The sequence below is a fragment of the Dendrobates tinctorius genome, unplaced genomic scaffold (assembly GCF_039654945.1).
Source record: "Dendrobates tinctorius isolate UK_male_01 unplaced genomic scaffold, ASM3965494v1 ptg000159l, whole genome shotgun sequence".
NCBI lineage: Eukaryota > Metazoa > Chordata > Amphibia > Anura > Dendrobatidae > Dendrobates > Dendrobates tinctorius.
Genome location: NW_027361826.1, coordinates 397,385 through 469,473, shown reverse-complemented (window position 1 = coordinate 469,473; position 72,089 = coordinate 397,385). Strand labels below are relative to the sequence as shown.

At 46.8% G+C, this 72,089-nt stretch overlaps 1 protein-coding gene across 1 annotated transcript; it reads right to left on the bottom strand.

The window, feature by feature from the left end:
• Nucleotides 1-12,785: 12,785 nt before the first annotated feature.
• On the bottom strand, nucleotides 12,786-52,941 carry POLR3H (RNA polymerase III subunit H). Its single transcript, XM_073549433.1, has 7 exons — nucleotides 52,784-52,941; nucleotides 47,386-47,514; nucleotides 35,227-35,323; nucleotides 32,531-32,617; nucleotides 24,994-25,057; nucleotides 21,408-21,615; nucleotides 12,786-12,994 (listed from the first exon to the last, which is right to left on the bottom strand). Exons 2-7 carry the CDS (start codon nucleotides 47,494-47,496, stop codon nucleotides 12,941-12,943), a joined length of 621 nt encoding a protein of 206 aa, XP_073405534.1. The 5' UTR covers nucleotides 47,497-47,514; nucleotides 52,784-52,941; the 3' UTR covers nucleotides 12,786-12,940.
• Nucleotides 52,942-72,089: the final 19,148 nt, after the last annotated feature.

The window sequence follows — 72,089 nt, the reverse complement described above, 5'->3', positions numbered from 1 at the left end:
TTTAATACATGTGGTTTTACCACTTGGGTCAATTGGCAATATTGTTTCACAGGCCTGCCACCGGTCGGGGCAGTGTATGGTCATAATATTATTGCCAAAACTTAGCCTCATACAGCCCCTGGAATCCTTAAACAGATAGATCCATGGCTACGTGCTGTTACAGCCAGGCCCGGATTGATAATCTATCTAGGCAGGCATTTGCCCGATGGGCCGGCGGCTCTGAATTGCAAAGTGGCCGCGGGCCCTTTAAAACTTTTGAAGCTGGTTTGCACACGCTGTCTTGAGTGCATGCGCTGACAAGGCCACACGGCGGCTCTCCCTAAAGCGTGCACAGCGGCTGCGGCGGCCCTTGTGATGACACGCGCACAGCGGCCGCGACGGCACTCAGTGGGGACGGTGCACACAGGGGCTTCATGCAAAAGCTTTTTTCCTGCTCACCATCACTGCCAAAATTCAGGATCCGCTCCTCTCCTCTGCATATCCAACGCTGCACGTGCTGCAGCTCCTTATCGCTTTCCCCCTCAGCTCAAGGATCTTGGTAAGTCCCAAAATCAATGTGTCCATGTAGACACAATATATGTAATTCCGCTAGTGCTGTATATTTTTTCCTCTTTTTGAGGTTTTCATGTTAGAGTAGGGACTGACAAGTGTAAGGAACTTTGACGCAGTTTGCCAGCTTCTGTATTAAGGCCTTAATATCAACCAATACCTTACATATATTGATATGTTTTTTGTGCACTTTTTATATTTCTTTCAGGGTGCAGTTTGGCCCAAATGGTTCTGCAAACTTGTGGCCTCTGTTCACACGGGATGCATTTTAGTTGGCACTGGGCAGCCCCCCTATATGGTGTTACTAAGAGGATGTGAACCAGAAGCCCTGCATTCCCTGTGTGAACATTGCCACATGCGGATTATCTCTTCTGCGCTGGTGTACCACACGGCCAATCCCTGATTGTAGGCTGGCTGTTTCATTTGGTATTTATGCACCTGTGCAGCTGCCATTTTACTTGGGTCCGCTGCACCCTGTATTAGTGCAGATGCATTTAGGCCTGTCTGTTTTTTTCCTCTTTTTGAGGTTTTAGTGCTGTATATATGTTATGTAGGTGATGCTGTAGTAGCAGTGTAACTTATATAAAGTACAGTTGTGGCCAAAAGTATTGACACCCCTGCAATTCTGTCAGATTCCTGAAACTGATTGCAAACACAAATTCTTTGGTATTATTATCTTCATTTAATTTGTCTTAAATGAAAAAACACAAAAAGAATTGTCCTAAAGCCAAATTGGATATAATTCCACACCAAACATAAAAAAGAGGGTGGACAAAAGTATTGGCACTGTTCGAAAAATCATGTGATGCTTCTCTAATTTGTGTAATTAACAGCACCTGTAACTTACCTGTGGCACCTAACAGGTGTTGGCAATAACTAAATCACACTTGCAGCCAGTTGACATGGATTAAAGTTGACTCAACCTCTGTCCTGTGTCCTTGTGTGTACCACATTGAACATGGAGAAAAGAAAGAAGACCAAAGAACTGTCTGAGGACTTGAGAAACCAAATTGTGAGGAAGCATGAGCAATCTCAAGGCTACAAGTCCATCTCCAAAGACCTGAATGTTCCTGTGCCTACCGTGCGCAGTGTCATCAAGAAGTTTAAAGCCCATGGCACTGTGGCTAACCTCCTTAGATGTGGACGGAAAAGAAAAATTGACAAGAGATTTCAACGCAAGATTGTGCGGATGTTGGATAAAGAACCTCGACTAACATCCAAACAAGTTCAAGCTGCCCTGCAGTCCGAGGGTACAACAGTATCAACCCGTACTATCCGTCGGCGTCTGAATGAAAAGGGACTGTATGGTAGGAGACCCAAGAAGACCCCACTTCTTACCCCGAGACATAAAAAAGCCAGGCTGGAGTTTGCCAAAACTTACATGAAAAAGCCTAAAACGTTTTGGAAGAATGTTCTCTGGTCAGATGAGACAAAAGTAGAGCTTTTTGGGCAAAGGCATCAACATAGAGTTTACAGGAGAAAAAAAAAGAGGTATTCAAAGAAAAGAACACGGTCCCTACAGTCAAACATGGCGGAGGTTCCCTGATGTTTTGGGGTTGCTTTGCTGCCTCTGGCACTAGACTGCTTGACCGTGTGCATGGCATTATGAAGTCTGAAGACTACCAACAACTTTTGCAGCATAATGTAGGGCCCAGTGTGAGAAAGCTGGGTCTCCCTCAGAGGTCATGGGTCTTCCAGCAGGACAATGACCCAAAACACACTTCAAAAAGCACTAGAAAATGGTTTGAGAGAAAGCAATGGAGACTTCTAAGGTGGCCAGCAATGAGTCCAGACCTGAATCCCATAGAACACCTGTGGAGAGATCTATAAATGGCAGTTTGGAGAAGGCACCCTTCAAATATCAGGGACCAGGAGAAGTTTGCCAAAGAAGAATGGTCTAAAATTCCAGCAGAGCATTGTAAGAAACTCATTGATGGTTACCGGAAGCGGTGGGTCGCAGTTACTTTGGCTAAAGGTTGTGCAACCAAGTATTAGGCTGAGGGTGCCAATACTTTTGTCTGGCCCATTTTTGGAGTTTTGTGTGAAATGATCAATGTTTTGCTTTTTGCTTCATTCTCTTTTGTGTTTTTTCATTTATAATTATCATTGATAATAATACCAAAGAATTTGTGTTTGCAACCATTTTCAGGAAGAAACTGAGTATTATCTGACAGAATTGCAGGGGTGTCAATACTTTTGGCTACAACTGTATATACTGCAGTATCACCTATATATTGTACATATAGCAGCCTGTATACAATATGTAGGTGATACTGCTGCTGATTTATATAATTGCAATATCACCTATATTTTGTATATATAACCGTTGCTGTATCACCTATATGATGTATGCATTGCACACTGCCCTATATACATTATATAGGCGATACTGCAATTATACACAGCAGTTGCTGTAATATAGATGGACTGCTGTGTATAATTGCAGTGTCACCTACATAACAAATATACATACTGTATACCTACAAACATACGGAAGCAAATGTCAAATATTTTTTTAAAAAATAGATAAATCTTTATTGAACAGAAAATTACATAAAATTTAAAATTTCAATGGGAAACACAAGTTACAGAATGTGATCTGCAATCACAGTGGTAGCTATACCTAAAGTATATGGTATATTAGGTATCACCTATTAGAAGTAATTAAAATCCTTTTTATATAAAGGATGAAAAGGTGGTAAAAATGAACAAAAAAGTACTTTCCTTATGTGACTTTAACCCATTAGATCAAGAAAAGGGGTTAGACTCTCTCAGAAAATATATTTGCACGGTTAGTGCTTGTGAGAGTCAACGTACAAAAACCAAGTACTAGAAAAAAAGAGATTTTCTGATAGTAGCGAGTCCAAGTATAATTAGACCAATTTAATTATTTAGACTGGATTACATTTTTAAGGCCTAATAGCAGTCATTGGAAGTCCAAAGATTGCTATATGTTGAACAGCAGTTCGTATGATCCATGTGGAGACAAATTGAGTGCAATAATGCGGAGGTCTAATTTAGAGAGGACAGTAGTGTGAAATTCGACACCGGAAAAAAAAATGGGTATTCAATCAGACATATTTGATATCATGGTTAGTGCTCATAAAATTGATGCATCGAGCAGCCTACTCCTCACTGAAAGTAATGCACACAGACCTTATACATCCTATCGGTAAAGTATACTAGAAGGTACAATTTACAATGCTCAAAGCTTCCAAATGAAGTTAATGGCAGTAAATAGTATCTGGGATGAGTCCCATAGTATCAAGAGTATACATAGTGCTAAGCTGCATGGTCACGACCACTGACCCCCAAAGGAAGAAGCTAATGCAAAACTCACGTCAGGGCGCTACTCTGCAACCAGGTCATGTATACCTTTTGTTTCTAAGAGCTTTCCTCTCTCCCTCACCATCTACCTAACCGGCTAGCACTTATAGTGGCACCATGGTTTTTGGAGAAATGTTGCTTTCCCAACGCCTTTATGTTCTAGTAATGTGGAAAACCTCTATTTTTCAGATCTGAGTAACGTTTTGTGCGTGATTAGTTGAAATTTTTCTTTTTGCCATTTGGGGGGTACATAATAAAGAGACAAATGCTGGAACGGATATAAAAGCACAAATAGAGTCTTATCTGGGTTAAACAGTAATAAAAGAATATGCACAGCGCTCACATGGTGCGGTTGTGGCACACAACCACTGAGACAGATAAAGGCTGCTGTAGACCCACGGTGAAAAATGGAAGAATCAAAACTGGAAGTAATAGGCTGATCTGCGCTGCCATGGAGAAAGAATAAGGGAGATACTACAAGTTTAGGCGATTTGTCCTGATCATGGTTTGTCCTGATGAAGTTGTAAAACTTTGAAATGCGTTGATGATTACCGTGCCTTACCTTGGTTCTGCATCCCTTCTTCATTTTCCATTGAATAACATTACATGTGCACTACACTGCAGATTTCATGCAATTCCGCATGTAAAAATCCACGTGGTGTGCACATAGCCTCTGCTGCAGCTGACACCTGTGTCTCCCACTGCCACAGAGATTACTAGGAGCTACTGTAAGGAGACGGACATGCTGCCCACATTCCCCCCTTGAAGACGATGTGCATTGTTGCAGTGTGTTACGATGTTTGTGTAATAGTCTGCATTGTTAGTGATAAAGCTACGTTCTGCCAAGCAACAGGTGTTTAACAGGGATAGTTAGCGTTACGCTTTGGGGACTAGTTCAGAGTGAGAGGGAATGAGCTGAGGGGAGATTCCTGTCAGGCGTTAGAAAGGGCCCAGTGTGCAGACAGAAAAGACCTAAGGTCGAGTGTAGGCAGTGCTGCATGTCGCGTGGGTCTCGTAGTAGAGAGGAGAAAGAGGATGGCGAGGTCCCATCAGAGAATAAAAGAGACGTGACCGAAAGAACAGAGTGATCGATTGGAGACGGATCCTGGGTCAGGACACCCAACAGTACGACCTAGAGTTTATTACTCAGAGAGGTATTGTGTCTAGACTGGACAGAGTACACAGGAAAAATAGAGTGCCCTGGGCAGAAGTTCCAGCGGGTCAGAGACGGAAGAAGTAAGTACCGGCTAATCTGGCAAAGTAGCTCCGCTAAGGGAAAAAGGTTTCAGAACCGCGGGTTAAGCATAGGACTCTTACAAACTGGACTGTAGTACTGAGGTGGGTGGTCAATGTTGGACTGGGGTGCCAAGGGCCCACCAGTAAAAATATCTTTGGAGGCCCACTTTTCACCTGCATACAAATATTACATGACCCTCCTTCACAAATTTACCTATATCTCTATATAATAATAAACTAGGTAGTTTGGTTAATGAATGATGAGATGCCAATTTTTTCTGTATGGCGTAAATCATGTGAATCATGCCAAATACTACCCATATAGTAGGGTTGGGGGACCCTGTCTGCACAGGGGCCCACCGGGGGATTCCCCTGTTCCCCTATGAGCCAGTCCGAGCCTGTGGGTTGTGGTAAACAGGAAAGGTGAAGATAGAGAATAAGGCCTCTTTCACACATCAGGTTTTCGCCGTTAGGCGCGATCCGGCGCTTTTGACAGAAACCGGATCCGGCGAAATGCAATGCCGGATCCGGTTTCCCCCCCATTGACTTGCATTTGCGCCGGATGGCCATGCGTTTCTTCCGGTTTTCGCCGGATCCGGCAATGTGTCGCGATCCGGCGTCTGGAAAAAACGGCTACTGTAACGTTTTTTGTCTCCGGCGAAAAAGCCGGACACGCCGGATCCGGTGCGTCCGGCTTTTTCACACAATGAAAGCCTATGAGCGCCGCAATGCGCCGGATCCGGTTTTTTGGTCTGAGCATGCTCAGTAGCTCTGCCCACAGGAGATATATAAAAGCAAGACAATGGGACCCTCAGCCACACCCAACATGCCACCCAAGCCAAGAACCAGGAGCAGGAGAAGGCAGCAGACATCTGCAGCAGCAGCACCATCAGCACCACCCCAAATGGAGCAGCAAATGGAACATGCTGAGGAGGGGAGTCCAGCAGCAGATGAGAGACGGTAATTATCAAATCCCCCATTCCTCCAAACTAGGGCCATGGAATATCAAGATATTCATTGGCCCTTTGTTTCTCTTTATTCAACAGCCGCCAAAGAGATGCAGCAGCAGCAGCAGCAGAAATGGCATCACTGGCAGCAGCAACAGCAGCAGCAATACCCACAGCCATGGAGTCTGGCCATCAACAGGACAGCACATCTTCTTCTGGGAGCCCTCCCTCGCATCGTTAGCGTTTGACGGTAAGTTTTTATTTCCAAAATCCATCATCTCTGTAATATATGTCTATTCATTGCCTTTTATTTCAAAACAGGAATCACAAGATGAAGAGGAGCTCCCAGAAGAAGAAGGAAGGGGTGGACAGACACCTGGAGTGGGCTCACAATTGGTAAGTTTTTTGCATCAAACGCAGAAACACAACATCACACTACACACAACACATAGAAAACAATGTTCTGCAGACCACACACAGCAAACAAATGCCTACATCCAAAGACATAACATTTTTTGTTTTCTTCTCTAGTCTTCCCAATCTGGTGCTCGGCCAAGAGGTCCTCGCAGTGCCTCCCAGGGTCGTCGGCGACAGCAACGCGGCGGTCACCAGCGTGTAAGTATATTTTTGCTTTGTTTTTTTGCACTTTTTATTTCATTTCTTTTGTGGAGGCTAATTATGTTATTTTTGTCTTTTTCTTTAACAGCCTTCACAGCGTGCTCCCAACTCTGACGGTGAGGATGGAGGGATTGATGTGGACCGCCTCATCGATCTCGTCAGAGAAAGGGAGCTGCTCTGGAATATGGCTTACCGCCGCCACGCTGACCTGATCGTTACCCGACGACTCTGGGAGGAAATCTGTTCGCTCCTTGTGGGCCGCTGGGAGGACCTCGATGTTCGGGCCCAGATTAAAGAGCGTAAGTATATACAGTACCGGTTGCTTGATGTAAACCAGTGTTTCCCGAACTCCAGTCCTCGTGGTCCCCACGGATCATGTGTTCAGGATTTCTATTTACTATGGAAATCCTGAAAACATGACCCCTGGGGACCATGAGGACTGGAGTTTGTGAAACACTGATGTTGTATACTAACCACTCCTTTCTCGTTTCAGGGAACAGAATTGTAAATCGGTGGCGGTCTGTGAGGGATCGTTTCAAGAAGGAGTTCAATAAAGAGATGCGGGCCCCGAGTGGATCTGGAGGACGCAGGAGCAAGTACAAGTACGCACAAGCCCTGTCGTTCCTCCGGGAAACAATGCTCACCAGAAGGTAAATATTACACACCACATGTGAAAAAAATGTTAGATGTAACTTTTTTTTTTCAGCCAGGGCCATACCATGTCAGTATTTTAATTGTTTTTTTTTCTCTTTATTCCACAGCACGGTGAGCAGCACTCGGGAGCCTGCACGATTGGACCCTTCTGAGGCGATCCCTGAGGAGACCGGCACCGAGGGACACTTTGACCGCCCCGGTACATCTGCACCTTCCCACACATTCGACCCATCTGTCCCATCCACCAGCACAGGAGCATCGTGGCCGCCTACATTACATGAAGCTGCTGGTGAGGAGATCGCTTTCCCTTTACCCCACCCTTCTGCCCCTGCCACCTCTAGTACACCTGCGGGTACTGGGCGGCAGCGGCAGAGGGGTCAGGAAAAGAGTTATGCTCAAGATTTCTTGCATCTGAATGCATCTTTCCAGAACTGTCTAAAAGTCTTGTCAGAGCAAATCTCCGCAGGCTTTCAGCAGATCAACTCCAGCATTCTGGAGGTGAAGACACTTCTGCAAACCATGCATTCAGAAGCAAGATCTTCGCCAAACCACACCTTTTTCAGGTCTGTTGTGGAGCGCATGGCAACTATCTCCTACCCAGCAGATGCATGTAATGCATTCGTGCCACGGTGCTCTACAGCAGGTTACCTCCCAACCTCCACCTCCCACCACTGTAGTTCCTCCACCTGCACCCCCTCCAGCCACTTTCCATCCTCCCCCTCCTATTACATCTGCACCCCCTCCAGCCACTTTCCATCCTCCCCCTCCTATTACATCTGCACCCCCTCCAGCCACTTTCCATCCTCCCCCTCCTATTACATACCAGCAACCTCACCAGTACCAGCAACCTCCCCAGTACCAGACATCTCCCCACTTCCAGCAACCTGCCCCGTACCAAACTCCTTCCCCGTACCAAACTCCTTCCCCATACAACTTTCCATCAACATCATCTGCTCCTACAGTCCCTGCCCAACCCTCCACTCCACCGCCCACCACCTCTTCTGCCTCCCACATGTCCACCCATTCTGTAGCTTTTTCCACACCTTCACCTCTAACTGTTCCTTCCCCACCACGATCCCAGTCCTCTCTCCACACACCCAGTGTCGAAGTGTCCCGCAGCCCCTCCAGCAGTATTTCCACCCCACAGTACACAGATTTGTAATGTGTGTTTTTTGTAATAAAAATGCCCATTGGGTTTAAAACCTTTATTAAAAAAGTTTTTTGCACTTTAAAAACATTTTACAAAAAAAAAAAAAATTTTAAAAGTTAAATTATCGTTTCACAATGGTTGTCTGTCATTTCTTTCTGCGGCGAACTATGTTTAAAAAAAAGGTTAAATACAGGGTATTTCAAAGGTAAAAAGGTATTCAAAACCAGGTATATAACTGTGGGTAAATTTTAGCTTTTTGCCACAGTTGTGTTCCTGGTTGTGTTTGAAGCAAAGTATTTCACCTAAAAAGTTGTGTTTATTGTTGGTGATTTCCTAACAATGTACACAACTTTTGTTAAAAGGTGAAATACTTTGCATAAAACACAACCAGGTACACACCTGTGGCCTAAAGGTAAAAATAGTAAGACCATGACAAGATAGCCAACTTTGGTTGGCAAAGGTATATACTGTTGGTCCAGAAGGTACACAAGTTTAGGGCACAAATCTTTCACACTCTGTCATCCCAGTGTACTCTGCCTTGAGGTGACAAAGTATAGTGGAAAATTGTCCCTGAAACCGTCACAGAACTTCTAGTGGTAATATTTCCAATGACAACATCCACCTTCGCCAGTAACTTGCTCTTCTCTCCAACCTGCACTTTCTTCTCTACAACCTGTCAAAGAAGGGCTGTAGGAACATGCTATATATAGTTTTCCAGTAGCCAATCCCGTTCGGAAGGCCACAAGGGTCAATTTTAAAAACAGGATCCGGCGTAATCCGTCGAAAAACGGATAGAAAAACGGATGAACCGGATGAGACGGATCCGGTTTTGTCTGTCAAGAACAAGACGGATCCGGCAGAAAACCGGATCCGGCACATCAGGTTTTACAAAACATTTGCCGGATCCGGCACGACGCCGGATCGCGCCTGACACCGAAAACCTGATGTGTGAAAGTAGCCTAAGCGAGGAGAGAGGAAGCAATCTGTGAGTGTATTAATATATGTGACAACTATCTCCTTCATATAATACCTTCCCAGTTATCATTACGTAAAAAGTTTATTTTTGACTTGTTGTCTCCCTCATTGAATTGTGAAACATCTGGTCCTGGCAAACCACAGTCATTGGTTACAATCGGGCTGCACGAGCGTAGTGCCCCCACGGCACAAATCAACATACACAGCTAGAACCTTCATGTTACATGCCAGGGAGCAACAGAAGAGTACCTCACCAACGGCTATCGCCCCACGCCACGTTACACTATTACCCCTCACATCTCTCTGCTGTCAGGAAGGGCCATATTTGGCATTCATGCTGCCCTAGGGCACCTCTCATCTGTAACAACACTATTAATATGCAGACATGGGGTTAATAGTATTCTGAACCTGCCGAGCGCTGCACTTATGGTATGTGCACACGTTGCGGATCCGCAGCGATTTGCTGCAGAATTCCTAGTGATTTACAGTACAATGTTATTCTATGGGAAATAAAAACCGCTGTGCACATGCTGCGGAAAATTCAGCGCAGAAATGAAGCGGTTTATTTTCCGCAGCATGTCAATTCTTTGTGCGGGTTCCGCAGCGTGTTTACACCCATTCCATTATAGGAATCCACAGGTGGAAAAGGCAGGGCAAATCCGCACAAAGAGGAGATAATTTTTGTTCATTCTGCTTCTGAAAAATCTGAATGAAAAGCTATCAAAAAAAATTATATGCCCCAAAATGGTACCAAAGAATCTCCAACTCCTCTTGTAAAAACAAGCTCTGTCAGCTGCATTTGGCAAAAAATAAAAAAGTTACAGATCTCAGAATCTGGTGACGGTCTTGGTCCGATGGGTGTCACGGTCCGATCCGGTGCCTCCCATCTTCTAACGGTGACGTCTTCTTCTTTGCGGTCTGTCATGGCTCCTGCGCAGGCGCACTGCTCTGTTGAGGGCAGAGCAGAATACTGCAGTGCGCAGGCGCCGCTCCCTCTCTTCTGAGCCCTGACGTGTGTCCAAACAGAACTTTTTGACTATATGTGGGGCATGGCTGTGCTCAGAAGAAAGCAGGTAACAAACTATTTGGTCCACTTTTTAATGTGACCTCCTGCAAAAGTGAAAAATTTGGTGCAACATTTTTATTAAAAGTGAAAATTTTCAATATATGATGTTATATACAGTAATTCTGTGTAGTACCTGTGGGTTCAAAATGCTCCCTATACCCCCTGGATAAAATCCAAGAGGAGTGTAGTTTTCAAAATGGGGACATTTGTGGGGGTATTCTGCATTTTAGGCACATTAGGGGCCCTGCAAATACGACATTGCGCTTGCAATCAATTTCAGCCAAATTTGTGTTCCAAAATTGAAATGGTATTCTTTCCCTTCTCAGCCCGGCCATTTGTCCAAACAGAAGTTTCTGACCACGTGAAGTATCAGAACACTCAGAAGAAACTAGGCAACAAATTGTCACGGACATTATCTCACGCTAGAACTTGTAAAAAAAAAAAATTCCTTACAGCAGTTTTGAAGTATTTGAGGGGTGCTTTCTTTCAGATGGTATCACTTCTGCACAGTTTCCAATACATAGGCCCCACAAAGTCTATTTAAATCTGAATAGGTCCCTAAAGAAACAGGTTTTGGAAATTTCTTAAAAAAAAAAAAAAGAGAAAATGATGCTAGACTTTTAACACTTCTACCATACTAACAAAATAAAGATGACATTTGCAAAATGGTACAGATGTTATTAATTGTTTTGTACAGCATGACTAACTGATTTAAGGCTCAGTCACTAAGGGGTTAAAAAAAATTAACTCCTCAAGGTATTCAAAATAGTATTGAAGAACTCTGGTGTTTTACTAGAATTAAAGCAAAGATTAAATTTAAACATTTAATTTGATTATTTGTGCAAAAAGAGAACAAAAACGTTAAAAAGGGAATAGTTCAGTAATATCCACCCCTCTCCAAACTATTTATATGGCCATATTGCTCTCTGCATCAGGAAAGATATGGATGAAGTCTTTCAATCTGTTGCTCCCTGACTGAAAAGTTGCTGTTTTATATGTGTGTGTACATGAGCAATAACAATTTCTGGCCATTCTGTTGTAGTCTTTATTTTCACCAGTTTTCCCCTCTGCATGCTCTAAAATGCAATCCACTAAGAGCGGGTTGGGGAGAAAGTGCAGTGATCTCTCCTACATACAGCTCAGCACAGACATGAGATATTTTTGCTTTTCATTCACTTTTTAGCTCAGGCATGAGCTGCAGTAACATGGAGGCCATTATACAGCAGAGCTAAGCTGCCTTGATCTGAATGAAGCTTTGATGAGAGGTAAAGCACTTATTAGAGAGTCATGCACAATATCTTTCCATCTATTGCTCGCTGTTCTTTCCCCACTGATTACTCTTCCTCTCCATAGAGGATAATTGACTGTCTGTGCACTCTGAGCAAGATGGACTTCAGCTTGTTTTTCACAGAGGATGACCACTTTAAGAGGAATGTGAGAGTGGAAGAAGTTTCAGATAAGTGGGGAAGAAAATGGATTTCTCTAAGGTGCATTACAATCACCTTTACTATCGATGTAAAGTTTGTTGAAGGTACAGTTCCTCTTCCCCAGCAGATGATGTCGGGTGGGAAAGAACTACACTGTAAATTAGATTTCAAACAGCCACTGATTCTGGCAGCGGCTCGCTTGAAGAACACTTCACTAAGCCAAACAATTCCGTGTATGGGGGAGTCAGGAGAGATCGTGGTCGGCCAAACAGAAGTGTATGAAGTTCTTTGTACTACGAATATTCATGTTGCTGCTCCAAGTCAATCAGTTAAATGCCGGGGTCACACTGTGATGCGAGTGTGATGAGAGAAACTTGCGCATCAATACCCGGCACAGAAATACATGCTGCTGCTCACTCCAGACCCGAGTGCCGGCGGCAGCCGAGTATTGATGCGCAAGATTCTCGCATTACACTCGCAAGTGTGACCCCGGACAAAATGTCTGATTCTATGATGCTCATGCTTATTTTTTTATTTCTAGTCGCCCATGCAAATGATTTCCATTATTTCCAGACAATTTGTAATTACCAGGACATTCGTTATCAGTAATTATCATGCATGAGCCATTTATAAAGATGTCAGTGATAGTCGGAGATTAGAATAACAGAAGTTTGGCTTAATGACTGCACAGCACTGGTCTATTCCCCACTAGACTCTTCAACTCAAAGTCAAACTTTCCCTGCAGGGGTAAAGGAGGAAGACAATGTTTTCCTTACACCTCTTTACACTGGCCAATCCTGGCTGTTATCCCAACAAAAAAATACATAAACATGAAACATTGTTACAGAATTTTATTACAATACATAAGCTTTTTCACAAAAGTCATTAGAATTCTTAAATATATACTTATACAAAATAGATAAACAAAAAGCACTTTGTCCCCCCCTCAAGTCAGAGGAAATGTGAAGGCTGTAAACAGGTTCCTTAATCTTCAGTTGTTAGTCCACCAGGACAGAAGACCTAGTCCAGGCTCACTTATGGAACCCTAAGAAAGTGGGAAAGAATTGTCAACATTTATAATTGCATTGCTATGAAAAAACAAAAACAAAACGCAAATGAATAAAGTGTAACTTCCATACCAAAACATTGTATAAGCAAAATAAGATGTGGTCAAAATATCACTAAGCACATTCACAAACACCTTCATGCAATTTTTTTTATAAACTATTTAAGAATGTTGTTACAGAATTATTATCAAATTACAAGTCAGTATAATCAACATTCAAATTTTCTTAATGAAGGGATTCAGGAAGGGAATGGGAAAAGAGGATTCAGGTAAAGTTGGGAAAGAATGGAAGGGGTGGGGGTGGTAGTCCCATTGGATGAAAGCCTCTATCTTTAGACTCACAGTTGTAGAAAACAAAGTATATATATATATATATTCATATAAAGCAGAAATAGTACACTGCATTAAAATTCCTTCCTTTAGAGCTTAATATTGTTTTGATAAATAAACCATTGGTGCCATCTTCCATTTAAATTGTCTTGTTTGCGGTGAGCCAGTCAAATTTTTTCAAGGGAATATATATTGTTAGTCCCGTTTACCCATTCTGATAAGGAAGGTGGGTCAGTATCCTTCCAGTGCCTAGCGATGAGGATTTTAGCTGCGTTAAGTGAGAACTCACAATATAGTCACACATTTGAGCCCAGGACGGACATTCAAGAGGACCTGTTTAGATGTCAGAGGGGGTATTGTTCGAAAGACCTTCTTTATGTGACTATATATCATTTTCCAGATGGGTATAATTTTGGTACATTCATACCACATATGGGCAGGCGTACCTGGCATTAGATTGCATCTCCAACAATAAGAAGAGTAAGACTTGTCAATCCTAAAGAGGGCATCAGGGGTTTTATACCAGCGAGAAATAATCTTATAATTTAGCTCCTTGTATCTTGTTGAGGGAGAAATGGAGTGAATCTCTTTCCAAAGTCTGGAAATTTCCTCTGGTGATAATGATATATTCTTTCTCCCATTTGCTAATGAAGTTAGGAGGTTCTTTCGTATCACAGAGTAATTTGTAAATTTTAGATTTTTTTATTTGTCAAAAAAGACATCTTGAGTATATTTATCGGTGAAGTTATTGGAGATGTTAGGTATCGGAGTTCTAATTGTTTCTCTTATAATTTCAAACTGTCTCTGACATTACAACACCTCTAAATATGGTCCTGAGCTCACTTGTAGAAATGATACTATTTTCTTGAATAAAGTGGCCAATATGTATATAAAGGGAAAGTTCCTAGGTTTTTGATTTTATTTTTAATGGCTCTGTATCTATTCGGGATCAAGTGTAATAATGGCGTATATGTGCAAATACTAGGAACAAAGTTGTATTTTTTATTAGTTCTGTTCCAAATAGATATTGAGAGTTTAGTTAAAGGGTTCTCGATCTCACAATATTTAAATTTAATATATGGTGTTGACCAAAGATAATGGTCAATATTCTTATTTAAAAGATTAAGTTCGATGTCGACCCATAATTTCCTAGGGGGAAGAATTTTTGTTTCTCTTATTCTGGCCATATGCGAGGTGTGTCTATTTTTCAAAGTCCGGCAGGCCCAGTCCTTCTTTGCATTTCCTTTTCATTAGCGTTTAATGTTTGATCCTACTACTTTTGTTTTGCCAAATAAATTTGGAGACTAGGGTTTTAATTTTTGGAAAAAGGGATTGTGGAATATCAATAGGTAACACTTGAAGGAAATAAAGTATTTTGGGTAGAGTAATCATTTTCATGATATTAGTTCTGCCAAACCAGGAAATAGACAACTCCCTCTTTGTGGAAGCGTCTCGCTCCAGGTTACGAATTAGAAGTATAAAATTAAGATTATATAAGGAGGAAAGGGAGTTGTTTATCTTGGTCCCTAAATATGTAATATGAGAGCAATTATTTCTGAATGGAGATTTATTAGATAAGAGGGTACAATTTTCCTGGTTGACAATAATGTTTAACATTTCTGACTTAGAAAAATTTATCTTGAAGTTTGATACTAGTCCAAATTCCCGTATTTCTTCAATTAGTGGTTTGATAGATTGCCAGGGGTCTTTTAAGTAAAAAAAGAACATCGTCCGCAAATGCGGCTATTTTAATGTTCTTTGTCACCACATCTTACACCTTGGATTTTGTCCAATTTTTTGTAGAAAGGTTTTCATCAACAGTACAAATAGGAGTGGGCAGAGGGCACCCCTGTCTTGTCCCTTTCTTTATCCCAAAACTAGGAGAAAGATCATTATTGATTTTCAGTCGAGCTGTTGGATGGGAATATAGAGCAAGGATTTTTCCTATGAAGGAATCAGGAAAGCCAAACTTCATTAATGTTTTTTCCATATACTCCCAATCAATTCGATCAAAAGCCTTTTTGGCATCAGTTGAATGAAGAGCGGTTTGAATATTTTTACATTTTGTAAAATGAATTATGTTCAGGGTTTTAATAATATTATCTTTGGCCTCTCTACCCCCCACAAAGCCCACCTGGTCGAGGTTGATCAAATCCGACAAGTGGTTCTGTACCCTTTTGGCCAAAATCCTTGCATACAACTTGATATCGTTGTTAATCAACGAGATTGGCCTATAGCTGCCACAAAGGGTTGGGTCCTTACCCTCTTTTGGGATAAGAGCAATATGGGCTGATAATGCTTCCATTTTAAATGTATTGGTTCTAGTTATATTATTAAAATATTTCAATAAATATGGGGAGAGTTCCTCTCTGAAAATGTTATAATACTCCGTAGAGTATCCATCTGGGCCTGGACTTTTCCCTTTGGGGCTTGTTTTGGTGACAGATTTAAGTACATCCATTGTGATTGGGTTATCTAGGTTATTTGCGTGGGTGTTAGTTTAGGTAGGTTTATTGTTTGTAGGCATTTATTCAAGAATTCAGATTTCCTTTTCGGATCTGCGGAATTTTTTTTTAGATTGTAAAGGTTTGAATAAAATAAGCTAAAAATATCTGCTATTTCCTCCGTTTTGTGATGTATTTGATCTCGCGAATCTTTAATCTTTTGTATATAAGCTGAATTAATTTTCTTTTCAACCAAGTTCGCCAGATTCTTACCGCACTTATTTGCCTGGGTGTATATTTTAAATCTTGAGTATTGCAAGCATTTTTCAGATTCTTGTCTCAACAGTTCTCTGAGTTCTGCTGAGTCTAAAAAGATCCTTTTCTATGGAGGCTTCTTGAGAGATTTTATGGTTCTCCTCTAATACTTTTATTTGGGATAGTAGTGAGGTTGTGAGTTTCTCTTTTTTTTTTTCCTAGAGCCCAAAAGATAACCCCTGAGCACCGCTTTGTGTGCCTCCCAAACATTACAGTCAGAGATGTCGTTACTACTGTTCTCCAAAAAAAAATGTTTAATATTCTTCCTTATGGATTCTTGAGACTCAGTATCGTATATTAAATTATTATTAAGTTTCCAATTAAAGGCGCGTTTTTGTGTGTTACTTTGGATGATGTTGGTGAACAATGGGGCATGGTCCGAGTATATTATATTATCGTAAGAGCTCTTTGTAACAGAGCTTATTAGGTCATGTGGCATGATAGTCGATTCTCGAGTATTTTTTATGTACTGACGAGAAGAACGAATAATTCCTCGTTGAGGGGTGTATTATTCTCCATATATCCAGCAGGAGAAGATCCATCAGTGCTTTTTTATGTATCTAGTTGTTTTATGTGGTATGGATGATTGCCCATTTGAGGTGTCGAAAGGAGGGTATAGGGGAATGTTGAAATCTCCTCCCAGAATTGGTACGCCTTCAACAAAATTATTCAAAAGCCAAAATTTTTTTTGAAAAAGGGAAGGCGATTCACATTCGGGGCATATATATTAAAGTGTAAGTCTTGTTGTAGATCATGCATTTCAGAAAAAGATATCTCCCGTCTCCATCAAGTAAAACATCTTTAAATACAAAAGGGAGATTCTTGCTAATAACAATGGAAACCCCTTTATTTCTTTTATTTGGAGAGGTGGAGTTGTACCATTTAGTGTATGTTTTATTTTTGGTTATGGAAGTATATGTTCTCTTGAAGTGGGTTTCTTGAAAAAAGATTACATCCACTTTATTCTTCTCTAAATGTCTCAGTATTTGTGATCTTTTCTGTGGAACATTTATGCCTTTAACATTGAAGGTTGCTATGTTTAGATTGGCCATATGTATGGTTTGTAGTTGGAGACATTGTGTAAGAGGCTACCAATAGGACCCAAGGGGAATAACTTACAACTGGGGGTAACAGTTATTAACGTATTTGAAGAAAACATGTTAACCAAAAAAAAAAAAAAAAAAATTGGGACAGATTGCGGATCCGTCTTGAATTCACAGTTTGCTACTGGTTGGATAAGTATCCGTTGGTATCCAGCCAGAAAAGATAGCAAATAAAGATCGCCAGATCTGTGGGGGCGTGGACATGTCGATCAAAGGTCTAAGGGAGAAGCGGCCCTGAAGGGTAGAGGGAAAAAGAGAAGGAAAAAACAGGGCAAAAGACAAGAGAAGAACGTATTAGAGAAAAAGAAAGAAGAAGATGCGAGTGCCAATCCTGACTGAGTCTTGCATTATAAAAGGACTAAAACCAGAATATATCAAGTATTAAACTTTTTCTGTTAACTAGCTTATGCTATTAAACACAATGAATTGTAAATAAGCAAAAAGGCAGTTAAACATAGAAACACATTATTTAGAACTGGTGAAGAGTTCGTGACTCCAAGAGCTAGGCCAATCCTTCTGGATTCGGAGTGTTTCAACCTTCACCAGCCTTGTTGCTTCCATTAGACATTTTGTTAGTGTCCGCATTCAACCTTCTGATTTTCTTAGGCTTATTTGGTGTGGTATTAGACCATTTGTCATGTACTGGTAATGGCGGGAATTTGAGAAATTCTTCTGCAGTTGTCCAGTCTGGTAGTTGAAGTTGAGAGAGGTCCAGCTTATTCAGGACATAAGGTAGATCCTCCGGTGTTCTTATAATCAGGGTTTTATTGTCCAAGGAGATAGCAAGTCCAAATGGAAACATCCATCTATAGGCTATGTTTCTGTCTCTGAGGGTCCTAGTCAGAGGTTGAAGTTGTCTTCTGAGATCTAAAGTGAGTTTTCAAAGATCTTGAAAAATTTGGATCTCATTGTCCTCATATTCAATTTTATCTGCTTGCCTTGATCTGTGATAGATTTCTTCTTTAAATTTAAAGCTTTGTATACAACAGAGAACATCCCTAGGTTTGTCTGGGCTTATATTTTTGGGCCTATAGACTCTATGGGCCCTTTCAATGCATATAGTATTAGAGTCGTTATTCCCCAAAAAATCCTTGACTATGTTGATAAGAGTAGATGAAATGTCCTTATCCAAAATTTTTTCAGGAAGCCCTCTGATTCTCAAATTGTTCCTTCTTGACCTGTTCTCTAGGTCATCTGGATTTTTTGTAGGAAACCCTCCTTTTTGATTATCAATTAAAATTTCGGTAATTTGTTCGGAGTGTGCGGATATCTGATCACAAGCTCCTTCCAAGTTCTGCACTCTTGTGTAAACCTGCCTGACATCTTTTTTCAGATCCGCTATTTCTTCTTTAATGGTTTGGGTAAAGTCTTTAAAGAGATTCCTTATGCATTCTGTAGTAGGTAAAGTTTTAATATAATCTTTAAGGCTTGTCTCTTCAAATGTAGAATCCTTTTTCTCGTCGCTATCAGACCATTGCGCGAGAGAAGAAGAGCTTTGTTTATTTGCAGAGTTTGATTTACTGGATTGGATATCCAGAGAGCGTTGTTTTCTAAATCTCTCTTTCTCTTGACCCTTTTTGGGGGTTTTAGTGGTTTTGGCTGCCTCTTCAGTTTTTAGTAGATTTACCCATTTTATAAATCTGGTTTAAATGTAACTCAATCAGGGAGAATGGCAAAATCAAGTCATTTAGAAATTATTCACAGTTTCATAGGCAACTGGTCATAGAGAGGTAATTTACAATGAAAGTGGATTCCTCAAGTTATGCCTAAAGGAGACAGTAGGTGGCAGCAAAGTCATTCATTCCAATCCTCTGCAATCCATTTTTCCATATTAGTCAATGCAAATAATAGATAATCTCTTTTCAGATCAGTTATGACGAGATACCGTGTGTTAGGTAATGTCACTGCTAAGAACTAGCCAATACAGGTAGTAGATAATGTCAGTGGCAAATATTCAGTTACACAACAGACAGCTTACAATACTCACAAATGCTCACATAAGATGCTATATGTTAAAACAAACCAGCAATGTGGGCGAGACTGCCTCCACAGGAACCTGTAAGTAATGCTTCCTCCAAACACCACTAGTTTCCCAGTTGTCTGTTCTGCTGCGCTCCTCTCCTCCAGCTCTCCTCAGCTCCCCACTGCTGTCGGATCCTGCAGCACCTTCTTCTTAGCAATAATCTCTCACCACCAGTCTCCAACAGCGGAGCAGGACCAATCAACTTCCCCAGAAAAGCCGGCTACAGTACCTGCGCCTCCGGGGGCTTCAGCAATGGTGGCTCCCCCAAGGCAGGAGATTTTGCTGAGTCACTGCCTGCATTACTCCTCCCCGCTGGCTTCCAGCTGTATATTCATTAATATCCATCAGAAATCTTCAAAAAGGGTCTCAAAATGATCCTGGCGGTGGCAGCAATCCAGTTCCAAGGGTCTTCTGATAAAAGGCACCCTTTAAAGCTTTATCTGTCGCTTTTTCCAGCTTCATGGGCGCTCAGAGCTCACCCGTCCTCCTGCATTGAGCTCCAGGCCAGGTCCCTCACCTTCATGCAATTTTTTGTCAAAGTAGAATTCTGCACAAAACTTACTGATTATGGCAACAAATCATAAAAGACGCAGAAAAATTGCAAAAAAAAAAAGTTCAAGATGTGCAGAGATCATACAGCTATGTACAAGATCTGATAAAACTCTTTTTGTTCTTCTGCCCCTTATTGATTCACCCCTTTACATGTGGGATAATGGAACATCAAATTCCAGTTGTCAGTGTATGGCCGGGATCACACTACCGTGTGTGAAGCGAGAAACTCGCACGAGTCTGCCGCCGGCACTCAGGACTGGAGCTGCGGCTGCATGTATTTCTATGTATGTATTTCTATGCAGCCGCAGGTCCGGTCCAGAGTGCCGGCGGCAGCGCCGGGTGTGGATGCGAGAGACTCGTGCGAGTTACTCGCATCACACACGGTAGTGTGATCCCGGCCTATGGAGCAGGCTCAGGAAGTGAGCTCGCACTTTACTCAGGACATACCTAATGGCAGATAGCCAGCATCATGCTGTAACAGCAACCTACACGATATCTAATCGCTGCTGATTAGCCATTTTAAATCAATGACAACAGCATTTAAATTGTGCAATAATCTGTGTGCGTGTGCACTGCCTCTCTGTAACACAATGGTAGGTGGCCGACAGGTTGCAATAGTAGTCGGGGGGACTGCTGAAGGCCACTGCAACTGCCATCTGTCATTCTGTGCCACAAACTGATGGCATCACGGTACCAAAAATGTCCTTTCTAAATATCTAAACAGGGGCTGCACTCACTCCCTGCAGTGTCTAACGCTCTCCTGAATAGGATGTCATAATGGGGTGGCGTTGCAATTATTACAGTTTGTTTTTTTACATCGCTGCCCTCTGAAGATGTCAGGATCCATGGTAATAGAAGCTGTGGGAAAAGTGAGAGCAGCGCCAGCAGCCTTCTTCTGTCCTCGTCACCGCAGCTTCTGTGAATCAACACATCATCAGGGGGCGGCGATAGAAGCAGTGATTGACACCAGTGCCGCCCCATAGGTTCTGTGATTGCCCTCAAACGAATCAGCATCAGGGGATCGGTGCTGGTATCAGTCACTGCTTCCATCACGGACGCGATGATTAGTCTGAGGATAATGAAGCAGTGGAGCAGCGTTGGTATCACTCACAGCTTTATCACCGTCCCCTCACAACGATTTATTTGAGGGCACTATTAAAATCTGTGGGGACGCTGGTGTCACTCATTGCTTCTCTCTCTGCCCCTGACAAGGTCCTGTTTCACAGTCCGATGCGGCAGCCGTGGAGACAGAATCCATGAGAGAGGCGAGAGCCGCTATCTCTGCTTCTATCATCGCGTTTTCAGGATTTCCTCAGAGGGCGGCAATGCAAGAAACTGTAGTAACTGCAGCACTGACCCTCGTGACATCCCGTCCAAATGGGTGATTGGCACTGCACGGAAGGGAGTGCAGCCCCGTCCTCCTGCGACGTCCTGACTGAGACCCCTCGCAAACTAAATGTCACATGAAGAGAGAAAATAAAAAAACACATGTAGGAGAGAAATGTAGGGTATTGTATAATAAAGAAAATTACAGAAATGGCAAGGGAGCAGAAATCAGATATTCAGAAAGGACATTTTAGACACTGGAGCAAGTCTTGAACGATATCCACGCTGTCACATCTTACCACTAATGTGTATGGGGCTTCTTTGCGTTGTGGCTCCTCTGTAGCAGTGGAAGAGGAGGACTCCATAGTACTTGGTCCAGTTGGAGAGGTGTCTATAAAGGTTTCATCTACAACACGGAACCTGATATCTTCACCAATGTCCATGTACAGGTCATGAGCTCCTTCTTCTGTTTCATACTCCCATACCCACACTTGTTCGGCTTCATCACTGGAGTGAACGTGTAATGGAAAAACACCTGCTTGCCTTTAAACATTTGAAAGGGTTTTTCTACAATCTGGTAACCCAAGATTGGCAACAACATGGCTGATTTATTCCATAAACTGTACCAAACCCACTCACAGGCTGTTGATGGTTTTGTAGCTGAATCCTATTCACTTCAATGGGGTTGTACTGCATTGTCAGAGACAAGCTATGTCTACGTCAGGCATGGTCCTGTATCGGGACAAAGTAACTATGGCTTTCATTTTTATTTTGCTATAAATTCATTTGGATTCCATTTTTAGCAACAGATAGAACAAACTACTAACCAATAAATGAATCCTGCAGCTGTCATTAAAGAACTTGTCATATGGCCTCTACTACTGTAACTGTAGCACCATATCTCTTTTATGACTCGGTCACACGGCCTCAGCACAGAGCTGACACTCCACACAACAGTAAAGGGAAGATGTCAGGTCTCCCACGGCCTCCAACCCAGCACATCCACCTGTGTGTGAAGAACCGCTCTGCCTATCCAGCCCTGTATAACGCAGTTCAGTGAAATGCTTTAAAACTCATTTATAATGACCCCGCTTCTTATGCTAATGAGGGCTTTGACTAGTAGATGGGGCGTTAATTTCCCTAGACTATTTCCAGGTTATCACGTCCAATTTGCACAAACAGCCTCACTGCCAGCTCATGCAAATCTCATTTCAGCAGCACCAATGAGTCTCTTGAGTCGGGTGTACGTTTCCCGACTTTAGAGACGCAGTGTGGATAATCGGAAGTGCTGAAGATGGCTTTCGGTCATGCGCGGTACGCCCCTGAAGCTGGGAAGCGTACATGGGGCTTCAGAGACGCAGTCGGAATGAGCGGCACGCATGTGCTAGATGTGCATGAGGTGGTGATGACGCCGCTTGTGCTAGTTATGTTATGTCCACAGGGTCATGATAACATGGAAAGAGGGCCGACTAGTCTGGGGCAACTATGGTTCCACTGACTTGTCAAAGCTCTCATTAGCATAGAAAACGGAGCACTACAAATGCTTGTTTAAAGCATCTAACTGAATTATGTTATACAGGGCTGGTTAAGGCGGGAGTTTAATCATACAGAGGTGGACGCTGCTGGGCTGGTGGCCATGGGGGACCTGACCGCTTCCCTTTAAGTGTAGAATGGTAAAGGAAGCTGTGTACTGTCTAAGCAGTCACTGCAACATTTAGCCAGAAAAGGGAACAGGAGGAAAATGGGGGACAAGAGGAAGACAATTTTTTTAGTTAGTGATAAAGCATCATATAGCAAGATCCCCACACTACTTTTAGGCCAGATGCCCACGATCCGCAAGTAGCAGTGCATGATAGCTGCGTCCAGAGCGCTGCCTTCTGCTGAAGGCAGATGTACCGCATCCAATACATTCTATTGGTGAAATTTCTCTTACTGAGACTACCATTTCTGTATGAGAAATTGACATGCTGCAGTCTGGAAAGATGCGCTGCACGGTGTGTGATCCACAGACGACTATGGACGCATAGTGGACATGGGATTTCTAGAAAATTGCATCCACTATGCTGTAACATCTGGACGCTGTAGATTTGACACTGGAAAAATACGCAGCATCAAACCCGCAGCAACTCCACATCGTGGGCACGTACCCCTAAATGGTGGCTGCTGGTAGTGAGCAAGATTTAAATCCATGTTCATACATAAACGTATGGCCACAGAGCTTGTAACACTGGTGTGGAGAAGAGCCCAAAGGCCCTGTGCTATAGCACAACTGATGGCTAGTTCAAGGCCTTGTCTGATACCTGTAATGCTCTTTATGAATATTTATCTTTAAAGCACTACGCCAGCATTTTTGTTCCAGCGCTGGAATGGAACTTTTAATGTATGGCCCCTGACCTGAGTATTATACTCCTCTGCCACCATCTTCACCTTTTTTCAGCGCGGCTCCTGTCCTGCGACGCCAACTAGTGATCGTGTCTTCTGACTGGTCACAAGTCAGAAGTTATGTTACAAGTAGAGTTGAGCAAATATCTTCGGTTCCCCACTTATTCAGCAAGCTATAGCACTTACCGAATAAGCTACAGTCTGAACCTGGCTTCCTGGATCGCTGCAGCTGATCGCCACCGCAGCTGCATGTGTCGCAGTTGTGTCACTGTCACAGCATATGCATGGGGAGAGCCTGTGTGTTGGCTCTCCATGCATGTGCTGTGACAGTGACACATCTGTGACACATGCAGCTGCGGCGGCCATCAGCTGGAGCGATCCAGGAAGCCGGGTTCAGACTGTAGCTTATTCGGTAAGTGCTATAGCTTGCTGAATAAGTGGGGAACCGAATATATTCGCTCAACTCTAGTCACAAGCTCTCAATGCAAGCCTATGAGAGCGAGGACGAGGCCATCATAGACCTTTATTGAGTTGTGACCTCAGCTCGCTCCATGAAGCATCAGAGAAATCTGGCAAATCACAAACTGCTGGAAACCGACGGGAGAAGCTGCAGCAGAAGGTGAAGACGGCGGTGGGCAAGTATGAGAGTAGGGCAGGGAGTTTCTATTAGGAACACCACTCCAGCGCTGTATTAAAATAAAAAATACAACAATGATGAAGTGGTGCTTTAACCCCTAACAACTTTTGAAATTGGCTTTATCATAACATCCCCTACTATTCTTCTTACCCTGCTAAACCCTATGTCCGTTTTTCCCTTTACTTCCTGTGAGGTTTAGTTTGATGGGAGTCTCAAAAGGGATGTCACAGGAGGATAGCCATGCTGTCACTTCTCCACAGCTTTTATCACCCCAACTGAGACAGGACGTCATCAGTAGAAAGCGCTACGTCACTTACCACAGCTTTTGGCATCACTGAAACGTCAATAGGGGTAGGCAATAGAAGCAGTGTGAGTGACGGCAGTTTCGTACCACAACATCTATTAACACTGTGAAATGAATAGTCATCAGTGGATGGTGATAGAGGTAGTGACACGTCAGCACCAGCCCCAGATGAAGATTCCTTTCAGAGCGGTGAAATAAGCAGAGCTACTGTCACATTGCTTTTCTCACTGTCCCACTAATGATTCCTTTCAGATTCCTTTCAGGGAAAATGGCTGTGGTGTCAAAAGCATGGAGCAGGTTTTACTTCCATTGCCTTTCTGTGTGGATTTCTCAGTAAGGAACCATCATTTTTTTCCTGCAACACATTTAAATTGCAGGCTGTTTAGAAAAAAATAATTTTCATTTTCTATTGCAGATTTCACCTGGATTTTGCTGCAGAATACATACAAAATCCACATGAAAAAAAATATGAAAAAAAACTATTGTTAACATTCACCAATCCCGCCAACAATATAATTGCATTCATATATATCATATGGATAGATGGTTTAAAAAAGGATACAATTTTGCAGGCTGCTGCAAGGACTCAGGAGGTATAATGATATCATCAAAAAAGCCAAGAGAAACTGAGGAGAAAGAAGAATTAATTACTGCCCCGAAAGACACAAAATAAGACAGATGCCAAGTGGAATTACAGGTCTATGCTTCCTCCCAAGATGAAAAAAAAAACAAAAACATTTCTTCATAGGACCAAATGTTTATATAAAGCTGCCGGTTGTGTAAAAACAGGATTTTTAGTTGCTTACCGTAAAATCTGTTTCTCTGAGCCTTCATTGGGGGACACAGGAAACCATGGGTGTATGCTGCTGCCTGCCACTAGGAGGCTGACAATATGCAGAAAAAAGTTAGCTCCTCCTCCGCAGTGTACACCCTACCGACAGGAAGTAGGATGTTCAGTTAGTGAGAAATCATTAGAAGTAATCTGTAGACGAGATAAAACACAGAAAACACAAATCCACACTGTAACAATATTAAGCCGTAACGGAGCTGTTTAACTTGGGAGGGTGCTGTGTCCCCCAATGAAGGCTCAGAGAAACAGATTTTTCGGTAAGCAACTAAAAATCTTGTTTTCTCTATCGCTTCATTGGGGGACACAGGAAACCATGGGACGTCCCAAAGCAGTCCAAGGGGAGGGAACAGAAAACAACTCCAATCAGGACGAGGAAGTCACCCTCGTCACCTGCAAGGTTACCCAAAGGGTACCGCCAGGAAGATACACACTGCCCGGGCAGAGTGCATCATACTCAAAAGAACGCAGTCCTTTCTGAGCCGGCAACCCTACTAATGCCGACCAGATTCCACGAGCAGACGCGGACCTGGAGGCCAGAGGACCTGTACACTTCAAGTCAGAGCTTGATAAGTACCGTTGCGGTGGCAAGGTAGCCTGATGCGAGAGCGTCACAAAGTAAAAAAGTTTGAGGCGGACGAAAGAAAGGGAAATCAGAATGATGGAGAGTGGACCCTTGATCCACAGGAAGTGCACCACGGCTGCTACAGACTCTGTGAAACCCCAAGGGTGGTTGAGAGTCTGAAAGGACAGGCTACCAACTGGAAGGAAAAGGAACCCGTCTGTTGCAAACACAGATATCGCCAAAGTCCTGAAAAAATCAGGACCTGGATAAGAGCCTTATGGAACAAGGGAAAATCATGCGATTCACAGGAGGCAAATGCTGGACGAAGAAAATTCTTCCTGAGAAAAACAAGTATGGACTCAAACCTAGATCCCCAAAGTCACGCTGAGGAAAGAAGCGCTGAAGAATGACGAGGTTTAGCTTCACCAACGATTTGGCCTATTGGAGCCACATGGAAGGAACAGAAAGTTGGTGAGGGACTTCTTTGGGGAAAATTTTGCTCATGAAACTGAAAGCCAAATGGAACCTTAGATAGGAACGATAGGCGAAAACCCATGTCTCCATGCAAGAAAAATTTTTGGACAGTGAGGACGGTCAAATCTTCCAACTGGTCTCCAGAAAGAATGCTCTGATGAGCAAGCTAGGCCACGTGGCTATAGAATTTTGCCAACTACTGTGAGAATTTGCCGTTGGCATCCCTGAAGGATGCACTTCTGGGAGAGGAAGGACCAAAGTGGTGGAAAACTTGGAACCGGAGGGATTGCAGCCGCAGAAGTAGTCCAATTTTGCGAAGCACTCGGGAGAAAAGAGATATACCGAGGCGCCCCCTTGTTTGGAAACGGCTGAAGTCCGTTCTGTGAGAAAATGACAGGACCTGAGAGCAGGCCGCTGGGAACGATGTAGGCTCAGGATGGCTATGAAGAGACAACAGATTGCTCGACTAGGCAGGTAGAACGAAGGCTACTGGATTACTTTGAGATCAAAGGGAAGATAAACCCATCATTCAGGGATGAGGGTGGATATGGAAAAAATAGTCCAGCTGGACTTAAGAAAAGAGATTAGTCGAGTAAGAAATGTCCATGCAAAACATGGACTATGTCAACTGTAAAGAAAGTTGGCTCTAGGTAGAAAAATAGACCTCAGAGGGCAACTAGGCTGACGAAAGGCAGGACCATCCGTATGATGATGTAAACGACCAAATCCATCCTGGACCCTCTGGAGCAGGGAGGGGATTGCGGTGAGTAGGCCCGCTTACCTAAGTCTAAGACCACACGCCCGAGGACAACAGGGAAAAGATACAATTCTAGCTGAAGGAAGAAACGCGTTATCACCAGACTCATCCTTGGATCCCAGACTGGAGCAGTTTGTCTGACGTGGGATACATTTTCCAGTCACGGTCAGAAGTCACATGTCTGAGCTGCTGGAGGCTTTACCCTGCGTCTGTAAGAATGAATAATTAAGTTCCGACAGATAAGGAGCTTAGGCATTGTGGTAGCTCGAAGGCCCTTAGGACAGACTAGAACTTATAAACTACTATTGGCCAAACATTAAAGATAGACGTAACACCTGCAGTAAAGATAGCCTGCGGACAGTACTGTAAACTGATCAGAAGGTGTGGCAAAAACTCCTGTGGGCAAATCGCACATAGGGTCCAGAGCATGCCACAGTAAAACCGCGACCATCCGTACCTGACACGAGAGTGTCTGACCCACCTGAGGGTGGAGAATCACGTTATATTGCTACCGAGAACCTCTCCGTTTGGACATGGTAGTGCTTACGTTTAACTGTTAACAAACCACAGATGTTATTAACAATGAAATATGCATCTGAAAGGTGTGTTTGACTCACCTGGACGCAGCCTGTAACCGCAGCTGCAGCCCGTCAGGAGCAATAAATTCCGGCACCTCACCACGAGTGGTGATTAGAGACGGGAGCTTAGGCAAAAGCTGCAAAAGACCCAGATGAACGCGAAAGAGGGTGCTCCTGACTCATCCGAAATGGGACAGTAGAGCCGGACCAGTGTAGTAGATGGACCTCGGGTACGTTTGAGTCACCAGAAAGATGGCATGTATTGACTAAACATGTCTGGTAGAGGTCTATCCAAATGCTCGATAAGCGATATAATACTACTGCAATAGAGCGCGAGGAACCTGAAGGCGAGAGCGTCTAACTCACCTGAATACGGTACAGAACACCAGTACCACTGAAGCAGTCAACCCCAGACACGTCTCCACAGTAATACGGCCGTTTGAACTACTGTACCTGGAAGGTGGTGCTTCTGAAGCCTGTATAGCGGATATAGCACAGCTGCCATCGGCTCTAAGTATCCTGTGAACAAACCAGCGTGGAGAGAAGCCGGAGAAGAGAATAGGAGACAGCCATTTCTGTGTTGCGGTGCAGTCTAGGTCTGGATACCTGATGACATTAGGTAGAATAACGGATTCTGTGCTGCGGTCAAGGACTGGGTACCTGACGGCATTAGGCAGAATAACGGCTTCTGTGTAGCGGTCTAGCTCTGAATACCTGACGGCATTAGGCAGAATAACGGCTTCTGTGTTGCGATCAAGGACTGGGTACCTGACGGCATTAGGCCAAATAACGGCTTCTGTGTAGCGGTCTAGGTCTGGATACCTGACGGCATTAGGCAGAATAACGGCTTCTGTGTTGCGGTCAAGGACTGGGTACCTGACGGCATTAGGCCAAATAACGGCTTCTGTGCTGCGGTCAAAAACTGTGTACCTGACGGCATTAGGCCAAATAACGGCTTCTGTGTAGCGGTCTAGCTCTGAATACCTGACGGCATTAGGCAGAATAACAGCTTCTGTGTTGCGATCAAGGACTGGGTACCTGACGGCATTAGGCCAAATAACGGCTTCTGTGCTGCGGTCAAGAACTGGGTACCTGACGGCATTAGGCCAAATAACGGCTTCTGTGTAGCGGTCTAGCTCTGAATACCTGACGGCATTAGGCAGAATAACGGCTTCTGTGCTGCGGTCAAGAACTGGGTACCTGACGGCATTAGGCCAAATAACGGCTTCTGTGCTGCGGTCAAGAACTGGGTACCTGACGGCATTAGGCCAAATAACGGCTTCTGTGTAGCGGTCTAGCTCTGAATACCTGACGGCATTAGGCAGAATAACGGCTTCTGTGCTGCGGTCAAGAACTGGGTACCTGACGGCATTAGGCCAAATAACGGCTTCTGTGCTGCGGTCAAGAACTGGGTACCTGACGGCATTAGGCCAAATAACGGCTTCTGTGTAGCGGTCTAGCTCTGAATACCTGACGGCATTAGGCAGAATAACGGCTTCTGTGCTGCGGTCAAGAACTGGGTACCTGACGGCATTAGGCCAAATAACGGCTTCTGTGTAGCGGTCTAGCTCTGAATACCTGACGGCATTAGGCAGAATAACGGCTTCTGTGTTGCGATCAAGGACTGGGTACCTGACGGCATTAGGCCAAATAACGGCTTCTGTGTAGCGGTCTAGGTCTGGATACCTGACGGCATTAGGCAGAATAATGGCTTCTGTGTTGCGGTCAAGGACTGGGTACCTGACGGCATTAGGCCAAATAACGGCTTCTGTGCTGCGGTCAAGGACTGGGTACCTGACGGCATTAGGACAAATAACGGCTTCTGTGTAGCGGTCTAGGTCTGGATACCTGACGGCATTAGGCAGAATAACGGCTTCTGTGTTGCGGTCTAGGTCTGGATACCTGACGACATTAGGCAGAATAACGGCTTCTGTGCTGCGGTCTAGGTCTGGATACCTGACGACATTAGGCAGAATAACGGCTTCTGTGTAGTGGTCTAGGTCTGAATACCTGACGGCATTAGGCAGAATAACGGCTTCTGTGTTGCAGTCTAGGTCTGGATACCTGACAACATTAGGTAGAATAACGGCTTCACGTGTAGTAAGCTGTACTACTAAGACTGTAGTAAAGTAGATTCTGACAAGTCAATTCTTCTGACGGTAGAGCATTAGGCCTGGGATCAGAAAGAGGCTAACTGCACTCTCTGTTGTGTGCTATGGTTCCAACCTCTGGACCAGCGAGCTGTGGTCAGCTTCTTTATCCACTGAACCACAGTAGACAATTGCCAGGTAGGGGGCGTGCCTGTGACCGGCGGGAGAAAAGCCAGCCGATATGAAGGGAAGGGTGTCAGGGCTAAAGTGCCGGAACTAGGCCATGCTGAAGCCGGGGACTAAATTTAGAAGCCGCAGCCGCAGAGGAGGGGATGGTAGCGCAGAGGCCCCAAAAATTACACACCGGGTAACCCTGCATCCCCAAGGAGGTATCTATAACTACCAGCCACGCAGACCTGAACTACAACCAGTGTCCGCCGGAGCAGAGGGAGCAGCGCGGAGGCTTTAGAAGTCCATCAGAAAGGTAGCCTGGTGCCCTAATCTGCCTGCGAACTAGGGGATATGATCAAAAGGGGGGCCTGAGATTAAGTAAATAAAGAAAATGTTCTTTCCTCTTCCTAAGTCTTCTTTTTCCTCCAGGAATCTGAGGGGGGGAGGGGGGGGGAGAGAAAACAGAAGTACCTCTCCATCCAGGGATGTCGGACGTCCGAAAAGACTGCGTTGTCGGACGTCCGCGTCTCTAAACACCGACAGGCTCTGGTGGGCAAGTGGGTGAAGGACGAGGGGCCAGGACCGGATCCGGATCACCTAACACGCTTCTCTGTTAGGGGCTGTGGGTCCTGCCGACTAGACGTATGAGGATACGGGTTGGCAGTACACGCCGTACTCAGTCTCTTTGTGGGAGTACAGTTGTGACTGTTCACACTGTATCCCTCCGGGTACCTGAAAAGGAACGACGCACATTGAGGAAGATAAGGGTCTAATGAAGGACCCGTGTCCACCTCCTACTGACACCAAGCTAAACTGAACATCCTACTTCCTGTCGGTAGGGTGTACACTGCGGAGGAGGAGCTACCTTTTTTCTGCATAGTGTCAGCCTCCTAGTGGCAGCAGAATACACCCATGGTTTCCTGTGTCCCCCAATGAAGCGATAGAGAAATAAGATTATCCCAAATTTACTCCTCTGCTAAATTAAAATGCTCTTTTAGAGATCCCGATTCCAGAGATGTATCACTTACTGAGCTGCTTACTATCATTTTACGGTCATGATTGTATAATCACGGTTTTATCCGCTGCAGATCTAGCAGTTCTCTAATGCTGCGCTCTGTATTACTTAGCCCACACCACTGATTGGCAGCTTCATGTGTAATGTGTATGCTGTGCATGGGCAGAAAGCTGCCAATCAGTGATGTGGGAGGGGATATACAGAGCTCATGAATATGGAAGATGACATGGCAGCACTCTAGTGATAATCTCCTGCTGTTAAAACAAAGATTGTATCAAAACTACAGCAAGCAGCACAGTGAGTGATACATCGCTGGAATCAGGGTTTCTGCCCCTACATACTGCTGATCTCAGATTAGGTGGCAAAAACCTGCCGACAGACTCCCTTTAAACTTGTGCACGTCACCTGAGATTTTAGTTGCCAACTCTCTAGAGTGTTTTGCCCCTGAATAGTTTGCGAGTCCATCAGTAAGCAGCCAGGCATTCAGGGTGCTATTTTCCTTGATACTGGATTTCCATATTTGAAATATCTTGGTGAAATTAGTTGATAGCAGGAAAGGGTCATGGGGGGGAAAAGTCCAGGTGAGAATCCTACAGTGGAATTTAGTGACGTCACCCTCCGTTACTTTATACACTATCAGTTGATTTCTCCCAAACGTTTTCAGTAACAGTCTTGTAGGTTACGTCCACATAAATTCCACGGGAATCCAGGCCGAGCCATTCCCTTGTATAGAGCAGCTGGGGTAACACAAACTATACGGCCTCCCTCCGACATGCACAAAAATCAGGAGATTCCATAGAACCCCAGATGTATGGCTCAGTGTAGAGCTAAGTGTGACCCTCGCCCACTGCACATCCCAGATCAGTGTGACCCCACAAACATTCCTCCATTAAACAAGGGACCACCGATTCTGGAACATTTGCCCGATTCATGAAGCCAATGTCATTTTGATCTCCACAATTCTACTCGGATCTGCAGTGGTGGCAAGTATACATTGTAAGGATTTAATGGGACGAGTGAATATTGCACTGGGACCTTTTTTAACGCAATGTCTTTTTTCTGCTTAAAAAAAAACTATGCAGGGGTATATCCCCCCCATCCAAGTTACCCACCCCCTGTCTTTTGCCATATGTCAAGTACATTATATCCTTTGGATGTAAACATAGCTTAATTAAAGCTTCGGACATTTTGCTGTTATAAATGTATGACCATTCATAGAGCCAGAGATCTCTCTGGGGCGTTAACATAGCAAGAGCACGGCAAGGGATAGGACATCAATCATCTACAAAGGAAAAAGATTTCAGCTCCCCGATGTGAAAAGGAGGAGACCGGCGCGGTGCAATAAACGTCTTCATATACTGTATGGATAAAGAAGGGTCACGTATGCACCTGGCCCATGAAATATTGGATCTCGGGGTCATTACACAGGGGCATGAACCAGGATGCTTGGGACATTTTCAGAATAGCTATTCTGCCAGCAGCCAGGTGATACATTCTGCAGCGGTGAATAATTACGCTCATGGCCACCGGATTACTGCTCATTAGAAGACATTACGGCCTCTTCAGACGGGTTAGGATCCATAATGATCGTCTGCGACTCACCGTGAACTCCTTCAGGACTGCAGCCTTTGATTTTTCCCATTAGGATCTCATCCAGGAAAGGATGGAAGACGACATATCGGAAATGGACTAAAAGGTGAAAGCAAGAAAGTCAGGTCACGGAGAGATCTAGCAAAATCAGGACAAAGGAAAATAAAAGGAATTACCCATGGGGACCAATCATGTCTTAACTATCAGGGAATCTGTCTCCAGGTTTTTGCCTCCTAATCTGACAGCTGCAAAATGTAGGGGCAGAAACCCCGACTCCAGTAAAGCATTATTTTCTGGGCTGCTTGGCACAGTTTAGATAAAACAGTGGTTTTATCAGCAGGAGATTATCACTAGAGGACTACTAAACCTGCCGCCAGGTCGTCCTCCATATTTATGAGCTCTGTATAACCCCACCCCCACCACTGAGTGGCAGCTTTCTGTATGTACACTGTGCATAGGCAGAAAGCTGCCAATCAGTGGTCAGGCAGGGTTATACAGGGCTCAGCATTCAGAAAACTGCTAGATCTGAAGAAGAGAAAAACAGTAATTTCATCAAAACTACAGCAAGCTGCCCAGTAAGTGAAACATCGCTGGAATCAGTGTCTCTGCCCCTACTTTATGCTCTCTTAGATGTGATTGCAAAAATCTGGTGACCCATTCCTTTTAAAATAAGGGCATTTGAAAAGCGAGAGCGGAGATCTAATTGGTTGCTACAGGAAATGCATCCCCTTAAGTGTCCCTCCAGAACAAGTAACTACTAATTATCCATTATAAAATCATTTTTAAAAACTCACAATTTAGGTAACAGAAACAAGCAACAACTACATAAGGAGGCCGATATGTACAGAAAATCAATGTAATGAATGCTTTCCTCATATAGAGTACAGGTACCAAGGCTTGAGGTGTGCCCTCCATAAATAACACACATCACATTCACTGGGTAGATGACACAGGTGTGATGCTGATGGTCCAGCTACTGAGGACCCCCAAAGATCCAGGGAGTGACGGACACAGCCTCCTGTCTGGATGGAGCGCCATGAATCCCATGTACGGTGTACAGACTGTTCATGGAGCAATGGTCGCATATGCCCACTAGCACCTCATTCACACACGGGACCTTGGGAACGCTCTTCTCGGGATTGATTATATGCAGTCTATTAGCTGAATACGTAGTATTGCACAGTCATGTATGGGGGACCACGGGCTGTATCGACAGGAGCCACATTCAGATGCAAACTATTTTTAACAAATTTCAATGTTTTTTTTTTTTCACTGCTTAAATAAAAAATACCTTATAAGGCTGTGTGCCCACGATGCGATATTTTGAAGTGTTTTTGCCGCGATTTTCGGCGCGAAAGCGTTTAAAAATCGTGTACAGAATGCCCCCCATGCATTCCTATGGCATTCCGCACATGCTGTGCTAATGCTGCGCTTTTTTCCGCGGCGGAATCGCATCGCGGAAAAAAATCGCAGCATGCTCATTCTTTTGTGCGGAATCGCGAAGAATTGCCGTGATTCCGCACCCATAGGAATGCATGAGAATCGCTTACTTCCCGCATGTGGCTATGCCCACCATGTGCGAAGTTAAGCGTCTCATGTGAGGTTGGTACCCACGGTGTGCAGGAGAGGAGACTGTCCTCCAGGCCCTGGGTACCATACCCCTGTAAAAAAAAAAGAATAAAAAAAAGGGGTATATTTACCTTCCAGCGTCACGCACAGCATTCCCGGCCTAAGCGTTCCCAGTAATGCCTTGCGGCAAGGTCCTGTGATGACGTAGTCTCGCGAGATCGCTATAGTAACGCGAGACCAACATCATCACAGGTCTCGCAAGGCATCGCTGGGAACGCTGAGGCCCGGGATGGCAGCGCGGGACGTCGGAAGGTAAATATACCCCGATTTTTTATTTTTTTTTTATCATTTTTAACATTTTATCTTTTACTATTGAGGCCGCATAGGCGGCCTCAATAGTAAAAACCTGGTCACACTTGTCAAACACTATGTTTGATGAGTGTGACCAACCTGTCAATCACTTTCCAAGCGATGCTTCAAATCGCTTGGAAAGTGCTTGAGAAAATCGCGGCAAAATCGCGAACAGAATCGCGGTGAAATCGCACGGAAAAAACTGCGTGATTTCTGGGAAGGAGTCCGGTTTTCAGTGTGCGTTTTAAAACGCAACGTGGGCACATAGCGCCTAATTTTGGTTTTCATATGGGCCTAAAGAATGAACCTGCACAACGAAAGGCGTAAAAGCAAAATCTGGAAAATTCTGGTGGAATTTTGTTTTTTACGTGGCTCTCTGAAGGGGAGGAGAAAATGAACATGTAAAATCAGAAATTGGATGCGACAATAAGCCACTGCAGGACGGCGTTTCTCTGCTGAGTTGTAGGTTACGGAGATAAGGTTTCAAGAGTTTTGTTAAGGGGGCTGTCCACTACTAGGCCAACCTCTTCTTCACCTAAAAGTTTGGCCCCGATAATATAATAAAGCCTGTACTCACCTCCCGAGCCGGCTCTGTTACCGCGGGGTCGGCACTCGCTCTCCCCGGAGCTGTGAGGCGGTGGAATGACACGTGATGCCTGGCGTCACTGTCTCCGCCTACGGACAAACTGACCATGAAGAGGAAGCCATGGCTGCAGCTCACCCCGGACTTCACCTTCATATGCAGTTTATCTGACGGAAAGAACAGAACTAGAATATCCAAGACTAACCTTTGGTGTGAGAAGCTCCATCACCGGGAAAAATGTAGGAGTCCTCCAACTTCGTGATATCGTACAGGCAAATGCAGAGGCCCACATTATACACCACCTGGGTGAACGGGAAGGCATGGAGAAACAAGCAACTTCTCAATTCATCATTTATTAAAAATCCTCTCAAGAACAAAGATTTTTAAAGAGAACCTTTCACCCAATGTTTCTGCCTGTCCGTAGCTGAGCGCTCAGTGTCAGTATCACACTTACAGTGGCATGTAAAAGTTTGTGCACCCCTTGTCAAAATTGTTATTGTGAACTGTTAAGTAAGTTGAAGATGTGCTGTCCCTCCCCCACACGACTCACACAGGAGGACAGACCGTGAGATCAGGGCTGCATCTTCACACACCGAGAAACCTGCTCTAAGCGGCGATGGGGCGGTGTGCTTTTTGGCGTGCTTTTTTTGTTGAGTGTTAGTGCTTATGATTGGTCAGCATCATACAGGGGGGGGGGAGAGGAAGTACAGTATTTTTTGGATTATAAGACACATTTTTTCCCCAAAAAATTATAATCCAGGTATACCTTTCCGGGACCGTTGCTGCAGGCCGCAGGCTGGGATGATGGGGGTGTCTGGCGGTGCTGCGGGGGTGTCTGGCGGTTAAATCTCATCTACTGATATCTTGATGCCGAGATCTCCATCTGCACCTGCACCCCCCCCCCGGTGGCCATTTTCTCAGTCCACCGCATAGAAACCATGGAACTGCGGGGGATCCTGCCTTTCACAAAATGTCGGCAGAGCCTCCACAACACCGCCAGACACCTTCACAGTGGCATGCCGCACATCAGAACACCCCCTCATACCAGTCTGCAGCATCACCCCACTCCCGCCTCCTCCAGCAGCAACCCCGCTTCACAGCAGCCACCACCCCCAGTAAGCAATAAGATGCATGGACTTAAAGAAGCACCAACATTTTATTAAAAAAATAATTCATATTTTTCTCAAAATTTGGGGTGCGTCTTATAATCCGGAGTGTCTTATAATCCGAAAAATACGGGTACATGCCCCCCAGCAATAATACCCACTTGGCTTAAAGGGAACCTATCAGCAGGATTGTGCACAGTAACCTACAGACAGTGTCATGTCGGCGCCGTTATACTGATTACAACGATACCTGGTGATGAAATCCGTCTTGTGGTTGTTTAATCTTTATTTTCAGTATTGAGTTAAGGCCCCGTCACACATAGCGACTCACCAGCGATCCCGACAACGATATCAACCTGTCAGTATCGCTGGTGAGTCGCTGCATGATCGCTGGTGAGCTGTCAAACAGGCAGCTTCACCAGCGATCAGGACCAGCGACACCGAGCACGCGGCGTCGCTGTGTACTTTAGTTACCAGCGCGCTGATACAGGGAGCTGGTAACTAAGGTACACATCGGGTTTCTAAGGGGCGTGCGTCACTTCTGATCGCTGGTCTCCCGCCTGTCACACGCAGCGATGCGTGCTGGCCAGCGGGAGACCAGCGACCAAAAAAATGTCCAGGGCTTTCCTACAGAGTTCCCGGCAGGGGGGCCGGTCGCTGATCGCTGTCACACACAGCGATCTCGCTGGTGAGATCGCTGTTACGTCACAAAACTTGTGACTCAGCAGCGATCTCGCTAGCGAGATCGCTATGTGTGACGGGGCCTTTAATGATATGCCCGTGCTTTGGGGAGGGGTTGTGAGGGGTCCTCATGTGGTGCTCTGATTAGCTATTCATAATGCAGACTGCTGACAGTCTGTGCCGTATCTTGCTAGAGAACCCACAGTCCTGTGTCCCCCAATGTGGCGAAGGAGAAAAAATGTCCTTCAAGATGGTCCCACCAGTGCCTTTGCAATAGCAGCTACTGGCGATCATCCATAGCTGCTATTTTTGTCTCTAGCAAGATGGCGCAGTCAGCGCTCGCGCAGTAGCAGCTATCGGATCACCTCTATACTCACACCGATAGCCGCTACTGCGGCGGGAGCCATTTTCAAATGGATTTTTTTTTAATCAGGATAACCTCAACTACAATAATTCTGTACACATTACACATGTGATTATTCTGCGGCTCAGGAACAACGGCCGGCACCAGCCTGCAGAAGGTTTTTTATTATGTATAGATAATATTCATTATGTAAGCTAAACTTTGTTTTACTCTAATCTGTAGTTACTATTACATCAGGTGTACAGTTCAACATGAGAAATGTGATTACAGCTCCTCTACGGTATCTTACTGCTCGTTGCCTAAATTTCTATTCTGCAGTCAGGTGTCTGTGGTATTTAAACGTGGCTGACACCATGTCTCATTAGCCGAGCCCCTGATGTACCAAAAAACAGCAGAAACCCCCACAAGTGACCCCATTTTGGAAACTAGACCACTCAAAGAATTCATTTAGGGCTGTACTAACCATTTTTAACCTACATTTGATTCACAAAACGTTATAACATTTAGATGTGAAATGAAAAAAAATTAAATTTTTTCCCCACTAAAATACTGTTTTAGCACCAAATTCATAATTTACCTGAGGCATAGCAGAAGTTGGACCCCACAATTTATGTAATTTTTCCTGAACGTGGCAGTATCTCATATATGGTCGTACGCTACTGTTCGTGCACACGGCAGGGATCAGATAGGAAGCAGCGCTACTTGGCAAATTCCGTTTTAACAGATTGTGTGCTCCATTAGCTGAGCCCCTGAGGTGCCAGAACAGCAGAACCCCCCACGTGTGACCCCATACAGCAAACCTGACTGGTTAAGGAATTCATCTAGGGGTTCAGCGAGTATTATAAACGTACAAGCTGCCTCACAGAGCTTTATAACAGTCTCAGGACTGAGAAGGAAGGAGCGCTATTGGGCTAGAATACTTTACGAAATTTGCACCTCTCAATGAAATCATCCACGGCTGCAAGGACTATTTTGTAAAATCCACGCCAGCATTTTTTTCTGCAGAACTGAAAATCTGCCAGTCTAGTGCCCATACATTGTGCCCCCACACTGTGGAGAGCCCCCTGTGCTTCTGGTGACACATACCCAGTAAATTCTTAAGTGCTCTCTCCCCACTACAGTAATGCCAAACATGTGGCCCCTTCCTGTGGGCTAGGCACAGTGTGCCTCACCATGGGGGCAGCTGGATTTGGGAGCGCAGAATTCACTGAATTTTGAGGGGGCTGAGAGTCTGTTTTACCAGTAACGTGGGAACCCCCTAAAGTTCCAGTGACAGGTGACGTACCTGAGTGGGGTCTGGTTTTATGCAGGATGAGGTCGGGTTTTTATTGGTAACATTTTGGGTACGCAACATTTTTTGATCACTTCCAGTATAAGGCTGGATCACATTCTTGTGATCTACGCTTAGCACTTACGTCAGGGTTTCCGTGTAAATCCCACCAAAATGCGATTCATATGAAACCCCCAATGGAACCACCCACAATAATGAGACAGATGGAGAAGCCTTGGACTCTGTTTGTCGTCCGGTTCCTGTGGTAACCATCGTTTTAGGTGTTAAGAGAACTTTGGCAGACTACACTAGTGTGCTAAAAAGACATGTTGGAGGAGGAAAATAGCATTTTGGTTGCTTATCGTAAAATCTGTTTCTCAGAGTCTTCATTGGGGGACACAGAAACCGTGGGTGTGTGTGCTGCTGTCACTAGGAGGTTGATACTATGCCATCAAAAAAATGTTAGCTCCGCCTCCGCAGTATACACCCCTCCGACCGGCTGTAGGACAATCAGTTAGTGAAAAAGCAGTAGGAGGAGACATTATCATGTAAGTCAATCATATAATCTTTACAGATAACAGAATCATGGGAGGGCGCTGTGTTCCCCCAATGAAGACTGAGAAACAGATTTTATGGTAAGCAACCAGAACCCTGTTTTCTCTTTCGTCTCATTGGGGGACACAGGAACCGTGGGAAAAAAGCAGTCCCTGGGGTGGGAGAAGACAGAAACTTCCTTCAGGTCGGAGAACTCACCACTGCTGCCAGCAATATTCTTCTGCCTAGGCTGGCGTCCGCTGAAGCATAGGTATGGACCTTATAGAACCTTGAGAAGGTATGCAGGGACGACCATGTGGCTGCCTTAATAATAGTAATAATAATAATGCTACATATTATTTCTATAGCGCCGACATATTCTGCAGCACTTTACATTTCAGAGGGGATTTGTACAGACAATAGACATTACAGCATAACAATAATCACATACAGTAGATTATAACAGATACCAAGAGGAATGAGGGCCCTGCTCGCAAGCTTACAGTCTGAGGAAAGAGGTAGACACGAAAGGTGGGTGGTAACAGTTGCCCTGATTGTATGCACCAGCCATAATGTTAAGTGTGTAACAGTACAGACACAGAGGGCTAATGGATGCATAAAGCATGTGGGAACATGATGCGGGGAACCTGGTTATGGTAAAACTTTTGGCTGTGCCACACAGGAATAGATTAGGTTAATGTGTTGAGGCGATAGGCCAGTCTGAATAAATGCGTTTTCAGGGCACGCTTAAAATTGTGGGGATTGGGGACTAATCGTATTGACCAGGGAAGTGCATTCCAAAGAATTGGCACAGCACGTGTAAAGTCTTGGAGACGGGAGTGGGAGGTTCTGATTATTGAGGATGCTAAACTCAGGTCATCAGCAGAATGGAGGGCGCGGGTAGGGTGGTATACTGAAACAAGGGAGGAGATGTAGGGTGGTGCTGAGCCATGGAGGGCTATGTGGGTGAGAGTAATAAGTTTATACCGAATTCTGGAGTGGATGGGTAGCCAGTGTAATGACTGGCACAAGGTAGAGGCATCGGTGTAACGATTGGTGAGGAATATGATCCTGGCTGCAGCATTCAAGACAGATTGGAGAGGGGAGAGTTTGGTAAGAGGGAGACCGATTAGAAGAGAGTTACAATAGTCGAGACGAGAATGAATAAGAGAAACAGTAAGAGTTTTTGCAGAGTCAAAAGTAAGAAAAGGTCGAATTCTAGAAATGTTTTTGAGGTGCAGATGACAAGAGCGAGCCAGTGATCGAATGTGGGGGGGCAAGGAAAGCTCGGAGTCAAGTATGACTCCAAGACAGCGGGCATATTGCTGGGGAGCAATAGTGGAACCACACACAGAAATGGCAATGTCTGGTATAGGTACATTTGTAGAGGGAGGAAACACAAGGAGTTCAGTCTTTGACAGGTTCAGTTTCAGATATAGTGAGGACGTGATGTTAGACACAGCGTTTAGACAATCGCCGGTGTTTTCTAGAAAGGCTGGCGTGATGTCAGGAGAAGAAGCGTATAATTGGGTGTCATCAGCATAGAGATGGTACTGGAAACCAAATCTACTGATTGTTTGACCAATAGAGGCAGTGTACAAGGAGAAGAGGAGGGGGCCTAGAACCGATCCTTGAGGAACCCCAACAGTAAGGGGAAGGTGAGAGGAGGAGGAACCGGTAAAAGATACAGTAAAGGAGCGGTCAGAGAGATAGGAAGAGAACCAGGAGAGAACGGTGTCCTTGAGGCCAATGGAACGGAGCATAGTGAGGAGGAGCTGATGATCCACAGTGTCGAATGCTGCAGAGAGATCCAAGAGAATTAGCATGGAGTAATGACCATTTGATTTAGCTGTTAGTAGATCATTAGAGACTTTAGTGAGGGCAGTTTCAGTAGAGTGTAAAGAGCGGAAACCGGATTGGAGAGGGTCGAGAAGAGAATTATCAAAGAGATAGCGGATAAGACGGGAGTGGACCAGGCGTTCCAGGAGTTTAGAGATGAAGGGAAGATTAGAGACAGGTCTATAGTTAGCGGCACAGTTTTGGTCGAGAGATGTTTTTTTAAGTAGTGGATGTATGATGGCATGCTTAAATGAGGAGGGAAAGATACCAGAAGAGAGAGAGAGGTTAAATATTTTTAGTTAAGTGAGGGGTGACAGCAGGGGAAAGGGACTGGAGGAGATGTGACGGAAATGGGTCACTGGTGTAAGTGGTTGGGTGAGAAGATGCAAGGAGCTTGCTTACTTCTTCTTTGACTGGTTCAAAATCAGAGAGTGAGCTAGATGCAGTGGGGGAGTGCATGGTATGAGGTGATTGGGAGATAAGTTCGTGTCGAATCTGGTCAATTTTTTCTTTGAAGTAATTGGCCAGATCGTCAGCTCGGAGCTCCGTGGTTGGGGCCTGTACAACTGTGCCTTGCACAACTGCATGGCGGATAACCTACTGTGTACTGCCCAGGAGGTGCCCACCGCCCGGGTTGAATGGGCCTTGACCCCAGCAGGGGACACCCTGTCCTTCACCTGGTAAGTTTCCAGAATTGACATTCTGATCCAGCGGGCAATTGTTGCCTTAGAGGCCGTCAGGCCTCTTCTCATCTCATTGGGGATAACAAAGAGCGAGTCTGCCTTCCTGAAGGTAGCAGTCCTGGCCAGATAGACCCTTATCGCCCTGACCAGGTCTAGCTTATTCCAAGAACACTCCAGAGGATGGGTTGGGGCGGGACAAAATGACGGAAGGATTATATCCTCGTTGAGGTGGAAGGCCAATACCGCCTTGGGAAGAAAGTTAGGAGGCCGCAAAACAACCTTGTCCTGGTGCATAATCAAAAATGGAGGGTGACAGGACAATGCTGCTAATTCTGAAACCCGCCTAATAGAGGGGATGGCTATGAGACATACCACCTTCCAGGACAACAAAGACATGGGAGCTTCCTGGAGGGGTTCAAAGGGTGAATCTGTCAAGGCTTCCAAGACCAGGTTAAGATCCCATGGAGCCACTGGGGATCTGTAAGGAGGAGCTGCATGTGCCACCCCTTTCAGAAAGGTCTTAACCTGTAAGCGGGAGGCCAAATTTCTTTGAAAAATAGAGAGCAGATACCTGGCATTTCAAAGACCTTAGGGCAAGACCGGCATCTAATCCTGCCTGGAGAAAGGATAGGACAGATGGTAGGGAACAGGGCATAGGTGTGATGTGATTAGACTCACACTAGCCAAAACAGGCCTTCCAGGCTCAATAATAGACCCTGGAAGAGGATTGCTTCCTAGCCTGGATCATTGTATTAATGACTCAGTCCGAAAATCCCGCTGCTCTCAGTATTGTGGTTTCAACGGCCTTACCGTCAAATTGAGCAACTGAGAATTCGGGTGGTAAAACGGCCCCTGAGCCAGGAGGTCTGGCCTGTCGAGGAGTCTCCAGGCCCGAGAGAAGATTGATAATTTCCTCCTGGGCCAGAACGGGGCGATCAATATGACCGGCACCCCTTCCGCCTTGATCTTCTTTAGCAGTCTGGGCAGGAGAGGAAGGGGAGGGAACATGTAAGGGAGTCTGAACTGTGTCCAGGGAAAGACCAGCGCGTCGACCCCTATTGCTAGAGGATCGCGGCATCTTGAGACAAACTGTTGGACCCTTCTGTTCGGTCATGACGCCAGAAGGTCCACGTCTGGAGTCCCCCATATCCGGCATATCTGACAGAACATGTCCTGATGTAAGGTCCATTCTCCTGCTGCAAGCCTCTCCCGACTGAGGAAGTCGGCGGCCGTGTTGTCTGTGCTGGGAATATAAACTGCCTAAATTGCCAGAATCACGGTTTCCGCCCAGTTGAAGATTCTGGATCCCTCGGCCAGTGCCCGGGGACTCCTGGTTCCCCCTTGGTGATTGATGTATACCACCGCTGTGGCATTGTCTGTTTGAATCCGAACTGGCAGGTCCTTGAGGTATCTTTCCCAATGTAGGAATGCTAGAAAGACCGCCCTCAGTTCTAGAATGTTGATTGATAGTGAGGATTCTCGCCTTGACCATCGTCCCTGGACCGTCAGGTGACAGAATACCGCACCCCAGCCCATGAGACTGGCATCTGTAGTTACCACCTGCCAGTGGACAGGGGGAAAGGGCCGTCCCAGATAAACGAGGGGGGAGGTCAGCCACCACTTGAGGGACTGCCTGGTCTGAATGGAAGGGAGGAAGGGGCGATCCAGCGAAGAGATGGACCCGTCCCACTGAAGAAGGATGTTCCTCTGCAGTATCCTGGAACGGAACAGGGCAAAGGGTATTGCCTCTGAGGCTGCCACCATCCTCCCCAGGACTCTCATGGCAGCGCGAAAGGATAGAAGTCAGAATTTTAACAGAGCGAATTCCCTGCTGGAGGGTAATCCACTTTGTTTCTGGGAGAAAGACCCTCGAGCGGCAGGTGTCGATTAGCATCCCTAAGAATTCTAGGCGTTGTTGGTGTTAGGTGAGATTTTTCCCTGTTTACAATCCAACCAAACCGGGACAGTGCGTTTAAAACCACCGCTAAGTTTTCCCGGTCCTGAGCGAAGGAGGGTGCTTTGACGAGAATATCATCGAGATATGGTACCAATACTATGCCTCTGACCCTTAATATAGCTACCATCGCTGCCATAATTTTTGTAAAAATTCTGGGGGCTGTTGCCACTGCCAGCCCAAATGGCAGGGCCACAAACTGGAAATGCTGCTGTTGGACAGCGAAACGCAGAAACCTTTGATGTCCCTGAAAAATGGGGACGTGCAGGTAGACGTCCCGGATATCTATGGAACATAGGAATTCCTGATCCTCCATAGACGTAATTACCGACCGAATCAACTCCATCCTGAAATGGCGTAAGCGGACCCATCTGTTCAGCCTTTTGAGGTCTAGTATGGGACGAACTGAGCCATCCTTTTTTGGTATCACAAACAGGTTTGAGTAAAAGCCGGTAAAACGTTCCTGCTCAGGAACGGGGACGATTACTCCTGCATTGAGGAGAGAGTCGATTGCCGCAAAAAAACCTAGAGCCATAGCAGCATCTTTTGGTGGCTGTGAAAGAAAAAAAACAAAAAAAACAACAGTCTCACGGCAGCGCGTTGAAGTCTATCTTGCATCCTGTGGATACCACCTCCTTTACCCAGATATCCTCTACTGAACTCTTGCCAGACATATCTGAAGAGGAGAAGGCGGCCTCCTAGTCTGGGAGAGGCACTGGGAAGGGAGTTGGATTCCCTGCCGGCGTCAGGCTGAAGCGGCTCTGCTCGGCCCTGACCTGGTAGCTCTGCTGTTGGAACTGCGGGAATGCCATGAAGGGGTGGCCCGAAAGGATACCCTCCTCTTATCTCTAGGTGCTTGCAACCTCTGTGGGCCCTGAGTATAAGTGCCTGTTGCTGGGGCACGGCGAAAGGGCTGAAAGGGTTGAGCCCTATGTTTGAAAACATATCGACGAGGCTTGGCCTGAGGGAGAAGGGAGCTTTTACCCCCGTTGCATCCTTAATGATCTGATCTAACATTGATCCAAAGAGTCAGGCACCCTGGAAAGGCAGATTGGTCAGTGATTTCTTTGAGGACAAATCAGCCTGCCAAGCCTTTAGTCAGACCGTCCACCGGACGGCTACCAAGGTGCTGGATGCTTGAGCTGCGCAAGACGCGGCATTCAGGGATGCTGATACCATATACCTCCCGGCATGAGAGATTTGATCTGCGAACTCCACCAGTTCTGCTGTTGGGGTCCCGGCCAATATGCCCTGTCTAAGCTGTTTGGCCCATTCTGTAACAGACTTAACTACCCAGGCTGAGTCGAAGGCTCGACATAATGTAGAGGCTGCTGCCTCAAAGGCGGATTTTGCCAGGGATTCTATCCTCCTATCATTGGGATCCTTTAGGGCTGCCCCACTGGCGAGTGGGAGGACTGTATTGGTAGAGAGTCTGAACACTGGTGGATCCACCGAAGGGGAGGCAGTCCAGTTGGCGGTGAGATCTGGAGGGAAAGGATATAAAATCCCAAAATGGCTTCCCCTCTGAAACTGCCTGGTTGGGTTTTCCCTTTCCCTGGCCAACACTTCCTCAATATCCTTGTGGGAGGCGAAGACCCTGGAGGGGGACTTATGACGCTTAAATGAAAAAGCCTGATCATTAGGTTTTGATGTGGCATCCCCAAAGTTAAAGGTCTCATTGACTGCGGCAATGAGGCCCTGAACCATATCCTTGACCTGGGACTGTTCTGGCCCGTACTCAGAACGCTCCTCTGAGTGTGTCTCTGATAATGTCTCGCCTGATTCCAAGGATGAGGACCGGGAGGAGGCAGATGGCCAGAGGAATTCTGGCGGTGAGATGAGTGAGAAGGGGACCTGGGTTGGTGTTCCTGTCTAAACCTTTTACAGCCTCTAGAAGGCTCAAAAAGAGGCTCTTTCGATGCGCCTGTGTACACTGGAGTCTGTCAAGCACCGTTACCAAGTTCTGTTATACCTTGGTAAGGTCGGCCACGGACTTAGATAAGGAAGAGGCCCATCCTGAACACTCACTGTCTCCAGTGGTGATGGATGGCCCCCGGGCGGCAGGAAGGGCGGCTTCCTCCTGCTCCAGGAATAATGCATGAGCTCTGGCAGGCAAGACGGGGGGGCCTGCACCTGCTCTCTAGCGTAGGTGACACTGTGGTTCTGCTATCTTAGCTGAGTGGCGAGGACAGACGCGAAGGAAGCCTGACATTGCATTTGGTACATACAAAATATTTGACCATGGTCGCTGAAGCGGATGAGGAGGAACGGGACTGCTTTCCCTTGGGCATACTGACAGGCTTTACCTGGTGCCAACCGTCAGGGGTAAAAAGCGGCGTGAGGGAGCAACCTGTAATGCAGAACTCACATACCCATGACCTGTGTCCCCGCCGCAGCTGCTGTCTGAAGGCTGATGAGGGAGAGAGAGTGAGGTGAACAGCCCTGCCGCCTAGAAGCTTTATGAAATCCGCGCCCGGAACCGGTGGGCAGGGCTCTGTTCCGGCCTCCTGGAGCACCAAGATGGCTGGAAGAAGAAGCCGAGGGGCGGAGCCTGCCATAAGCCGGAATCTGGCGTCGGCCGTGCTGGGCTCCTGCTGGAGCCCAGGGCCATAACGCCACCACGGGAGGCTGGAACCGCACTGCACCGACGTGCTTGAAAACTAAGTGTTGGCTCTTAAAATAAGTTTAGAGCCACTGGCTGCAAGCCAGGGTGCCGATTAGAGCGGTCACATTCAGCCTAGGGTGGCTGGTGACCAGAATATAAAACGCTGCAGCCTCTTACCTCTAGCTCACCCCGTAACAGGGGTCTGTTATCTGCATGAAAAGATTGTTGTCCCAAACCTTTTCTGCAGGGCGTCTCTCTCGATCATCAGGCTCTGGAGGGCGAGTGATGGAAGATGAAGGTCAGGACCAGGAGCGGCCACCTGAACACGAGTCCTGTGTTAGGGGTTAGGGTCCTGCCAGTGGGATTCATGAGGATACGGGGTGGCAGTACACGCCGTACTCATAATCCCGGTTTGGGAATGCAGATGTAGCATATCTACTCTGTATCCCTCTATGGTTACCTGAAAACGAACGACGCACACTGAGGTAGGCATGGGTCTGCGAGAGACCCCTGTCCACTTCCTGCTGACGCTAAGCAAAACTGATTGTCCTACAGCCGGTCGGAGGGGTGTATACTGCGGAGGCGGAGCTAACATTTTTTTCATGGCATACTGTCAACCTCCTAGTGACAGCAGCACACACCCACGGTTTCTGTGTCCCCCAATGACACGAAAGAGAAATGTTTTTTTTGTTCTCCAACAAGATAGCGCCGCCTGCGCAATAGCAGCTATCGGATCTCTATACACAACAATAGCTGCTACTGCGTAGGTGCGGCGGGCGCCATTTTCAAAATGACTTTTTTTTTGTACTTGCTCAATAACATTAAGAACAGTTATTACTAGGAAACCAAACATGCGATTATGCTGCAGCACAGGTGTCACGGCTGGCGTCTGTCTGCGGAAGTTTTTTTTCCCTTCAGTATGTACTTATATTCATTATGTAATCTAGGGGGGAGGTCAGTGAAGGATCAGTGACCTGTCAGCAGTCTGTATTATGAATACCTAGTCAGAGCACCACATGCAGACCCCCACAGGCAGCTCCGGAGCACGAGCATATCATTAATCTTTATTTTCAGGTTTTAGTTAAACAACAACCACAAGACGGATTTCATCACCAGGTAACATTGTAATCAGTATAACGGTGCTGACCTGACACTGTCTGTAGGTTACTGTGCACAATCCTGCTGACAGGTTCACTTTAAAAGCACATGAGCCTGTTGAACAAGTCAGCACCATAAGCAATCGGCTGACCACTAACTCATGTATATGGGCAGCTTAATTCATCTCACAATCATCCTCATCCCAAAAGGGAACTTCCAACATATTTTACCTTATTGGCCAATTTCTTGTTGAGTTCTTCAGAGATTGAGTCATTTAGTTTCCTTTCAAACTGCCATGGAGTAGTCCGCACAGTGTCCACCATCTCTACAAGGACAAACATAGTGGAAGCTTGCTTGGGCTGCAAATACAGGAAAAAAAATTACAAAAATAGAATATAAAATATAGGTGCACAAACATACTACATATGTATTAACATATATATTACACAGTACTGTGCAAAAGTTTTATGAGAGCCAGGATCCAGCAACTGGTGAGCAAACTGCAGGGTCTAGGCTGATCGGAAGAGAGAAGGAGGAGAGCAAGGAGCAGGGCTGGAGAAATGCGCTAGCTGCAAGGTACCGAGAGTTGGAATCCCAGGGGGAGATATTTACAGTTAGGTCCATATATATCTGGACAAAGACAACATTTTTCTAATTTTGGTTCTAGACATTACCACAATGAATTCTAAACAAAACAATTCAGATGCAGTTGAAGTTCAGACTTTCAGCTTTCATTTGAGGGTATCCACATTAAAATTGGATGAAGGGTTTAGGAGTTTCAGCTCTTTGTGCAAAGCCTTTATGAGTGTAGGAGTACAGCAACTACATTTGCTTGGTTCAAGTAAAGAGCATCAGAGCATTTTAGTGCTTGCTCATCCCTACTCATTACCCAAAGAACACCATTCCCACGGTAAAACATGGTGGGGCAGCATCACGTGGGAATGTTTTTAGGCAGCAGGGACAGGGAACTGTTTCAGTCTGTCAGTGATTTGAGACTGGGATGGAGGTTCACCTTCCAACAAGACAATGACCCAAAGCGTACTGCTAAAGCAACACTCCAGTGGTTTTAGGGCATGTTTCCTTGGGTGTAATCCTTCAGTATTTGCTGCGGATTGGATGCAGCGGTAAAGCCGCAGCGTCCAAATGTTACAGCATAGTGGAAGGGACTTTATGAAATCAAACATGCAGGTGTCAGACGTGCGTAAACGCACATGTGGCGCGTCTTCCTAGACCGCAGCATGTCTATTTATCTTGCGGAGATGCTCAGTCTCCGCAAGATAAATAACAGTCTATGAATAGGATGCGGTGATTCTGCATGTGTTCAATGAACACATGCGGTATCACCGTACGTACAACACGGCGCCGGATATCCGCTGCGTCCAAAGCGCTGCCAATATGCCCCGTGGAACCATGTAAGGGGAAACATGTAAATATTTTGGAGTGGCCTAGTCAAAGCCCAGACCTTAATCCAATTGAGAATCTCTGGTCAGACTTGAAGATTGCTGTTCACCAGAGGAATCTATCTAACTTGAAGGAGCAGTTTTGTCTTGAGGAATGGGAAAAAATCCCAGTGACAAGATGTGGAAAACTCAGAGACTTATCCAAAGCGACCTGCAACTGTAACGGCCACAAAAAGAGGATCTACAAAGTACTGACTTTAGGGGATGAATAGTTATACACACAGACGTTCTCAGTTATTTTGTGCCATTTGTTGTTTGCTTCAAAATAAAAAGAAAACCAAATGTGCACAGTTGTAGACATGTTCTTTCCGTGAACTGATGTAAACTTTCAAAAAAAACAAATAAATCAAATTCCAGGTTGTGAGGTAGAAAAACACAAAAGATATCAATGGGGGTGAATACTTTTGCAAGCCACTGTAGAGGTGGTACAGCAGCGCACATTGCAATTTTTATCCATTGGTTTCTGTATCCCTATTGACATAGGCTTGGTGCATCTGTTGCAACAGTAGTGCATACACCTGGGAGGGAGCCCCAGATCTTACTTTCCATTTGTCAGTTTTTGTTTATTGATGTATATGAATTCAGACGTCCCATTCCATGGTCCACAAAAGTGGTCTGTGGCTGCCGCCCAGGAGCAGGATAGCCCCATCTTATCTGCCAGTGTCCACGGCTCTTTTTGATTATCTGGCCTTCCAAGATATCACATGTGCGTCACATTGCAACAATGATGATTAATCCAAGAGCTGCAAACGCTGGTAAGCGAGAGGTGGTATAGCGCCTGCAGACCATTGTCATGGCAGGTGACAGGTGGTACAGCGACCGCAGACCATTGTCATGGCAGGTGAGAGGTGGTACAGCGACCGCAGACCATTGTCATGGCAGGTGAGAGGTGGTACAGCGCCCGCAGACCATTGTCATGGCAGGTGAGAGGTGGTACAGCGCCCGCAGACCATTGTCATGGCAGGTGAGAGGTAGTACAGCGACCGCAGACCATTGTCATGGCAGGTGAGAGGTGGTACAGCGACCAAAGACCATTGTCATGGCAGGTGAGAGGTGGTACAGCGCCCGCAGACCATTGTCATGGCAGGTGAGAGGTAGTACAGCGACCGCAGACCATTGTCATGGCAGGAGAGAGATAGTACAGCGCCGGCAGACCATTGTCATGGCAGGAGAGAGGTAGTACAGCGACCGCAGACCATTGTCATGGCAGGTGAGAGGTGGTACAGCGACCGCAGACCATTGTCATGGCAGGTGAGAGGTAGTACAGCGCCGGCAGACCATTGTCATGGCAGGTGAGAGGTGGTACAGCGCCCGCAGACCATTGTCATGGCAGGTGAGAGGTGGTACAGCGACCGGAGACCAATGTCATGGCAGGCGAGAGGTAGTACAGCGACCGCAGACCCTGGTCATGGCAGGCGAGAGGTGGTACAGCGACCGGAGACCATAGCCAGGGAAGGTGGAATGGGACGTGGGAATTGATTCTCACCATCTCTGGAGGATCTGCTCCAAAATCTACATAATGCCGGTTTCACACATCAGTGTCTCCGGTACGTGTAGTGACAGGTTTCTCACGTACCGGAGACACTGACACACGTAGACCCATTCAAATGAATGGTTCTATGCAGATGTCAGCGGTTTTTCATGGGCCGTGTGTCCGTGTGCAAAACATGGAGACATGTCCGTTTTAACACGGACACACGGCCCGCAACACGTGCTGCACACGTGCACACGGAGAACTGTTCACATAATCCTCCGTGCTCACGAACGGACGCCGGGAACAAGCAGCTACTGTAAGCGCTGTTCCCGGCGGCTGGTGTTGCTCTGCCGACAGGAGAGCAGAATGAACGAAAACCCGACGTGGGTCCCCCTCATTTTCATAACCAACCAAACAAAACTTAAAGCTGGGGGCTGCATCCCTCAGCTGTCAGCTTCAGCCATGTTGATTGTGAAGAATAGAGGGGTCCCCACGCTGTTTTTAGTTATTTAAATAAATAATTTGGCGTAAATCCATCTCGGGGGTTAATATATTTACAGTGGGAGTGTGTTACAGTCGTGAATGGCTGTATTAGCAGCGCTCCCACTGTAAATACATTAACCCCCGAGATGGATTAAAGCCGTGGGACATGACTGAGCGCCGGACAGGTAATGAATAGATTTGTTTTATTATTTTCAACTTTTTTCCAGGAGAACGAGGGCTTCGCTAAGGAATTACCAGAGTAATAAATATAATAAAAATGTGTGTGTTGTATTCTTTCATTAAAATAATTTATTCTTATTGTGTGTTTATTTAACCCTTTCTTTACTGTAGGATTAGTAATGGATCGGCGTCTTATTGACACTTCTCCATTACTAATCCGGGCTTAATGGCACCTTATAATCGAAAGGTGCCATTAACCCCTTATTACCCCACTTGCCACTGCTACAGGGCAAGTGGGAAGAACCTGGCAAAGCTCCAGATTAGGTGCATCTAATAGATGCGCCTTTTCTGGGCAGCTGGGGGCTGCTGTTTTTAGCCTGTGGGTGGCCAAGATCAATGGCCCGTTACCAGCCTGAGAATATCAGCCCTCAGCTGTCAGCTTTAGTCAGGTTGGTTGTCAAAAACAGGGGGGACCCCATGTCATATTTTTAAGTTATTTATTTAAATAAAAAAACAGTGTGGGGACCCCGCTATTCTTCACAACCAACCTTGCTGAAGCTGACAGCCGCAGCCCCCAGCTGTAAGTTTCGTCTGGTTGGTTCATAAAATGAGGGGGACCCCACGTCAGGGTTTTATTCATTCTTCTCTCCTGCCGGCAGAGCAGGAAAGGAGAATCACAGCCACGGTCAGCACCAGCTGCCGGGAACAGCGCCTACTGTAGCCGCTTCTTCCCCGCGCCATCAGTGTTGTCCTGATGCGGCTCACGCGAGACACACGGTTGCCACACACTGGTACCATGTGTCCACAGGAACACGGATAGCTCCAGTACCGGAATTATCTGGACGTGTGAAACTGCCCTAACCTCTGAGCGGACACTACATGTAGCAGTGTGACCAGATCCACCTAAGACGGTGTTCACACATACTGGCATTTTCTGACAGAAATCACAACCCAAATGTAGATTCTCAGACAGAAGAGCTGTGGATTTAACCCTTTAGGCCATGTGCACACGATGCAGATTTGCAGCGTTTCCGCAGCGGATTTTACCGCGCAGAAACGTTGCATATCCGCATTGTGATGTACAGTACCTTTAAAATGAATGAAAAAAAAAAAAAACGCTGTGCAGACGCTGCGGATTTTTCTGCGCGGTTTTCCTGCGGTACAAAATCCGCAGCATGTTACTTCTTTTGTGCGGTTTTCTATCTCCCCTGTCTCCAAATCCGCAGGGGGAAGACCGCAATGGAAAACCGCATGAAAACCGCGTGAAAAATGGAAGAAATCCGCAGGAAAAATGCAGGTCATTTGACCTGCGGTTTTCTTCCATTCTGCACGGAAAAATCCGCAGGGCTCAAAACTCCGTCTGCACTCAGCCTTATGCTGCAAACGGTGAACGTCACAGTGATAATGCCACAAAACGACGAGGCCGAAGTTGGTTTCTTATTCGGCAATTTTCTCTTTTCTGTTTTTTTACAGGCTTAACAAAAAAATGACAATAACATACAATGCAGTGAGGCGCCCTGATGTGAATCCATTTAAAAACTGCTACAAAAATTATAAAACTGGCACATAAATGGGCATCAAAGGGCGTCAGTGAAAGGGTTAAACGACTTTGGGCCACTGCTCTCACTGCAAACATATAGAACAGGGAGCCCCACATCCAAAACAGGTCCCTCCAGCCAAAACAGGTCCCTGCAGCCCGGCCCAAATGGTTCTGGGCATCAGAACCGGCATCACAGTGGGCACACAGGTGATTTTCAGATTTGAATCAGTAACTGATGTTTTTAAGGGGTTAAATTACTTTGGGAAAAAATCAATGGAAGAATAAGAAACCAACTTCAGCCGCAAAACGCAACTAATGTGTGTGTCACAATTCCTGGCAGGTGGCCATCACCGGCGGCTCCTCACCGGCACCAAGGCTGATACTTCTCTCCATCATTATACTATCGCTACAGCTACAGAGCGGCGCAGCCGGGGGGAGGAGACAGCGCCGCTTCAGGCCACACTCGGAGGCTCGCCCCGCCGCTGCCATACCTGCGATCCGCAGCCTCTAAGCCGCCAGCTACACACGTGTCAGCGGTATCATGAAGCCGCAGGATCATACACAGAAGGACCTTTCATGATGTCTTCTTGGTCATGTGATCCATCACGTGTGTGGGAGGAGTCAGCAGTAGTGATGGGAAGTTCGGCTCTTTTTGGTGATCCGGCTCATTCGGCTCAGCTCACCATAAAGAGCCGGCTCTTTAAACGGCTCTTTTTTTTAAATATAAATCTGCTTTCCCCAGTCCTCGTTCTAGGTCCCTGTGAAGTGAGGGCCTCATTCTCCACCTGTGTGACGCAGTGTAGACTGTTATTCAGCATTGCTGCTTCCTCAGATTGTCAGCTCTTGTGATCAGGCCCCGCCTCCTCGGTTGTAGTCTTAACTAGAGTTGAGCGAAACGGGTCGAAAAAATTCAAAAGTCGCCGACTTTTGGCAAAGTCGGGTTTCATGAAACGAAACCCGACCCTAGGATGAGGTCGGCCACAAGGTCGGCGACTTACGCGCCAAAGTCGCGTTTCAAAAGTTTGTTTTGCGCTCTTTTTCAGCCAATCAGGATCCACGGACACTGTGGGCAACGTGATGACATAGGCACGGGTCACCACCATCTTTCAGAAGGGCATGCAAGTGATTGGCTTGCTTTGGTGGGCGTCACAGGGGGTATAAAAGGGCGTGCACGCCGAACGCCATCTTACTTCTGCCGATCTTAGTATAGGGAGAGGTTGCTGCTGATTCTGTAGGGAGAGCGTTAGGCAGGGAAGAAGACAAAAGAACTGCTTCTGCTGCTAGCGATTTGGCCTGCACAACACACAAGTCACTGTGTGTGCAGTGCAAGGGGAGGCTATATTGTGGCGTATCAGTGGTGTTGGTTGTTGGGCTGCCTTCTAAGGCTTCCTGACACGCTGGCATTGCTGTTTACCCACTGCTCCGCAAACTGCTTTTTTAAAAGCAATCCAATCTCCATTATCCTCTCGTCACTTTTGTCACAGCTGTGCCATCGAGCGTGTCACATAGCGCTCAGATATCAGTGGGCCTCACACAATCCACAAGTGTCCAGTGTCCAAAAGTGTACGCAGAGAATCAAAATCTCCATTATCCTCTCGTCACTTTGGTCACAGGCAGCTGTGCCATCGAGCGTGTCACATAGCGCTCAGATATCAGTAGGCCTCACACAATCTACAAGTGTCCAGTGTCCAAAAGTGTACGCAGAGAATCAAAATCTCCATTATCCTCTCCTCACTTTGGTCACAGGCAGCTGTGCCATCGAGCGTGTCACATAGCGCTCAGATATCAGTGGGCCTCACACAATCTACAAGTGTCCAGTGTCCAAAAGTGTACGCAGAGATTCAAAATCTCCATTATCCTCTCGTCACTTTGGTCACAGGCAGCTGTGCCATCGAGCGTGTCACATAGCGCTCAGATATCAGTGGGCCTCACACAATCTACAAGTGTCCAGTGTCAAAAAGTGTACGCAGAGATTCAAAATCTCCATTATCCTCTCGTCACTTTGGTCACAGGCAGCTGTGCCATCGAGCGTGTCACATAGCGCTCAGATATCAGTGGGCCTCACACAATCTACAAGTGTCCAGTGTCCAAAAGTGTACGCAGAGATTCAAAATCTCCATTATCCTCTTGTCACTTTGGTCACAGGCAGCTGTGCCATCGAGCGTGTCACATAGCGCTCAGATATCAGTAGGCCTCACACAATCTACAAGTGTCCAGTGTCCAAAAGTGTACGCAGAGATTCAAAATCTCCATTATCCTCTCCTCACTTTGGTCACAGGCAGCTGTGCCATCGAGCGTGTCACATAGCGCTCAGATATCAGTGGGCCTCACACAATCCACAAGTGTCCAGTGTCCAAAAGTGTACGCAGAGAATCAAAATCTCCATTATCCTCTCGTCACTTTGGTCACAGGCAGCTGTGCCATCGAGCGTGTCACATAGCGCTCAGATATCAGTAGGCCTCACACAATCTACAAGTGTCCAGTGTCCAAAAGTGTACGCAGAGAATCAAAATCTCCATTATCCTCTCCTCACTTTGGTCACAGGCAGCTGTGCCATCGAGCGTGTCACATAGCGCTCAGATATCAGTGGGCCTCACACAATCTACAAGTGTCCAGTGTCCAAAAGTGTACGCAGAGATTCAAAATCTCCATTATCCTCTCGTCACTTTGGTCACAGGCAGCTGTGCCATCGAGCGTGTCACATAGCGCTCAGATATCAGTGGGCCTCACACAATCTACAAGTGTCCAGTGTCAAAAAGTGTACGCAGAGATTCAAAATCTCCATTATCCTCTCGTCACTTTGGTCACAGGCAGCTGTGCCATCGAGCGTGTCACATAGCGCTCAGATATCAGTGGGCCTCACACAATCCACAAGTGTCCAGTGTCCAAAAGTGTACGCAGAGAATCAAAATCTCCATTATCCTCTCGTCACTTTGGTCACAGGCAGCCGTGCCATCGAGCGTGTCACATAGCGCTCAGATATCAGTAGGCCTCACACAATCTACAAGTGTCCAGTGTCCAAAAGTGTACGCAGAGAATCAAAATCTCCATTATCCTCTCGTCACTTTGGTCACAGGCAGCTGTGCCATCGAGCGTGTCACATAGCGCTCAGATATCAGTGGGCCTCACACAATCTACAAGTGTCCAGTGTCCAAAAGTGTACGCAGAGATTCAAAATCTCCATTATCCTCTTGTCACTTTGGTCACAGGCAGCTGTGCCATCGAGCGTGTCACATAGCGCTCAGATATCAGTAGGCCTCACACAATCTACAAGTGTCCAGTGTCCAAAAGTGTACGCAGAGATTCAAAATCTCCATTATCCTCTCGTCACTTTGGTCACAGGCAGCTGTGCCATCGAGCGTGTCACATAGCGCTCAGATATCAGTGGGCCTCACACAATCCACAAGTGTCCAGTGTCCAAAAGTGTACGCAGAGATTCAAAATCTCCATTATCCTCTCGTCACTTTGGTCACAGGCAGCTGTGCCATCGAGCGTGTCACATAGCGCTCAGATATCAGTGGGCCTCACACAATCTACAAGTGTCCAGTGTCCAAAAGTGTACGCAGAGATTCAAAATCTCCATTATCCTCTCGTCACTTTGGTCACAGGCAGCTGTGCCATCGAGCGTGTCACATAGCGCTCAGATATCAGTAGGCCTCACACAATCTACAAGTGTCCAGTGTCCAAAAGTGTACGCAGAGAATCAAAATCTCCATTATCCTCTCGTCACTTTGGTCACAGGCAGCTGTGCCATCGAGCGTGTCACATAGCGCTCAGATATCAGTAGGCCTCACACAATCTACAAGTGTCCAGTGTCCAAAAGTGTACGCAGAGAATCAAAATCTCCATTATCCTCTCGTCACTTTGGTCACAGGCAGCTGTGCCATCGAGCGTGTCACATAGCGCTCAGATATCAGTAGGCCTCACACAATCTACAAGTGTCCAGTGTCCAAAAGTGTACGCAGAGAATCAAAATCTCCATTATCCTCTCCTCACTTTGGTCACAGGCAGCTGTGCCATCGAGCGTGTCACATAGCGCTCAGATATCAGTGGGCCTCACACAATCTACAAGTGTCCAGTGTCCAAAAGTGTACGCAGAGATTCAAAATCTCCATTATCCTCTCGTCACTTTGGTCACAGGCAGCTGTGCCATCGAGCGTGTCACATAGCGCTCAGATATCAGTAGGCCTCACACAATCTACAAGTGTCCAGTGTCCAAAAGTGTACGCTGAGATTCAAAATCTCCATTATCCTCTCGTCACTTTGGTCACAGGCAGCTGTGCCATCGAGCGTGTCACATAGCGCTCAGATATCAGTGGGCCTCACACAATCCACAAGTGTCCAGTGTCCAAAAGTGTACGCAGAGATTCAAAATCTCCATTATCCTCTCGTCACTTTGGTCACAGGCAGCTGTGCCATCGAGCGTGTCACATAGCGCTCAGATATCAGTGGGCCTCACACAATCTACAAGTGTCCAGTGTCCAAAAGTGTACGCAGAGATTCAAAATCTCCATTATCCTCTCGTCACTTTGGTCACAGGCAGCTGTGCCATCGAGCGTGTCACATAGCGCTCAGATATCAGTAGGCCTCACACAATCTACAAGTGTCCAGTGTCCAAAAGTGTACGCAGAGAATCAAAATCTCCATAATCCTCTCGTCACTTTGGTCACAGGCAGCTGTGCCATCGAGCGTGTCACATAGCGCTCAGATATCAGTAGGCCTCACACAATCTACAAGTGTCCAGTGTCCAAAAGTGTACGCAGAGAATCAAAATCTCCATTATCCTCTCGTCACTTTGGTCACAGGCAGCTGTGCCATCGAGCGTGTCACATAGCGCTCAGATATCAGTAGGCCTCACACAATCTACAAGTGTCCAGTGTCCAAAAGTGTACGCAGAGAATCAAAATCTCCATTATCCTCTCGTCACTTTGGTCACAGGCAGCTGTGCCATCGAGCGTGTCACATAGCGCTCAGATATCAGTAGGCCTCACACAATCTACAAGTGTCCAGTGTCCAAAAGTGTACGCAGAGAATCAAAATCTCCATTATCCTCTCGTCACTTTGGTCACAGGCAGCTGTGCCATCGAGCGTGTCACATAGCGCTCAGATATCAGTGGGCCTCACACAATCCACAAGTGTCCAGTGTCCAAAAGTGTACGCAGAGATTCAAAATCTCCATTATCCTCTCGTCACTTTGGTCACAGGCAGCTGTGCCATCGAGCGTGTCACATAGCGCTCAGATATCAGTGGGCCTCACACAATCCAAAAGTGTCCACTGTCCACAAGTGTGTGCAGAAATTCTAAATCTCCCCTGTCCTATAGACACCTTTTACCTTGTTTTACATTACTATATAGTTTGTTGGATTTTGTCTACATTTCTACCAAAAATGAGGAAGGCTGGTGGAAGAGGCCGTGGAATTGGGCGGGGGTTGGCAGCTGGTAATGATGGTGTTGGTGGTGGATCTGATGGTAGTGGCAAGAGCAAAATAGGACCGAATGCAGGAGGTGCTGACCCTGCGTCATCGTCTGGCTACATAAGGCCTCGAACGCTTAGTTTTCTAGGAGTTGGCAAACCGCTTTTAAAGGCAGAGCATCAGGAAAAAGTTTTGTCTTACATTGCTGACTCAGCCTCCAGCTCTATCGCCTCCTCTTCTTCAGTTGTAAAAAGTAAAAGCACTGAGTCGTCATTGGAGGCTCATGTTCATGAACCACACCTTTCCTTGTGTCCTTCACCCCAACCAAGATTGAAGGATGACGCAGGACATCCTACTGATTACTCCATGGAGCTGTTTTCACATACCATGCCTGGATTATCAAGTCAAATGGTGAATTACCCAGGCCAAGATGAATCTGACATGGAGTGCACTGATGCACAGCCGCTGATGGATGATTCTGCTGGTACATTCACTCAGAGCACTACATAGTCCTCGCAGTGTACAGAGCCAGATTTTGACCCTGATGAGACTCAGGTGCCCCTTCCCGCACACTATACCACCATAAACGGTGACACAGAGAAAGGTGCACATGACATAGAAGAGGAGGTGATGGATGACCCAGTTGTTGACCCAGATTGGCATCCATTGGGGGAAGAGGGTGCTGCTTCCAATAGCTCAGATGAGGAGCATCCACAGCAGACATCGACATCGCAACAACTGTTATCTGGCAGGCCCGGAGCACTCCAAAGACAGGTTCCAAACATCAAAAGAGTTGCTGGACAGCTTGTCCAGAGGGTCAAAAGATCACAGCGTGCTAGGCCGCAAAATGTCTGCCAAAGTAGGAAGAGTGCAGTGTGGCACTTTTTTGAACAAAATCCTCATGATCAGGCCAAGGTTATCTGTAAGAAGTGCGCAAAGACCTTTAGCCGAGGGAAAAATCTGAAAAATTTGAATACCAGTTGCATGCTTAGACATTTAACCAGCATGCACTTGCAAGCGTGGACACAACACCAAACCTCAAGTGCCACATGTGCAACTGATCACAACGAAGGTAGTCAGCAACGCTACATTGTTTCCCCCACTGTAAGCCCACCGGTTAGCACAGCAGCAAATGTTGAGGTGTCATTGCAAGGCCACAGCAGTCAGGGAATCCCACTGTTATATCAACGAAAGACTGATTCTAGGCCATCAGAAAGAACACCAACTCCATCACCATCATCAACCCTCTCTCAGTCCGCCCTGTCCACCGCTACTTCCACCATATGCAGCTCTCAAGTCCAGCTCACCCTCCCAGACACTATGAGTAGGTCAAGAAAGTACTCAGTCTCTCATCCGCGTACACTGGGTTTGAACGCCCACATTGCCAAACTAATCTCGTTTGAGATGATGCCCTTTCGGTTGGTGGAAAGCACAGCTTTCCGCGAACTCATGGCCTATGCAGTACCACGCTATGACCTACCCAGTCGCCACTTCTTCTCTCGCAAAGCCATCCCAGCCCTCCACCATCATGTGAAAGACCGCATTGTCCATGCACTCAAGCAGTCAGTGAGCGGAAAGGTGCACCTCACAACTGATGCATGGTCCAGTCGGCATGGCCAGGGCCGTTACGTGTCCATCACTGCGCACTGGGTTAATGTGGTGGATGCAGGGTCCACAGGGGACAGCGGTGGTGGGACAGTGCTGCCTAGCCCACGGTATAGGAAACAGTTGGCTGTAGGCGTTCGACCCTCCTCCTCCTCCTCCTCCTCCAGAAGCGAAAGCTCATCCACAGAGCGCAGTCGTACGAGCACTCCATCTGTAGCTGCCACTGTTGCACACGAGGTGTCCCCCTATCGAGCGGCTAGTGGAAAGCGTCAGCAGGCTGTGTTGCAGATGATGTGTTTGGGCGACAGACACACCGCCGAGGTGCTGGCCGAGTACTTGAAGCGACAAACTGAGTCATGGCTGGGCAGTGTACATCTTGAGGCAGGCAAGGTAGTTAGTGATAACGGCCGTAATTTTGTGGCAGCCATAGCCCTTTCAAAACTCAGCCACATACCTTGCTTGGCTCACACATTGAACCTGGTGGTGCAGTGCTTCCTCAAAAATTATCCGGAGTTAACAGCCCTGCTCCAGAAGGTGCGAAGACTGTGCGCGCACATCCGCCGGTCGCCTGTACACTCCGTTCGTATGCAGAAGCTGCAGCGATTGCTCCACCTTCCCAACCACCGCCTCATTATCGACATTGCAACAAGGTGGAACTCCACCCTGCACATGGTGGAGCGGCTGTGCGAGCAGAGGCAGGCCATAATGCATTTGTGGGAGGATACACGGCCAGGCACTTTGAGAGCAGACATGGAGTTGACAGGCGTGCAGTGGTCGAAGCTGAAAGACCTTTGTAAAGTCCTTCAGTGTTTTGAGGAATGCACACGGCTGGTAAGCGCAGACGACGCCATCCTAAGCATGAGCATCCCACTTATGCGTCTGCTCATGCAAACTTTGACGCACCTTAAGGAGCAGGCGTCTGCAGCCAATGTTGATGAGGAGGAAGAGGAGGAGGGAATCCTTGATGACATTCAGCCATTGTCTGCTCAGGGACCTCTCCTGGACGAAGTGGAGGAAGAAGAGGAGGAGAAGGATGATGGGGATGATTACTTAGGGGAGGAGGATGCATCTCGTGGGGCAAGTGAAAATGTTGGCGTGGCAAGGTCTGGTACAGGGTTTGTGCGTGACTGGAGGGATGTGGATTTGCCAGAAAGTGCTCCTCCACCCAGCACTCGCAGTGCATCATTGACACCGGGAACATTGGCCCACATGTCAGATTATGCCTTGCGGATCCTAAAAAGGGACCCCCGCATTGCCAAAATGATGAACGATGACGACTACTGGTTGGCCAGCATCCTGGATCCACGCTATAAAGGCAAATTACAAAACATCATGCCACAGGAGAACCTTGACCTAATATTGGCTAATAAACAAGCAACTCTGGTAAATCGGTTGCTTGAGGCATTCCCAGCACACAGCAGCGGTGATGGTTCTCACACGAGCCGTACGGGCCGGGGGCAGCTTGGCAGAGGTGTTCGTGGTGCACACAGCAGAAGTGGCGTTGGAGACAGGGGTTTCATGACAATGTTGTGGACTGATTTTTCAAATACCGCTCACACAACTGGTAATACTGCATCGATGGAAAGTGACAGGAGACAGCAGTTGTCAACTATGGTTACAAACTACTTTTCCTCCCATATCGATGTTCTCCCACACAGGTCATTCCCCTTTGACTATTGGGCCGCTAAACTGGACACCTGGCCTGAATTGGCCCAATATGCCTTACAGGAGCTCGCTTGCCCAGCTGCAAGTGTGCTATCGGAAAGAGTCTTCAGTGCAGCTGGATCAATCCTGACAGAAAAAAGGACCCGTCTGTCAACCCAAAATGTGGATGATCTAACCTTCATTAAAATGAACCACGCATGGGTTTCCAAGGATTTTGTCCCACCTTCCCCTGATGACACATAGGGTGACAGAAAAATGGCTTGCTTTGGTCCACCTCTTCCTGGTACTTCACCTATTTCGCCTTTTGCATCAGCTGAATGTCCAACATCAACATATGCCACTTTCTAAAACTCCCTAACTGTGCTGCCTCCCCCCCCATGGCCGGGGTCACCACCTAGCGCACGACACCGTGCGAGTGCCGTTGCCCTGGACAGGTGGGTAGGCCGACTCTTGGGCGCGGGCACTGGCACAGGGTCCCTCATAGTGCAATCAAGTGTCTCTGACGGCGGTGGTGCACACCCGCCGTCAGACACACCGCTGTACTATGAGGGGCCCAGTGCCAGTACCGACGCCCACGAGTGGGCCCCCCTTGCTTGGGCAGGGCCCCAGCATTTGCAATCTTTACCTCTCCCTGCTCCTCCTCTGTGTAATCTGGGCCGTCAAATCCATACTGTGCCTGACACCGTCTGAGCCTGCCTCCTGAGACATATATTTTGAATGTGTACGCTATCCATACATGTTATCCGGGGATACGGTACCCTTTCTAACCTTTGTGCAATCACGTGCAATCCATACTGTGCCTGACACCGTCTGAGCCTGCCTCCTGAGACATATATTTTGAATGTGTACGCTATCCATACATGTTATCCGGGGATACGGTACCCTTTCTAACCTTTGTGCAATGACGTGCAATCCATACTGGGCCTAACACCGTCTGAGCCTGCCTCATGCTGTATAGACATATATTTTGAATGTGTACGCTATCCATACATGTTATCCGGGGATACGGTACCCTTTCTAACCTTTGTGCAATGACGTGCAATCCATACTGGGCCTAACACCGTCTGAGCCTGCCTCATGCTGTATAGACATATATTTTGAATGTGTACGCTATCCATACATGTTATCCGGGGATACGGTACCCTTTCTAACCTTTGTGCAATGACGTGCAATCCATACTGGGCCTAACACCGTCTGAGCCTGCCTCATGCTGTATAGACATATATTTTGAATGTGTACGCTATCCATACATGTTATCCGGGGATACGGTACCCTTTCTAACCTTTGTGCAATCACGTGCAATCCATACTGTGCCTGACACCGTCTGAGCCTGCCTCCTGAGACATATATTTTGAATGTGTACGCTATCCATACATGTTATCCGGGGATACGGTACCCTTTCTAACCTTTGTGCAATCACGTGCAATCCATACTGTGCCTGACACCGTCTGAGCCTGCCTCCTGAGACATATATTTTGAATGTGTACGCTATCCATACATGTTATCCAGGGATACGGTACCCTTTCTAACCTTTGTGCAATCACGTGCAATCCATACTGGGTCTGACACCGTCTGAGCCTGCCTCCTGAGACATATATTTTGAATGTGTACGCTATCCATACATGTTATCCAGGGATACGGTACCCTTTCTAACCTTTGTGCAATCACGTGCAATCCATACTGGGCGTGAGAACGGCTGGCGAGCTGTTAAGCAAGCTACAGCACCTGTCCAGACAAGTACAGGGATTCCCTAGCGAGGAGACTTATTTGATTGTTTTCAATGTTGGGACAGCAATTTTTGGGGAGCACTATACTCTGGAGAATGATAGATGGGGCCCAACATACACTGGAACATTCCAAAGGTGGACATCAGACACTGGAGCAGCATTTACAGGGCCCATTATACACTAGAGCATTAGAAATGGGGCCCATTATGTTTGGAGCATTATTTGGGCCCATAAGACAGTGGAGCTTCATCCATGGGGACCAACATATACTGTAGCATTATGTGGAGCTCATCATATACTGTTTCAAACATTATATGGGACCAATGATTCTGTATGGAGAAATAGATGGGCCTCGTCATGAGATGTAAAAAGTGAGGTATTTTTCATTGTACTATACCGCTATTTCTCTGCCGTATCGGAGCATGATGAGTTGTGGTATGTGTTAAAGGGGCGCTCTTTCGCCCAGGGCACATGAAAACCTGGAGCCAGCCCTCCCCCCCCCCACAGTTTGTAGCCAAATAACCCCCATTTTTCAGTGCGTAACTTGTAATATGAAGTTAATTAAGGTTGACAAGCTTAAGAAAGAAGAATTGATGCTTTTGGCATTCAAATGGGCACTGTAGGTGTGTTTCCTGTCCTCCTCTCACTGCCGACTTTTATTCCCCATTGACTTACATTGGGTTTCGTGTTTCGGGACGACCCCGACTTTTCCCTATAATCGGACGATCTTGCTCGACTCAACTTTTGGAAAAGTCGGGTTTCACGAAACGAAACGCGACCCTAAAAAACCAAAAGTCGCTCAACTCTAGTCTTAACATGTATTGTGGCATTTTTTGTTCATGTCCTTTGTGAATTAGTAAGTGCTGTGATATGTGTGGGTGCACCTGATGCCTCCTGATCCTGATGCAAACGCAGGTCGGTGCGTCCCTATGTTAAGTATAGGGATCTAATCTGGATCAGGATGCATCAGCAGTCTAGAGTTGAGCGACTTTGGTCGGATCGGGTTTCGTGAAACCCGAATGAAACAAAATAAGTTTCAGATGAAACTCGTCCGACTAGAGCAAAAAAAGTCGGAGTTTCGTCCGACTTTTATTTCCCATTGACTTGCATTGGGGTCGGGTTTCGGACGAAACTCCGACTTTGTTTTGCTCTAGTCGGACGAGTTTCATCTGAAACTTATTTTGTTTCATTCGGGTTTCACGAAACCCGATCCGACCAAAGTCGCTCAACTCTAAATTCAGCACTGCTACACATTCCAACGCACCGCACCAAAACACTAGTGGGCTGTATCATACCATGCTGGGGGGCTATATACCATGCTGGGCTGTATCATACCATGCAGGGGGGGCTATATACCATGCTGGGCTGTATCATACCATGCTGGGGGGGCTATATACCATGCTGGGCTGTATTATACCAAGCTGGGGGGGCTATATACCATGCTGAGGGGGCTATATACCATGCTGGGCTGTATTATACCAAGCTGGGGGGGCTATATACCATGCTGGGGGGCTATATACCATGCTGGGCTGTAATATACCAAGCTGGGGGGGCTATATACCATGCTGGGGGGCTATATACCATGCTGGGCTGTATTATACCAAGCTGGGGGGGCTATAGACCATGCTGGGGGGCTATAGACACTGCTGGGCTGTATAATACCAAGCTGGGGGGGCTATATACCATGCTGGGCTGTATTATACCATGCTGGGGGGGCTATATACCATGCTGGGCTGTATTATACCAAGCTGGGGGGGCTATATACCATGCTGGGGGGCTATATACCATGCAGGGCTGTATTATACCATGCTGGGGGGGCTATATACCATGCTGGGCTGTATTATACCAAGCTGGGGGGGCTATATACCATGCTGGGCTGTATTATACCATGCTGGGGGGGCTATATACCATGCTGGGCTGTATTATACCATGCTGGGGGGGCTATAGACCATGCTGGGCTGTATTACACCATGCTGGGGGGGTATATACCATGCTGGGCTGTATCATACCATGCTAGGGGGGCTATACACCATGCTGGGGGGCTATATACCATGCTGGGGGGCTATATACCATGCTGGGCTGTATTATACCAAGCTGGGGGGGCTATAGACCATGCTGGGCTGTATTACACCATGCTGGGGGGGTATATACCATGCTGGGCTGTATCATACCATGCTGGGGGGCTATATACCATGCTGGGCTGTATCAAACCATGCTGGGGGGGCTATATACCAAGCTGGGCTGTATTATACCATGCTGGGGGGCTATATACCAAGCTGTGCTGTATTCTACCATGCTGGGGGGGCTATATATCATGCTGGGCTGTATCAAACCATGCTGGGGGGGCTATAGACCATGCTGGGCTGTATTATACCATGCTGGGGGGGGCTATATACCATGCTGGGGGGCTATAGACCATGCTGGGCTGTATCATACCATGCTGGGGGGGCTAGATACCAAGCTGTGCTGTATTATACCATGCTGGGGGGGCTATACACCATGCTGGGCTGTATTATACCATGCTGGGCTATATTATACCATGCTGGGCTGTATCATACCATGCTGGGGGGCTATATACCATGCTGGGCTGTATTATACCATGCTGGGGGGGCTATATACCATGCTGGGCTGTATTATACCATGCTGGGGGGGTATATACCATGCTGGGGGGTATATGCCATGCTGGGTGGGCTATATACCATGCTGGGGGGGCTATATACCGTGCTGGGCTGTATTATACCAAGCTGGGGGGGCTATAGACCATGCTGGGCTGTATTACACCATGCTGGGGGGGTATATACCATGCTGTGCTGTATCATACCATGCTGGGGGGGCTATATACCATGCTGGGGGGGGCTATATACCATGCTGGGCTGTATCAAACCATGCTGGGGGGGCTATAGACCATGCTGGGCTGTATTATACCATGCTAGGGGGGGGCTATATACCATGCTGGGGGGCTATAGACCATGCTGGGCTGTATCATACCATGCTGGGGGGGCTAGATACCAAGCTGTGCTGTATTATACCATGCTGGGGGGGCTATACACCATGCTGGGCTGTATTATACCATGCTGGGTTATATTATACCATGCTGGGCTGTATCATACCATGCTGGGGGGCTATATACCATGCTGGGCTGTATTATACCATGCTGGGGGGGGCTATATACCATGCTGGGCTGTATTATACCATGCTGGGGGGTATATACCATACTGGGGGGTATATGCCATGCTGGGTGGGCTATATACCATGCTGGGGGGCTATATACCGTGCTGGGCTGTATTATACCAAGCTGGGGGGGCTATAGACCATGCTGGGCTGTATTACACCATGCTGGGGGGGTATATACCATGCTGTGCTGTATTATACCATGCTGGGGGGGCTATATACCATGCTGGGCTGTATCAAACCATGCTGGGGGGGCTATATACCAAGCTGGGCTGTATTATACCATGCTGGGGGGCTATATACCAAGCTGTGCTGTATTCTACCATGCTGGGGGGCTATATACCAACCTGTTCTGTATTCTACCATGCTGGGGGGGGCTATGTATCATGCTGGGCTGTATCAAACCATGCTGGGGGGCTATAGACCATGCTGGGCTGTATTATACCATGCTGGGGGGGGGCTATGTACCATGCTGGGGGGCTATAGACCACGCTGGGCTGTATCATACCATGCTGGGGGGGCTATATACCAAGCTGTGCTGTATTATACCATGCTGGGGGGGCTATACACCATGCTGGGGGGCTATATACCATGCTGGGCTGTATTATACCATGCTGGGCTATATTATACCATGCTGGGCTGTATCATGCCATGCTGGGGGGGTATATACCATGCTGGGCTGTATTATACCAATCTGGGGGGCTATATACCATGCTGGGCTGTATTATACCATGCAGGGGGGCTATATACCAAGCTGTGCTGTATTATACCATGCTGGGGGGGCTATATACCATGCTGTGCTGTATTATACCATGCTGGGGGGGCTATATACCATGCTAGGCTGTATTATACCATGCTGGGGGGCTATATACCATGCTGGGCAGTATTATACCATGCTGGGGGGGCTATATACCATGCTGGGCTGTATTATACCATGCTGGGGGGGTATATACCATGCTGGGCTGTATCATACTATGCTGGGCTGTATCATACCATGCTGGGGGGGGGCTATATAACATGATGGGCTGTATTATACCATGCTGGGTGGGCTATATACCATGCTGGGCTGTATTATACCATGCTGGGGGGGCTATATACCATGCTGGGCTGTATCAAACCATGCTGAGAGGGCTATATACCATGCTGGGCTGTATTATACCAAGCACTGCTGTATTATACCATGCTGGGGGGCTATATACCATGCTGGGCTGTATTATACCCTGCTGGGGGGGGCTATATACCATGCTGGGCTGTATCATACCATCCTGGGGGGGCTATATACCATGCTGGGCTGTATCATACCATGCTGGGGGGCTATATACCATGATGGGGGGGGCTATATACCATGCTGGGGGGGTTATATACCATGCTGGGCTGTATCATACCATGCTGGGGGGGCTATATACCATGCTGGACTGTATTATACCATGCTGGGGCCTATATACCATGCTGGGCTGTATTATACTATGCTGGGGGGCTATATACCAAGCTGTGCTGTATTATACCATGCTGGGGGGCTAAATACCATGCTGGGCTGTATTATACCATGCTGGGGGGGCTATATACCATGCTGGGCTGTATTATACCATGCTGGAGGGGTCTATATACCATGCTGGGCTGTATCATACCATGCTGGGGGGGCTATATACCATGCTGGGCTGTATTATACCATGCTGGGGGGGCTATATACCATGCTGGGCTGTATTATACCATGCTGGGGGCTATATACCATGCTGGGCTGTATTATACCATGCTGGGGGGCTATATGCCATGCTGGGCTGTATTATACCAAGCTGGGGGGCTATATACCATGCTAGGCTGTATTATACCTTGCTGGGGGGCTATATACCATGCAGGGCTGTATTATGCCATGCTGGGGGGGTTATATACCATGCTGGGGGGGCTATATACCATGCTGGGCTGTATTATACCATGCTGGGCTGTATTGTACCATGCTGGGGGGCTATATACCATGCTGGGGGGCTATATACCATGCTGAGCTGTATTGTACCATGCTGGGGGGGCTATATACCATGCTGGGCTGTATTATACCATGCTGGGGGGGCTATATACCATGCTGCGTTGTACCATACCATGCTGGGGGGGCTATATACCATGCTGGGGGGCTATATACCATGCTGGGGGGGCTATATACCATGCTGGGCTGTATTATACCAAGCTGTGCTGTATTATACCATGCTGGGGGGCAATATACCATGCTGGGCTGTATTATACCATGCTGGGGGGGCTATATACCATGCTGGGCTGTATCATACCATGCTTGGGGGCTATATACCATGCTGGGCTGTATCATACCATGCTGGGGGGCTATATACCATGCTGGGGGGCTATATACCATGCTGGGGGGGCTATATACCATGCTGGGCTTTATCATACCATGCTGGGGGGGCTATATACCATGCTGGGCTGTATTATACCATGCTGGGGGGCTATATACCATGCGGGGCTGTATTATACCATGCTGGGGGGCTATATACCAAGCTGTGCTGTATTATACCATGCTGGGGGGGCTATATACCATGCTGGGCTGTATTATACCATGCTGGGGGGCTATATACCATGCTGGGCTGTATTATACCATGCTGGGGGGGTCTATATACCATGCTGGGCTGTATTATACCATGCTGGGGGTCTATATACCATGCTGGGCTGTATTATACCATGCTGGGGGGGGCTTGTCACGGGGTCCTTCTCTGGTATCACACAATCAATAGAGAGAGGGAAGGGTGAACAATCCCAAGACCTTTATTCAGGCAAAAATACGAAAAGGTCCATATTCAGTCCACCACACAAAGGATAAGATAGTCCAGAATAAGAATGCAGTCCAGTATCAGGATAAAATGTCCAGGGAAACGAGATTCCAAAACACTCTAGCACCAGAGGATAATAATGGATCCTTCTAGCCTTTTCACCATCTTGTCTCTAGCGGAACTGACTTGTTGTCCAGCTGCTGTTCTTTCCCCCACCCCCTTCCTTGTCCAGGGGTAGTCAAACAAGTTACCTCCCAGAGGAGAACAAAAGGCCTTAGGGATTAATGCACTACAGGGGGTCATCAAGAGACAGATACAGTGAGGCTGTAGGCTTACAATGTAATAAGAAAAACACTATGAAAATAACTGGAATTGTTAAAAATAGGAATATACAAAAAATGACATCTGCATATCACACCATCACAACCTCTCCCCCCCATAATAAGTGAGCACGCCATGAGGTCTACAGAGACCTCTGGCCTGCTCACTTTAGTCCACATTGCTCAGTTATTTATAGTTCCTTGTACAGTGGCAGGGGTAGGTCGGCCTGGGGAGCCTATGGTTCTTCTTGTCGAGACAGTCCATCGGCGTTCTGTTGTTGGCTTCCCCGCTTGTATTGGATGGAGAAGCTGTAGGGTTGTAAGGACAAGCTCCACCACAGCAATCTTCCATTGTCCCCTGATACGCGATTCAGCCATGTGAGGGGGTTGTGGTCTGTAACCATCGTAAAGTCTCTGCCATACAAGTAGGGCTGCAATTTTTTTAGCGCCCATACGATGGCAAGGCACTCCTTTTCAATAGTGGCATAGGCAACTTCCCGATCCAGTAGTTTCCGACTGGCAAAAGCAACAGGATGTTCTTCTCCGGCGGCGTTCACTTGGCTAAGTACTGCCCCAATCCCAAAGGTGGATGCATCTGTCTGCACGAGGAACCTGCGTTTATAATCCGGGGCAGCCAAGACAGGAGCAGTGAGGAGGGCAGTCTTTAACGCTGAAAAGGCATCCTCGCATGCAGGCGTCCATGTCACATTCCTAGGCATGTTCTTGCGGGTCAGGTCGGTTAGGGGCTTGGCCAAGGTGCTGAAGTTAGAAACAAATTTGCGATAGTAACCAGCAGTTCCTAAAAACCCAAGTACCTGCTTTTTAGTCTGGGGTCTACACCAGTTGCTAATGGCTTCCACCTTGGCAGGCTCAGGCCTTAGTGTCCCACCCCCTATTCTATGCCCGAGGTACTGCACCTCAGCCATCCCTATTTGGCACTTATCAGGGCGAATGGTCAGTCCTGCAGTAAGGATACAGTCCAGCACTATGCCCAAGTGCTTAAGATGTTCCTCCCAGGTTGTGCTAAAAATGGCGATGTCGTCTAAGTAAGCACAGGCAAAGTCCTGACATTGTTGTAACAGTCGATCCACCAGTCTCTGGAAAGTAGCGAGGGCAGTTTTCATCCCAAAGGGCATTCCCAGGAACTCATAAAGCCCAAATGGAGTAATGAAGGCTGAGCGCTCCCGAGCGTCCTCCGTTAGGGGTATCTGCCAGTACCCCTTGCTCAAGTCTAACGTGGTCACAAATTAGGCACTGGCCAGACGATCCAATAGATCATCAATCCTGGGCATGGGATAAGCATCACTCTTGGTGGCATCATTTAGTCGTCTGTAATCAACGCAGAATCGTGTTGTACCATCCTTCTTGGGGACCAGGACGACAGGAGAGGCCCAAGAACTGTGAGATGGCTGAATAACTCCCAGTTGTTTCATCTCCTCCAGTTCGTTCTTTATCATGCCTTGAACAGCCTCTGGAACCCGGTAGGCAGCCTGCTGGATGGGGCGTTGTCCGGGGGTTTCCACATAGTGACTGGTGAGAGTAGTCTTCCCCGGCTTTGAGGAGAAAGCAGCAGCTCTCGGCCTTAGTACGGCGACAATATCGTCCTTTTGTACATCCGATAAATGGGAGCCCAGGGGCACTTGTTCCAGTGATCCTCCCGCTTGGGCAACCTGGAGGAGATCTGGGAGATACTCGTCGTCAGCGGTATCACTAGGGGGGTGGCAGACAGCTAGAACAGGCAGAGATCGGTCGTGGTAGTCTTTCAGCATGTTAATGTGGATGGTTTTCTGTCGTCGACCACTAGAGTCCAGGGCAATAACATAGTTAGTGTCATTAATTTTCTTGACAACCTGATAAGGGCCTTCCCACACTGCTTGAAGCTTGTTGGCAGGGGAAGCAGTAATCATGAGCACTTGCTGTCCTTCCATAAATTCCCGGTTCCTGGCATTACGGTCATACCAGGTTTTTTGTCTGGACTGGGCCATTCGCTGATGTTCTTTAGCGAAGTTAGCTAGCTGGGCGAGACGGTCTCTGAGCTCTAGAACATAGGGAGCGATGGGCATTCCGGTATCTGAGATGTCTCCCTCCAAATGTTCTTTCAGAAGAGTGAGAGGCCCACGGACCTTCCGACTAAACAGTAGTTCGAAGGGAGAGAACCCTGTGGACTCTTGGGGAACCTCCCGATAGGCGAAGAGGAGATGTGGCAGGTACTTTTCCCAGTCTTTTTCAACGTCAACAAAAGCCCTCAGCATATTTTTTAGGGTTCCATTAAAGCGTTCACATAGTCCGTTGGTCTGCGGGTGGTATGGGGTGGTGCGAATGGCTCGAACACCACAGGTATGCCATAGGGACTGGACCAGATCTGACATGAACTGAGTGCCTTGATCCGACAATATTTCACTAGGAAACCCTACCCGGGTAAAGATGGTAACAAGGGCCTTGGCTACCTTTACTGCTGTAATACTGGACAGGGCCACAGCTTCAGGATACCTAGTGGCATAATCCACCACGGTCAGGATATATTTTTTCCCTGACCTGCTGGGGTGGGCCAGAGGACCTATGATGTCGACGGCTACACGTTGAAATGGTTCCTCAATTATGGGCAGGGATTGCAGGGGTACCTTATGTCGAGCTCCTGGATGCCGCATTCGCTGGCACACATCGCAGGTGCGGCAATAATGGGCTACCGATTGCGAGACGCCCGGCCAGTAAAAACTTTGGGTGAGTCTCTTTTCAGTCCTTTTTCTCCCTTGATGCCCAGCCAAGGGGATGTCATGGGCCAGTTGAAGTAGCCGTGCCCTGTACTTCTGAGGGACAATGAGTTGCCTGGTCGTTGCGTCAGGGTTGCCCTGGTCACTGCCCTTTGTTACACGATAATACAGTCCGTTTTCTCGAGTGAAGCCATCCCCATTATCTCCCATGTGCCCAGTCTCTGCCTTTCGCCTAAGGGCTGCTAAAGCAGTGTCACCCTCTATTTCTCTCCTAAACTCCTCTCTGTCCCAAGACTCTCCCAATGTAGTAGCAGCGAAAGTATTGCTTACCGACTCTGATGCGGTTCGTGGTGGTTGCTCCCCGGTGGGGTCCGGATGACGTAGTGCTTGAAGGGCCTGTAGTCGGGTGGCTG

Bases quoted from the DNA above. Each gene is read 5' to 3' on its own strand.
- POLR3H (XM_073549433.1), bottom strand. From the start codon at position 47,496: ATGTTTGTCCTTGTAGAGATGGTGGACACTGTGCGGACTACTCCATGG. The intron at 25,058-32,530 runs GTGAGTCGCAGA...CTTTCTCCTCAG, and splicing joins CAGTCCTGAAGGAGTTCACG to TTTCTCTTGGCTTTTTTGAT. The intron at 12,995-21,407 runs GTAAGATGTGAC...CCACTTTCTTAG, and splicing joins AAGCCCCATACACATTAGTG to GGTTCCATAAGTGAGCCTGG.